General features: G+C 53.2%; 1 long non-coding RNA gene across 4 annotated transcripts; it reads left to right on the forward strand.

Annotated features, from left to right (window-relative positions):
* The first annotated feature begins 24,890 nt into the window (after positions 1–24,890).
* On the forward strand, positions 24,891–57,382 carry LOC149435119 (uncharacterized). Of its 4 annotated transcripts, XR_016308552.1 has the most exons (8): positions 24,891–25,970; positions 34,443–34,566; positions 35,776–35,917; positions 37,501–37,600; positions 37,981–38,141; positions 43,816–43,939; positions 54,892–54,967; positions 57,143–57,382. It is a non-coding gene; the product is annotated as an uncharacterized LOC149435119 (long non-coding RNA). The 4 variants fall into 4 exon arrangements; XR_016308550.1 differs by lacking the exon at positions 54,892–54,967 and having other exon boundaries at positions 24,923–25,970; XR_016308551.1 differs by lacking the exons at positions 24,891–25,970; positions 54,892–54,967 and adding an exon at positions 29,797–30,596.
* Positions 57,383–71,467: the final 14,085 nt, after the last annotated feature.

The following is a 71,467-nucleotide window of genomic DNA, read 5'->3' on the forward strand; positions in this document are numbered from 1 at the left end:
CCTTCCATTGACAACAATGATGGGGCACTATTCCTCCCCAAGATACCAATGATGGGGCATTATTCCTTCCACTGACACCAGTGATGGGGCACTATTCCTTCCACTGACACCAGTGATGGGGCACTATTCCTTCCACTGACACCAGTGATGGGGCACTATTCCTTCCACTGACACCAGTGATGGGGCACTATTCCTGCCACTGATACTAATGATGGGGCACTATTCCTCCCACTGATACCAATGATGGGGCACTATTCCTCCTACTGATATCAGTGGGAGGAATAGTGCCCCATCACTGGTATCAGTGGGAGGAATAGTGCCCCATCACTGGTGTCAGTGGAAGGAATAGTGCCCCATCACTGGTGTCAGTGGAAGGAATAATGCCCCATCATTGGTATCTTGGGGAGGAATAGTGCCCTATCATTGTTGTCAATGGAAGGAGTAGTGCTCCATCATTGGTATTAGTTGGAGGAATAATGCACTATCGTTGGTGTCAGTGGGAGAAATAGTTCCCCGTCGTTGGTGTTAGTGGGAGGAATAGTGCCCCACCATCGATGTCAGTTGCAGGAATAGTGCTCCATCACTGGTTTCAGTGAGAGGAATTATGTCCCATTAATTTCAGTGGGAAGAATATTGCCCCAAGGGCCAGAAGAAAGAAACAAATTCCTTAAAAAATAAAATTCTTCCATTCACATTGCTCATCAATAGTGACAATGGGATAAATAGTGCCCCATCTTTGGAGTTAGTGGGAGGAATATTGTCCCATCGTGGGTGTCAGTGGGGAGGAATAGTGTCCCATCGTTGGTGTCAGTAGGGAGGAATAGTGTCTCCTCGTTGGTGTCAGTGGGGAGGAATAGTGTCCCATCGTTGGTGTCAGTGGGGAGGAATAGTGCCTCAGTGTTGGTGTCAGTTGCAGGAATAGTGCTCCATCACTGGTTTCAGTGAAAGGAATTATGTCCCATTATTAATGTCAGTGAGAAGAATATTGCCCCAAGGGCCAGAAAAAAGAAACAAATTCCTTAAAAAAAAAAAAACCCTCCATTCACATCGCTCATCAATAGTGACAGTGGGATAAATGGTGCCCCATCTTTGGAGTTAGTGGGAGGAATATTGCCCCATCATTGGTGTCAGCGGGAGGAACAGTGCCCCTCGTTGTGGTCAGCGGGAGGAACAGTGCCCCTCGTTGGTGTCAGCGGGAGGAACAGTGCCCCTCGTTGGTGTCAGCGGGAGGAACAGTGCCCCTCGTTGGTGTCAGCGGGAGGAACAGTGCCCCTCGTTGGTGTCAGCGGGAGGAACAGTGCCCCTCGTTGGTGTCAGCGGGAGGAACAGTGCCCCTCGTTGGTGTCAGCGGGAGGAACAGTGCCCCTCGTTGGTGTCAGCGGGAGGAACAGTGCCCCTCGTTGGTGTCAGCGGGAGGAACAGTGCCCCTCGTTGGTGTCAGCGGGAGGAACAGTGCCCCTCGTTGGTGTCAGCGGGAGGAACAGTGCCCCTCGTTGGTGTCAGCGGGAGGAACAGTGCCCCTCGTTGGTGTCAGCGGGAGGAACAGTGCCCCTCGTTGGTGTCAGCGGGAGGAACAGTGCCCCTCGTTGGTGTCAGCGGGAGGAACAGTGCCCCTCGTTGGTGTCAGCGGGAGGAACAGTGCCCCTCGTTGGTGTCAGCGGGAGGAACAGTGCCCCTCGTTGGTGTCAGCGGGAGGAACAGTGCCCCTCGTTGGTGTCAGCGGGAGGAACAGTGCCCCTCGTTGGTGTCAGCGGGAGGAACAGTGCCCCTCGTTGGTGTCAGCGGGAGGAACAGTGCCCCTCGTTGGTGTCAGCGGGAGGAACAGTGCCCCTCGTTGGTGTCAGCGGGAGGAACAGTGCCCCTCGTTGGTGTCAGCGGGAGGAACAGTGCCCCTCGTTGGTGTCAGCGGGAGGAACAGTGCCCATCGTTGGTGTCAGCGGGAGGAACAGTGCCCCTCGTTGGTGTCAGCGGGAGGAACAGTGCCCCTCGTTGGTGTCAGCGGGAGGAACAGTGCCCATCGTTGGTGTCAGCGGGAGGAACAGTGCCCATCGTTGGTGTCAGCGGGAGGAACAGTGCCCATCGTTGGTGTCAGCGGGAGGAACAGTGCCCATCGTTGGTGTCAGCGGGAGGAACAGTGCCCATCGTTGGTGTCAGCGGGAGGAACAGTGCCCATCGTTGTGTCAGCGGGAGGAACAGTGCCCATCGTTGGTGTCAGCGGGAGGAACAGTGCCCATCGTTGGTGTCAGCGGGAGGAACAGTGCCCATCGTTGGTGTCAGCGGGAGGAACAGTGCCCATCGTTGGTGTCAGCGGGAGGAACAGTGCCCATCGTTGGTGTCAGCGGGAGGAACAGTGCCCATCGTTGGTGTCAGCGGGAGGAACAGTGCCCATCGTTGGTGTCAGCGGGAGGAACAGTGCCCATCGTTGGTGTCAGCGGGAGGAACAGTGCCCATCGTTGGTGTCAGCGGGAGGAACAGTGCCCATCGTTGGTGTCAGCGGGAGGAACAGTGCCCATCGTTGGTGTCAGCGGGAGGAAACAGTGCCCATCGTTGGTGTCAGCGGGGAGGAACAGTGCCCATCGTTGGTGTCAGCGGGGGGAACAGTGCCCATCGTTGGTGTCAGCGGGGGGAACAGTGCCCATCGTTGGTGTCAGCGGGGGGAACAGTGCCCATCGTTGGTGTCAGCGGGGGAACAGTGCCCATCGTTGGTGTCAGCGGGGGGAACAGTGCCCATCGTTGGTGTCAGCGGGGGGAACAGTGCCCATCGTTGGTGTCAGCGGGGGGAACAGTGCCCATCGTTGGTGTCAGCGGGGGGAACAGTGCCCATCGTTGGTGTCAGCGGGGGGAACAGTGCCCATCGTTGGTGTCAGCGGGGGGAACAGTGCCCATCGTTGGTGTCAGCGGGGGGAACAGTGCCCATCGTTGGTGTCAGCGGGGGGAACAGTGCCCATCGTTGGTGTCAGCGGGGGGAACAGTGCCCATCGTTGGTGTCAGCGGGGGGAACAGTGCCCATCGTTGGTGTCAGCGGGGGGAACAGTGCCCATCGTTGGTGTCAGCGGGGGGAACAGTGCCCATCGTTGGTGTCAGCGGGGGGAACAGTGCCCATCGTTGGTGTCAGCGGGGGGAACAGTGCCCATCGTTGGTGTCAGCGGGGGGAACAGTGCCCATCGTTGGTGTCAGCGGGGGGAACAGTGCCCATCGTTGGTGTCAGCGGGGGAACAGTGCCCATCGTTGGTGTCAGCGGGGGAACAGTGCCCATCGTTGGTGTCAGCGGGGGGAACAGTGCCCATCGTTGGTGTCAGCGGGGGGAACAGTGCCCATCGTTGGTGTCAGCGGGGGGGAACAGCGCCCATCGTTGGTGTCAGCGGGGGGGGAACAGCGCCCCATCGTTGGTGTCAGCGGGGGGGGAACAGCGCCCCATCGTTGGTGTCAGCGGGGGGGGAACAGCGCCCCATCGTTGGTGTCAGCGGGGGGGAACAGCGCCCCATCGTTGGTGTCAGCGGGGGGGGAACAGCGCCCCATCGTTGGTGTCAGCGGGGGGGGAACAGCGCCCCATCGTTGGTGTCAGCGGGGGGGAACAGCGCCCCATCGTTGGTGTCAGCGGGGGGGGAACAGCGCCCCATCGTTGGTGTCAGCGGGGGGGGGAACAGCGCCCCATCGTTGGTGTCAGCGGGGGGGGAACAGCGCCCCATCGTTGGTGTCAGCGGGGGGGGAACAGCGCCCCATCGTTGGTGTCAGCGGGGGGGGAACAGCGCCCCATCGTTGGTGTCAGCGGGGGGGGAACAGCGCCCCATCGTTGGTGTCAGCGGGGGGGGAACAGCGCCCCATCGTTGGTGTCAGCGGGGGGGGAACAGCGCCCCATCGTTGGTGTCAGCGGGGGGGGAACAGCGCCCCATCGTTGGTGTCAGCGGGGGGGGAACAGCGCCCCATCGTTGGTGTCAGCGGGGGGGAACAGCGCCCCATCGTTGGTGTCAGCGGGGGGGGAACAGCGCCCCATCGTTGGTGTCAGCGGGGGGGGAACAGCGCCCCATCGTTGGTGTCAGCGGGGGGGGAACAGCGCCCCATCGTTGGTGTCAGCGGGGGGGGAACAGCGCCCCATCGTTGGTGTCAGCGGGGGGGGAACAGCGCCCCATCGTTGGTGTCAGCGGGGGGGGAACAGCGCCCCATCGTTGGTGTCAGCGGGGGGGGAACAGCGCCCCATCGTTGGTGTCAGCGGGGGGGAACAGCGCCCCATCGTTGGTGTCAGCGGGGGGGGAACAGCGCCCCATCGTTGGTGTCAGCGGGGGGGGAACAGCGCCCCATCGTTGGTGTCAGCGGGGGGGGAACAGCGCCCCATCGTTGGTGTCAGCGGGGGGGAACAGCGCCCCATCGTTGGTGTCAGCGGGGGGGGAACAGCGCCCCATCGTTGGTGTCAGCGGGGGGGGAACAGCGCCCCATCGTTGGTGTCAGCGGGGGGGGAACAGCGCCCCATCGTTGGTGTCAGCGGGGGGGGAACAGCGCCCCATCGTTGGTGTCAGCGGGGGGGGAACAGCGCCCCATCGTTGGTGTCAGCGGGGGGGGAACAGCGCCCCATCGTTGGTGTCAGCGGGGGGGGAACAGCGCCCCATCGTTGGTGTCAGCGGGGGGGGAACAGCGCCCCATCGTTGGTGTCAGCGGGGGGGGAACAGCGCCCCATCGTTGGTGTCAGCGGGGGGGGAACAGCGCCCCATCGTTGGTGTCAGCGGGGGGGGAACAGCGCCCCATCGTTGGTGTCAGCGGGGGGGGAACAGCGCCCCATCGTTGGTGTCAGCGGGGGGGGAACAGCGCCCCATCGTTGGTGTCAGCGGGGGGGGAACAGCGCCCCATCGTTGGTGTCAGCGGGGGGGGAACAGCGCCCCATCGTTGGTGTCAGCGGGGGGGGAACAGCGCCCCATCGTTGGTGTCAGCGGGGGGGGAACAGCGCCCCATCGTTGGTGTCAGCGGGGGGGGAACAGCGCCCCATCGTTGGTGTCAGCGGGGGGGGAACAGCGCCCCATCGTTGGTGTCAGCGGGGGGGGAACAGCGCCCCATCGTTGGTGTCAGCGGGGGGGGAACAGCGCCCCATCGTTGGTGTCAGCGGGGGGGGAACAGCGCCCCATCGTTGGTGTCAGCGGGGGGGGAACAGCGCCCCATCGTTGGTGTCAGCGGGGGGGGAACAGCGCCCCATCGTTGGTGTCAGCGGGGGGGGAACAGCGCCCCATCGTTGGTGTCAGCGGGGGGGGAACAGCGCCCCATCGTTGGTGTCAGCGGGGGGGGAACAGCGCCCCATCGTTGGTGTCAGCGGGGGGGGAACAGCGCCCCATCGTTGGTGTCAGCGGGGGGGGAACAGCGCCCCATCGTTGGTGTCAGCGGGGGGGGAACAGCGCCCCATCGTTGGTGTCAGCGGGGGGGGAACAGCGCCCCATCGTTGGTGTCAGCGGGGGGGGAACAGCGCCCCATCGTTGGTGTCAGCGGGGGGGGAACAGCGCCCCATCGTTGGTGTCAGCGGGGGGGGAACAGCGCCCCATCGTTGGTGTCAGCGGGGGGGGAACAGCGCCCCATCGTTGGTGTCAGCGGGGGGGGAACAGCGCCCCATCGTTGGTGTCAGCGGGGGGGGAACAGCGCCCCATCGTTGGTGTCAGCGGGGGGGGAACAGCGCCCCATCGTTGGTGTCAGCGGGGGGGGAACAGCGCCCCATCGTTGGTGTCAGCGGGGGGGGAACAGCGCCCCATCGTTGGTGTCAGCGGGGGGGGAACAGCGCCCCATCGTTGGTGTCAGCGGGGGGGGAATAGCGCCCCATCGTTGGTGTCAGCGGGGGGGGAATAGCGCCCCATCGTTGGTGTCAGCGGGGGGGGAATAGCGCCCCATCGTTGGTGTCAGCGGGGGGGGAATAGCGCCCCATCGTTGGTGTCAGCGGGGGGGGAATAGCGCCCCATCGTTGGTGTCAGCGGGGGGGGAATAGCGCCCCATCGTTGGTGTCAGCGGGGGGGGAATAGCGCCCCATCGTTGGTGTCAGCGGGGGGGGAATAGCGCCCCATCGTTGGTGTCAGCGGGGGGGGAATAGCGCCCCATCGTTGGTGTCAGCGGGGGGGGAATAGCGCCCCATCGTTGGTGTCAGCGGGGGGGGAATAGCGCCCCATCGTTGGTGTCAGCGGGGGGGGAATAGCGCCCCATCGTTGGTGTCAGCGGGGGGGGAATAGCGCCCCATCGTTGGTGTCAGCGGGGGGGGAATAGCGCCCCATCGTTGGTGTCAGCGGGGGGGGAATAGCGCCCCATCGTTGGTGTCAGCGGGGGGGGAATAGCGCCCCATCGTTGGTGTCAGCGGGGGGGGAATAGCGCCCCATCGTTGGTGTCAGCGGGGGGGGAATAGCGCCCCATCGTTGGTGTCAGCGGGGGGGGAATAGCGCCCCATCGTTGGTGTCAGCGGGGGGGGAATAGCGCCCCATCGTTGGTGTCAGCGGGGGGGGAATAGCGCCCCATCGTTGGTGTCAGCGGGGGGGGAATAGCGCCCCATCGTTGGTGTCAGCGGGGGGGGAATAGCGCCCCATCGTTGGTGTCAGCGGGGGGGGAATAGCGCCCCATCGTTGGTGTCAGCGGGGGGGGAATAGCGCCCCATCGTTGGTGTCAGCGGGGGGGGAATAGCGCCCCATCGTTGGTGTCAGCGGGGGGGGAATAGCGCCCCATCGTTGGTGTCAGCGGGGGGGGAATAGCGCCCCATCGTTGGTGTCAGCGGGGGGGGAATAGCGCCCCATCGTTGGTGTCAGCGGGGGGGGAATAGCGCCCCATCGTTGGTGTCAGCGGGGGGGGAATAGCGCCCCATCGTTGGTGTCAGCGGGGGGGGAATAGCGCCCCATCGTTGGTGTCAGCGGGGGGGGAATAGCGCCCCATCGTTGGTGTCAGCGGGGGGGGAATAGCGCCCCATCGTTGGTGTCAGCGGGGGGGGAATAGCGCCCCATCGTTGGTGTCAGCGGGGGGGGAATAGCGCCCCATCGTTGGTGTCAGCGGGGGGGGAATAGCGCCCCATCGTTGGTGTCAGCGGGGGGGGAATAGCGCCCCATCGTTGGTGTCAGCGGGGGGGGAATAGCGCCCCATCGTTGGTGTCAGCGGGGGGGGAATAGCGCCCCATCGTTGGTGTCAGCGGGGGGGGAATAGCGCCCCATCGTTGGTGTCAGCGGGGGGGGAATAGCGCCCCATCGTTGGTGTCAGCGGGGGGGGAATAGCGCCCCATCGTTGGTGTCAGCGGGGGGGGAATAGCGCCCCATCGTTGGTGTCAGCGGGGGGGGAATAGCGCCCCATCGTTGGTGTCAGCGGGGGGGGAATAGCGCCCCATCGTTGGTGTCAGCGGGGGGGGAATAGCGCCCCATCGTTGGTGTCAGCGGGGGGGGAATAGCGCCCCATCGTTGGTGTCAGCGGGGGGGGAATAGCGCCCCATCGTTGGTGTCAGCGGGGGGGGAATAGCGCCCCATCGTTGGTGTCAGCGGGGGGGGAATAGCGCCCCATCGTTGGTGTCAGCGGGGGGGGAATAGCGCCCCATCGTTGGTGTCAGCGGGGGGGGAATAGCGCCCCATCGTTGGTGTCAGCGGGGGGGGAATAGCGCCCCATCGTTGGTGTCAGCGGGGGGGGAATAGCGCCCCATCGTTGGTGTCAGCGGGGGGGGAATAGCGCCCCATCGTTGGTGTCAGCGGGGGGGGAATAGCGCCCCATCGTTGGTGTCAGCGGGGGGGGAATAGCGCCCCATCGTTGGTGTCAGCGGGGGGGGAATAGCGCCCCATCGTTGGTGTCAGCGGGGGGGGAATAGCGCCCCATCGTTGGTGTCAGCGGGGGGGGAATAGCGCCCCATCGTTGGTGTCAGCGGGGGGGGAATAGCGCCCCATCGTTGGTGTCAGCGGGGGGGGAATAGCGCCCCATCGTTGGTGTCAGCGGGGGGGGAATAGCGCCCCATCGTTGGTGTCAGCGGGGGGGGAATAGCGCCCCATCGTTGGTGTCAGCGGGGGGGGAATAGCGCCCCATCGTTGGTGTCAGCGGGGGGGGAATAGCGCCCCATCGTTGGTGTCAGCGGGGGGGGAATAGCGCCCCATCGTTGGTGTCAGCGGGGGGGGAATAGCGCCCCATCGTTGGTGTCAGCGGGGGGGGAATAGCGCCCCATCGTTGGTGTCAGCGGGGGGGGAATAGCGCCCCATCGTTGGTGTCAGCGGGGGGGGAATAGCGCCCCATCGTTGGTGTCAGCGGGGGGGAATAGCGCCCCATCGTTGGTGTCAGCGGGGGGGGAATAGCGCCCCATCGTTGGTGTCAGCGGGGGGGAATAGCGCCCCATCGTTGGTGTCAGCGGGGGGGGAATAGCGCCCCATCGTTGGTGTCAGCGGGGGGGGAATAGCGCCCCATCGTTGGTGTCAGCGGGGGGGGAATAGCGCCCCATCGTTGGTGTCAGCGGGGGGGGAATAGCGCCCCATCGTTGGTGTCAGCGGGGGGGGAATAGCGCCCCATCGTTGGTGTCAGCGGGGGGGGAATAGCGCCCCATCGTTGGTGTCAGCGGGGGGGAATAGCGCCCCATCGTTGGTGTCAGCGGGGGGGAATAGCGCCCCATCGTTGTGTCAGCGGGGGGGGAATAGCGCCCCATCGTTGGTGTCAGCGGGGGGGAATAGCGCCCCATCGTTGGTGTCAGCGGGGGGGGAATAGCGCCCCATCGTTGGTGTCAGCGGGGGGGGGGAATAGCGCCCCATCGTTGGTGTCAGCGGGGGGGAATAGCGCCCCATCGTTGGTGTCAGCGGGGGGGGAATAGCGCCCCATCGTTGGTGTCAGCGGGGGGGGAATAGCGCCCCATCGTTGGTGTCAGCGGGGGGGGAATAGCGCCCCATCGTTGGTGTCAGCGGGGGGGGAATAGCGCCCCATCGTTGGTGTCAGCGGGGGGGGAATAGCGCCCCATCGTTGGTGTCAGCGGGGGGGGAATAGCGCCCCATCGTTGGTGTCAGCGGGGGGGGAATAGCGCCCCATCGTTGGTGTCAGCGGGGGGGAATAGCGCCCCATCGTTGGTGTCAGCGGGGGGGGAATAGCGCCCCATCGTTGGTGTCAGCGGGGGGGGAATAGCGCCCCATCGTTGGTGTCAGCGGGGGGGGAATAGCGCCCCATCGTTGGTGTCAGCGGGGGGGAATAGCGCCCCATCGTTGGTGTCAGCGGGGGGGGAATAGCGCCCCATCGTTGGTGTCAGCGGGGGGGGGAATAGCGCCCCATCGTTGGTGTCAGCGGGGGGGGAATAGCGCCCCATCGTTGGTGTCAGCGGGGGGGGAATAGCGCCCCATCGTTGGTGTCAGCGGGGGGGGAATAGCGCCCCATCGTTGGTGTCAGCGGGGGGGGAATAGCGCCCCATCGTTGGTGTCAGCGGGGGGGGAATAGCGCCCCATCGTTGGTGTCAGCGGGGGGGGAATAGCGCCCCATCGTTGGTGTCAGCGGGGGGGGAATAGCGCCCCATCGTTGGTGTCAGCGGGGGGGGAATAGCGCCCCATCGTTGGTGTCAGCGGGGGGGAATAGCGCCCCATCGTTGGTGTCAGCGGGGGGGGAATAGCGCCCCATCGTTGGTGTCAGCGGGGGGGGAATAGCGCCCCATCGTTGGTGTCAGCGGGGGGGGGAATAGCGCCCCATCGTTGGTGTCAGCGGGGGGGGAATAGCGCCCCATCGTTGGTGTCAGCGGGGGGGGAATAGCGCCCCATCGTTGGTGTCAGCGGGGGGGGAATAGCGCCCCATCGTTGGTGTCAGCGGGGGGGGAATAGCGCCCCATCGTTGGTGTCAGCGGGGGGGGAATAGCGCCCCATCGTTGGTGTCAGCGGGGGGGGAATAGCGCCCCATCGTTGGTGTCAGCGGGGGGGAATAGCGCCCCATCGTTGGTGTCAGCGGGGGGGGAATAGCGCCCCATCGTTGGTGTCAGCGGGGGGGGAATAGCGCCCCATCGTTGGTGTCAGCGGGGGGGAATAGCGCCCCATCGTTGGTGTCAGCGGGGGGGGAATAGCGCCCCATCGTTGGTGTCAGCGGGGGGGGAATAGCGCCCCATCGTTGGTGTCAGCGGGGGGGGAATAGCGCCCCATCGTTGGTGTCAGCGGGGGGGGGAATAGCGCCCCATCGTTGGTGTCAGCGGGGGGGAATAGCGCCCCATCGTTGGTGTCAGCGGGGGGGGAATAGCGCCCCATCGTTGGTGTCAGCGGGGGGGGAATAGCGCCCCATCGTTGGTGTCAGCGGGGGGGGAATAGCGCCCCATCGTTGGTGTCAGCGGGGGGGGAATAGCGCCCCCATCGTTGGTGTCAGCGGGGGGGGAATAGCGCCCCATCGTTGGTGTCAGCGGGGGGGGAATAGCGCCCCATCGTTGGTGTCAGCGGGGGGGGAATAGCGCCCCATCGTTGGTGTCAGCGGGGGGGGAATAGCGCCCCATCGTTGGTGTCAGCGGGGGGGGAATAGCGCCCCATCGTTGGTGTCAGCGGGGGGGAATAGCGCCCCATCGTTGGTGTCAGCGGGGGGGGAATAGCGCCCCATCGTTGGTGTCAGCGGGGGGGGAATAGCGCCCCATCGTTGGTGTCAGCGGGGGGGGAATAGCGCCCCATCGTTGGTGTCAGCGGGGGGGGAATAGCGCCCCATCGTTGGTGTCAGCGGGGGGGGAATAGCGCCCCATCGTTGGTGTCAGCGGGGGGGGAATAGCGCCCCATCGTTGGTGTCAGCGGGGGGGGAATAGCGCCCCATCGTTGGTGTCAGCGGGGGGGAATAGCGCCCCATCGTTGGTGTCAGCGGGGGGGGAATAGCGCCCCATCGTTGGTGTCAGCGGGGGGGGAATAGCGCCCCATCGTTGGTGTCAGCGGGGGGGGAATAGCGCCCCATCGTTGGTGTCAGCGGGGGGGGAATAGCGCCCCATCGTTGGTGTCAGCGGGGGGGAATAGCGCCCCATCGTTGGTGTCAGCGGGGGGGGAATAGCGCCCCATCGTTGGTGTCAGCGGGGGGGGAATAGCGCCCCATCGTTGGTGTCAGCGGGGGGGGAATAGCGCCCCATCGTTGGTGTCAGCGGGGGGGGAATAGCCGCCCCATCGTTGGTGTCAGCGGGGGGGGAATAGCGCCCCATCGTTGGTGTCAGCGGGGGGGGAATAGCGCCCCATCGTTGGTGTCAGCGGGGGGGGAATAGCGCCCCATCGTTGGTGTCAGCGGGGGGGGAATAGCGCCCCATCGTTGGTGTCAGCGGGGGGGGAATAGCGCCCCATCGTTGGTGTCAGCGGGGGGGGAATAGCGCCCCATCGTTGGTGTCAGCGGGGGGGAATAGCGCCCCATCGTTGGTGTCAGCGGGGGGGGAATAGCGCCCCATCGTTGGTGTCAGCGGGGGGGAATAGCGCCCCATCGTTGGTGTCAGCGGGGGGGGAATAGCGCCCCATCGTTGGTGTCAGCGGGGGGGAATAGCGCCCCATCGTTGGTGTCAGCGGGGGGGGAATAGCGCCCCATCGTTGGTGTCAGCGGGGGGGGAATAGCGCCCCATCGTTGGTGTCAGCGGGGGGGGAATAGCGCCCCATCGTTGGTGTCAGCGGGGGGGGAATAGCGCCCCATCGTTGGTGTCAGCGGGGGGGGAATAGCGCCCCATCGTTGGTGTCAGCGGGGGGGGAATAGCGCCCCATCGTTGGTGTCAGCGGGGGGGGAATAGCGCCCCATCGTTGGTGTCAGCGGGGGGGGAATAGCGCCCCATCGTTGGTGTCAGCGGGGGGGAATAGCGCCCCATCGTTGGTGTCAGCGGGGGGGGAATAGCGCCCCTTCGTTGGTGTCAGCGGGGGGGAATAGCGCCCCATCGTTGGTGTCAGCGGGGGGGGAATAGCGCCCCATCGTTGGTGTCAGCGGGGGGGGAATAGCGCCCCATCGTTGGTGTCAGCGGGGGGGGAATAGCGCCCCATCGTTGGTGTCAGCGGGGGGGGAATAGCGCCCCATCGTTGGTGTCAGCGGGGGGGAATAGCGCCCCATCGTTGGTGTCAGCGGGGGGGGAATAGCGCCCCATCGTTGGTGTCAGCGGGGGGGGAATAGCGCCCCATCGTTGGTGTCAGCGGGGGGGGAATAGCGCCCCATCGTTGGTGTCAGCGGGGGGGGAATAGCGCCCCATCGTTGGTGTCAGCGGGGGGGAATAGCGCCCCATCGTTGGTGTCAGGCGGGGGGGAATAGCGCCCCATCGTTGGTGTCAGCGGGGGGGAATAGCGCCCCATCGTTGGTGTCAGCGGGGGGGAATAGCGCCCCATCGTTGGTGTCAGCGGGGGGGAATAGCGCCCCATCGTTGGTGTCAGCGGGGGGGAATAGCGCCCCATCGTTGGTGTCAGCGGGGGGGAATAGCGCCCCATCGTTGGTGTCAGCGGGGGGGAATAGCGCCCCATCGTTGGTGTCAGCGGGGGGAATAGCGCCCCATCGTTGGTGTCAGCGGGGGGGAATAGCGCCCCATCGTTGGTGTCAGCGGGGGGGAATAGCGCCCCATCGTTGGTGTCAGCGGGGGGGGAATAGCGCCCCATCGTTGGTGTCAGCGGGGGGAATAGCGCCCCATCGTTGGTGTCAGCGGGGGGGAATAGCGCCCCATCGTTGGTGTCAGCGGGGGGGAATAGCGCCCCATCGTTGGTGTCAGCGGGGGGGAATAGCGCCCCATCGTTGGTGTCAGCGGGGGGGAATAGCGCCCCATCGTTGGTGTCAGCGGGGGGGAATAGCGCCCCATCGTTGGTGTCAGCGGGGGGGAATAGCGCCCCATCGTTGGTGTCAGCGGGGGGGAATAGCGCCCCATCGTTGGTGTCAGCGGGGGGGAATAGCGCCCCATCGTTGGTGTCAGCGGGGGGGAATAGCGCCCCATCGTTGGTGTCAGCGGGGGGAATAGCGCCCCATCGTTGGTGTCAGCGGGAGGAACAGTGCTCCATTGTTGCCAGCGGGAGGAACAGTGCTCCATTGTTGCCAGCGGGAGGAACAGTGCCCATCATTGATGTCAGTCGGAGAAAAATCGCCCCATTGTTGGTGTCAGTGGGGGAAATAGCGCCCCATCGTTGGTGACAGTGGGGGGGAATAGCGCCCCATCGTTGGTGACAGTGGGGGGGGAATAGCGCCCCATCGTTGGTGTCAGGGGGGGGGAATAGCGCCCCATCGTTGGTGTCAGTGGGGGGGGAATAGCGCCCCATCGTTGGTGTCAGTGGGGGGGGAATAGCGCCCCATCGTTGGTGTCAGTGGGGGGGGAATAGCGCCCCATCGTTGGTGTCAGTGGGGGGGGAATAGCGCCCCATCGTTGGTGTCAGTGAGGAGGAATAGTGCCCCATCGTTGGTGCCAGTGGGGAGAAATAGTGCCCCATCGGTGCCAGTGGGGAGGAATAGTGCCCCATTGTTGGTGTCAATGGGGGGGAATATTGCCCCACCGTTGGTGTCTGTGGGAGGAATAGTGCCCCAATCGTTGGTATCTGTGGGAGGAATAGTGCCCCATCGTTGGTGTCTGTGGGAGGAATAGTGCCCCATCGTTGGTGTCAGTGGGGAGGAATAGTGCCCCATCGTTGGTGTCTGTGGGAGGAATAGTGCCCCAATCGTTGGTATCTGTGGGAGGAATAGTGCCCCATCGTTGCCCCATTGTTGGTGTCAGTTGCAGGAATAGTGCCCCATCACTGGTTTCAGTGAGAAGAATATTGCCCCAAGGGACAGAAAAAAGAAACAAATTCCTTAAGAAAAAAAAAAAAAAGCCTCCATTCACATCGCTCATCAATAGTGACAGTGGGATAAATAGTGCCCCATCTTTGGAGTTAGTGGGAGGAATATTGCCCCATTGTTGGTATCAGGGGGGAGGAATAGTGCCCCATCGTTGGTGTCAGTGGGGAGGAATAGTGTCCCATAGTTGGTGTCAGTGGGGAGGAATAGTGCCCCATAGTTGGTGTCAGTGGGGAGGAATAGTGCCCCATAGTTGGTGTCAGTGGGGAGGAATAGTGCCCCATCGCTGGTGTCAGTGGGGAGGAATAGTTCCTCATCGCTGGTGTCAGTGGGGAGGAATAGTTCCCCATCTTTGGAGTTAGTGGGAGGAATATTGCCCCATCGTTGGTATCAGGGGGAAGGAATAGTGCCCCATCATTGGTGTCAGTTGGATAAATAGTGCCCCATTGTTGGTGTCAGTGGGAGGAATAGAGCCCCATCGTTGGTATCAGGGGGAAGGAATAGTGCCCCATCGTTGGTGTCAGTTGGATAAATAGTGCCCCATCGTTGGTGTCAGTGGGAGGAATAGTGCCCCATCGTTGGTGTCAGTGGGAGGAATAGTGCCCCATCGTTGGTGTCAGTGGGAGGAATAGTGCCCCATCGTTGGTGTCAGTGGGAGGAATAGTGCCCCATCGTTGGTGTCAGTGGGAGGAATAGTGCCCCATCGTTGGTGTCAGTGGGAGGAATAGTGCCCCATCGTTGGTGTCAGTGGGAGGAATAGTGCCCCATCGTTGGTGTCAGTGGGAGGAATAGTGCCCCATCGTTGGTGTCAGTGGGAGGAATAGTGCCCCATCGTTGGTGTCAGTGGGAGGAATAGTGCCCCATCGTTGGTGTCAGTGGAGAGGAATAATGCCCCATCCTTGGTGTCAGTGGGGAGGAATAGTGCCCCCGCGCTGGTGTCAGTGGGGAGGAATAGTTCCCCATCGTTGGTGTCAGTGGGGAGGAATAGTGTCCAATCTTTGGAGTTAGTGGGAGGAATATTGCCCCATCGTTGGTATCAGGGGGAGGAATAGTTCCCCATTGTTGCCCCATTGTTGGTGCCAGTGGGGAGGAATAGTTCCCCATTGTTGCCCCATTGTTGGTGTCAGTGGGGAGGAATAGTGCCCCGTCGTTGGTGTCAGTGGGGAGGAATAGTGCCCCGTCGTTGGTGTCAGTGGGGAGGAATAGTGCCCCGTCGTTGGTGTCAGTGGGGAGGAATAGTGCCCCGTCGTTGGTGTCAGTGGGGAGGAATAGTGCCCCGTCGTTGGTGTCAGTGGGGAGGAATAGTGCCCCGTCGTTGGTGTCAGTGGGGAGGAATAGTGCCCCGTCGTTGGTGTCAGTGGGGAGGAATAGTGCCCCGTCGTTGGTGTCAGTGGGGAGGAATAGTGCCCCGTCGTTGGTGTCAGTGGGGAGGAATAGTGCCCCGTCGTTGGTGTCAGTGGGGAGGAATAGTGCCCCGTCGTTGGTGTCAGTGGGGAGGAATAGTGCCCCGTCGTTGGTGTCAGTGGGGAGGAATAGTGCCCCGTCGTTGGTGTCAGTGGGGAGGAATAGTGCCCCGTCGTTGGTGTCAGTGGGGAGGAATAGTGCCCCGTCGTTGGTGTCAGTGGGGAGGAATAGTGCCCCGTCGTTGGTGTCAGTTTCCTCTATTCACATGGATCAATGTGGATGAAGAAATCTGTACTAGAAGAAAAGTGAAAAAAATATATGCCAAAGCATAGCAGCGATGCACCCACTGACTGCCCCCGGACCCCATGCTTGGGCATATACGTTCTTTTTTTAACTGCAGATGAGAAATCTCCTCCTGCAGCACTGCAAGGACTGACCTGTATATTGTGAGGGCAACACCCTGTTGCTGTCAGAGTAAATATGTCAGTGCTGCAGAAATAGTGCCCCATCATTGGTGTCAGTGGGAGGAATAGTGCCCCATCATTAGTATCAGCGGGAGGAATAGTGCCCCATCATTGGTATCAGTGGGAGAAATAGTGCCCCATCGTTGGTGTCAGTGGTAGGAATAGTGCCCCATCGTTGGTATCAGTGGGAGGAATATTAACCCAACGTTGGTGTCTGTGGGAGGACTAGTGCCCCATCGTTGGTGTCTGTGGGAGGACTAGTGCCCCATCGTTGGTGTCAGTGGGGAGGAATAGTGCCCCATCGTTGGTGTCAGTGGGGAGGAATAGTGCCCCATCGTTGGTGTCAGTGGGGAGGAATAGTGCCCCATCGTTGGTGTCAGTGGGGAGGAATAGTGCCCCATCGTTGGTGTCAGTGGGGAGGAATAGTGCCCCATCGTTGGTGTCAGTGGGGAGGAATAGTGCCCCATCGGTGTCAGTGGGGAGGAATAGTGCCCCATCGGTGTCAGTGGGGAGGAATAGTGCCCCATCGGTGTCAGTGGGGAGGAATAGTGCCCCATCGGTGTCAGTGGGGAGGAATAGTGCCCCATCGGTGTCAGTGGGGAGGAAGAGTGCCCCATCGTTGGTGTCAGTGGGGAGGAAGAGTGCCCCATCGTTGGTGTCAGTGGGGAGGAAGAGTGCCCCATCGTTGGTGTCAGTGGGGAGGAAGAGTGCCCCATCGTTGGTGTCAGTGGGGAGGAAGAGTGCCCCATCGTTGGTGTCAGTGGGGAGGAAGAGTGCCCCATCGTTGGTGTCAGTGGGGAGGAAGAGTGCCCCATCGTTGGTGTCAGTGGGGAGGAAGAGTGCCCCATCGTTGGTGTCAGTGGGGAGGAAGAGTGCCCCATCGTTGGTGTCAGTGGGGAGGAAGAGTGCCCCATCGTTGGTGTCAGTGGGGAGGAAGAGTGCCCCATCGTTGGTGTCAGTGGGGAGGAAGAGTGCCCCATCGTTGGTGTCAGTGGGGAGGAAGAGTGCCCCATCGTTGATGTCAGTGGGGAGGAATAGTGCCTTATCGTTGGTGTTTGTGGGGAGGAATAGTGCCCCATCGTTGGTGTCTGTGGGAGGAATAGTGCCCCATCGTTGGTGTCTGTGGGAGGAATAGTGCCCCATCGTTGGTGTCTGTGGGAGGAATAGTGCCCCATCGTTGGTGTCTGTGGGAGGAATAGTGCCCCATCGTTGGTGTCTGTGGGAGGAATAGTGCCCCATCGTTGGTGTCTGTGGGAGGAATAGTGCCCCATCGTTGGTGTCTGTGGGAGGAATAGTGCCCCATCGTTGGTGTCTGTGGGAGGAATAGTGCCCCATCGTTGGTATCTGTGGGAGGAATAGTGCCCCATCGTTGGTGTCAGTGGGGAGGAATAGTGCCCCATCGTTGGTGTCTGTGGGAGGAATAGTGCCCCAATCGTTGGTATCTGTGGGAGGAATAGTGCCCCATCGTTGGTGTCAGTGGGGAGGAATAGTGCCCCATCGTTGCCTCATTGTTGGTGTCAGTGGGGGGAATAGTGCCCCATCGTTGGTGTCAGTGGGGAGGAATAGTGCCCCATCGTTGGTGTCAGTGGGGAGGATAGTGCCCCATCGTTGGTGTCAGTGGGGAGGAATAGTGCCCCATCGTTGGTGTCAGTGGGGAGGAATAGTGCCCCATCGTTGGTGTCAGTGGGGAGGAATAGTGCCCCATCGTTGCCCCATTGTTGGTGTCAGTGGGGGGAATAGTGCCCCATCGTTGGTGTCAGTGGGGAGGAATAGTGCCCCATCGTTGGTGTCAGTGGGGAGGAATAATGCCCCATCGTTGGTGTCAGTGGGGAGGAATAGTGCCCCATCGTTGGTGTCAGTGGGGAGGAATAGTGCCCCATCGTTGGTGTCTGTGGGGAGGAATAGTGCCCCATCGTTGGTGTCTGTGGGAGGAAAAGTGCCCCATCGTTGGTGTCAGTGGGGAGGAATAGTGCCCGATCGTTGGTGTCAGTGGGGAGGAATTGTGCCCCATCGTTGGTGTCAGTGGGGAGGAATAGTGCCTTATCGTTGGTATCAGTGCGGAGGAATAATGCCCCATCGTTGGTGTCAGTGGGGAGGAATAGTGCCCCAATCGTTGGTGTCTGTGGGAGGAATAGTGCCCCAATCGTTGGTGTCTGTGGGAGGAATAGTGCCCCATCGTTGGTGTCAGTGGGGAGGAATAGTGCCCCATCGTTGGTGTCAGTGGGGAGGAATAGTGCCCCAATCGTTGGTATCTGTGGGAGGAATAGTGCCCCATCGTTGGTGTCAGTGGGGAGGAATAGTGCCCCATCGTTGCCCCATTGTTGGTGTCAGTGGGGGGAATAGTGCCCCATCGTTGGTGTCAGTGGGGAGGAATAGTGTCCCATCGTTGGTGTCAGTGGCAAGGAATAGTGCCCCATCTTTGGTGTCAGTGGGAGGAATAGAGCCCCATTGTTGGTGTCAGTGGGGAGGAATAGTGCCCCATCATTGGTGTCAGTTGGAGAAATAGTGTCCCATCGTAGGTGTCAGTGGGAAGGAATAGAGTCCCATTGTTGGTGTCAGTTGCAGGAATAGTGCTCCATCACTGGTTTCAGTGAGAAGAATATTGCCCCAAGGGACAGAAAAAAGAAACAAATTCCTTAAGAAAAAAAAAAAAAAAGCCTCCATTCAAATCGCTCATCAATAGTGACAGTGGGATAAATGGTGCCCCATCTTTGGAGTTAGTGGGAGGAATATTGCCCCATTGTTGGTATCAGGGGGGAGGAATAGTGCCCCATCGTTGGTGTCTGTGGGAGGAATAGTGCCCCATCGTTGGTATCAGGGGGAAGGAATAGTGCCCCATCGTTGGTGTCAGTGGGAGGAATAGAGCCCCATCGTTGGTGTCAGTGGGAGGAATAGAGCCCCATCGTTGGTGTCAGTGGGAGGAATAGAGCCCCATCGTTGGTGTCAGTGGGAGGAATAGAGCCCCATCGTTGGTGTCAGTGGGGAGGAATAGTGCCCCATCGCTGGTGTCAGTGGGGAGGAATAGTGCCCCATCGCTGGTGTCAGTGGGGAGGAATAGTTCCTCATCGCTGGTGTCAGTGGGGAGGATTAGTGCCCCATCTTTGGAGTTAGTGGGAGGAATATTGCCCCATCGTTGGTATCAGGGGGAAGGAATAGTGCCCCATCTTTGGTGTCAGTGAGGAGGAATAGTGCCCTATCGTTGGTGCCAGTGGGGAGGAATAGTTCCCCATTGTTGCCCCATTGTTGGTGTCAGTGGGGAGGAATAGTGCCCTATCGTTGGTGTCAGTGGAATAGTGCCCCATCGTTGGTGTCAGTGGGAGGAATAGTGCCCCATCGTTGGTGTCAGTGGGGAGGAATAGTGCCCCATCGTTGGTGTCAGTGGGGAGGAATAGTGCCCCATCGTTGGTGTCAGTGGGGAGGAATAGTGCCCCATCGTTGGTGTCAGTGGGGAGGAATAGTGCCCCATCGTTGGTGTCAGTGGGGAGGAATAGTGCCCCATCGTTGGTGTCAGTGGGGAGGAATAGTGCCCCATCGTTGGTGTCAGTGGGGAGGAATAGTGCCCCATCGTTGGTGTCAGTGGGGAGGAATAGTGCCCCATCGTTGGTGTCAGTGGGGAGGAATAGTGCCCCATCGTTGGTGTCAGTGGGGAGGAATAGTGCCCCATCGTTGATGTCAGTGGGGAGGAATAGTGCCCCATCGTTGGTGTCAGTGGGGAGGAATAGTGCCCCATCGTTGGTGTCAGTGGGGAGGAATAGTGCCCCATCGTTGGTGTTAGTGGGGAGAAATAGTGCCCCATCGTTGGTGTCTATGGGAGGAATAATGCCCCATCGTTGGTGTCTATGGGAGGAATAATGCCCCATCGTTGGTGTCTATGGGAGGAATAATGCCCCATCGTTGGTGTCTATGGGAGGAATAATGCCCCATCGTTGGTGTCTATGGGAGGAATAATGCCCCATCGTTGGTGTCTATGGGAGGAATAATGCCCCATCGTTGGTGTCAGTGGGAGGAATAGTGCCTCATCGTTGGTATCAGTGGGAGGAATAGTGCCCCATCGTTGGTGTCAGTGGGGAGGAATAGTGCCCCATCGTTGGTGTCAGTGGGGAGGAATAGTGCCCCATCGTTGGTGTCAGTGGGGAGGAATAGTGCCCCATCGTTGGTGTCAGTGGGGAGGAATAGTGCCCCATCATTGGTGTCAGTTTCCTCTATTCACATGGATCAATGTGGATGATGAACTCTGTACCAGAAGAAAAGTGAAAAAAATATATGCCAAAGCATAGGAGCGATCCACCCACTGACCGCCCCCGGACCCCATGCTTGGGCATATATGTTCTTTTTTTAACTGCGGATGAGAAATTTCCTCCTGCAGCACTGCAAGGACTGACCTGTATATTGTGAGGGCAACACCCTGTTGCTGTCAGAGTAAACATGTCAGTGCTGCAGAAATGGTGCCCCATCGTTGGTGTCAGCGGGGAGGAACGGTGCCCCATCGTTGGTGTCAGCGGGGAGGAACGGTGCCCCATCGTTGGTGTCAGCGGGGAGGAACGGTGCCCCATCGTTGGTGTCAGCGGGGAGGAACGGTGCCCCATCGTTGGTGTCAGCGGGGAGGAACGGTGCCCCATCGTTGGTGTCAGCGGGGAGGAACGGTGCCCCATCGTTGGTGTCAGCGGGGAGGAACGGTGCCCCATCGTTGGTGTCAGCGGGGAGGAACGGTGCCCCATCGTTGGTGTCAGCGGGGAGGAACGGTGCCCCATCGTTGGTGTCAGCGGGGAGGAACGGTGCCCCATCGTTGGTGTCAGCGGGGAGGAACGGTGCCCCATCGTTGGTGTCAGCGGGGAGGAACGGTGCCCCATCGTTGGTGTCAGCGGGGAGGAACGGTGCCCCATCGTTGGTGTCAGCGGGGAGGAACGGTGCCCCATCGTTGGTGTCAGCGGGGAGGAACGGTGCCCCATCGTTGGTGTCAGCGGGGAGGAACGGTGCCCCATCGTTGGTGTCAGCGGGGAGGAACGGTGCCCCATCGTTGGTGTCAGCGGGGAGGAACGGTGCCCCATCGTTGGTGTCAGCGGGGAGGAACGGTGCCCCATCGTTGGTGTCAGCGGGGAGGAACGGTGCCCCATCGTTGGTGTCAGCGGGGAGGAACGGTGCCCCATCGTTGGTGTCAGCGGGGAGGAACGGTGCCCCATCGTTGGTGTCAGCGGGGAGGAACGGTGCCCCATCGTTGGTGTCAGCGGGGAGGAACGGTGCCCCATCGTTGGTGTCAGCGGGGAGGAACGGTGCCCCATCGTTGGTGTCAGCGGGGAGGAACGGTGCCCCATCGTTGGTGTCAGCGGGGAGGAACGGTGCCCCATCGTTGGTGTCAGCGGGGAGGAACGGTGCCCCATCGTTGGTGTCAGCGGGGAGGAACGGTGCCCCATCGTTGGTGTCAGCGGGGAGGAACGGTGCCCCATCGTTGGTGTCAGCGGGGAGGAACGGTGCCCCATCGTTGGTGTCAGCGGGGAGGAACGGTGCCCCATCGTTGGTGTCAGCGGGGAGGAACGGTGCCCCATCGTTGGTGTCAGCGGGGAGGAACGGTGCCCCATCGTTGGTGTCAGCGGGGAGGAACGGTGCCCCATCGTTGGTGTCAGCGGGGAGGAACGGTGCCCCATCGTTGGTGTCAGCGGGGAGGAACGGTGCCCCATCGTTGGTGTCAGCGGGGAGGAACGGTGCCCCATCGTTGGTGTCAGCGGGGAGGAACGGTGCCCCATCGTTGGTGCCAGTGGGGGGGATTGGTGCCCCATCGTTGGTGCCAGTGGGGGGGATTAGTGCCCCATCGTTGGTGCCAGTGGGGGGGATTAGTGCCCCATCGTTGGTGCCAGTGGGGAGGAATAGTGCCCCATCGTTTCCCCATCGTTGGTGTCAGTGGGGAGGAATAGTGCCCCATCGTTGGTGTCAGCGGGGAGGAACGGTGCCCCATCGTTGGTGTCAGCGGGGAGGAATATTGCCCCATCGTTGGTGTCAGTGGGGAGGAATATTGCCCCATCGTTGGTGTCAGTCGAAGGATTAGTGCCCCTTCGTTGGTGCCAGTGGGGTGGATTAGTGCCCCATCGTTGGTGCCAGTGGGGAGGATTAGTGCCCCATCGTTGGTGCCAGTGGGGAGGAATAGTGCCCCATCGTTTCCCCATCGTTGGTGTCAGTGGGGAGGAATAGTTTCTCATCTTTGGTGTCAGTGGGGAGGAATATTGCCCCATCGTTGGTGTCAGTGGGGAGGAATATTGCCCCATCGTTGGTGTCAGTCGAAGGAATAGTGCCCCTTCGTTGGTGCCAGTGGGGGGGGAATAGCGCCCCATCGTTGGTGCCAGTGGGGGGGGAATAGCGCCCCATCGTTGGTGCCAGTGGGGGGGGAATTGCGCCCCATCGTTGGTGCCAGTGGGGGGGGAATTGCGCCCCATCGTTGGTGCCAGTGGGGGGGGAATTGCGCCCCATCGTTGGTGCCAGTGGGGGGGGAATTGCGCCCCATCGTTGGTGCCAGTGGGGGGGGAATTGCGCCCCATCGTTGGTGCCAGTGGGGGGGGAATTGCGCCCCATCGTTGGTGCCAGTGGGGGGGAATTGCGCCCCATCGTTGGTGCCAGTGGGGGGGAATTGCGCCCCATCGTTGGTGCCAGTGGGGGGGATTAGTGCCCCATCGTTGGTGCCAGTGGGGGGGATTAGTGCCCCATCGTTGGTGCCAGTGGGGGGGATTAGTGCCCCATCGTTGGTGCCAGTGGGGGGGATTAGTGCCCCATCGTTGGTGCCAGTGGGGGGGATTAGTGCCCCATCGTTGGTGCCAGTGGGGGGGATTAGTGCCCCATCGTTGGTGCCAGTGGGGAGGAATAGTGCCCCATCGTTTCCCCATCGTTGGTGTCAGTGGGGAGGAATAGTGCCCCATCGTTGGTGTCAGTGGGGAGGAATAGTGCCCCATCGTTGGTGTCAGCGGGGGGGGGGGAATTGCGCCCCATCGTTGGTGTCAGCGGGGGGGGGGAATTGCGCCCCATCGTTGGTGTCAGCGGGGGGGGGGGAATTGCGCCCCATCGTTGGTGTCAGCGGGGGGGGAATTGCGCCCCATCGTTGGTGTCAGCGGGGGGGGGGGGAATTGCGCCCCATCGTTGGTGTCAGCGGGGGGGGGGAATTGCGCCCCATCGTTGGTGTCAGCGGGGGGGGAATTGCGCCCCATCGTTGGTGTCAGCGGGGGGGAATTGCGCCCCATCGTTGGTGTCAGCGGGGGGGGAATTGCGCCCCATCGTTGGTGTCAGCGGGGGGGGAATTGCGCCCCATCGTTGGTGTCAGCGGGGGGGGAATTGCGCCCCATCGTTGGTGTCAGCGGGGGGGGGAATTGCGCCCCATCGTTGGTGTCAGCGGGGGGGGAATTGCGCCCCATCGTTGGTGTCAGCGGGGGGGGAATTGCGCCCCATCGTTGGTGTCAGCGGGGGGGGGAATTGCGCCCCATCGTTGGTGTCAGCGGGGGGGGAATTGCGCCCCATCGTTGGTGTCAGCGGGGGGGGAATTGCGCCCCATCGTTGGTGTCAGCGGGGGGGGGAATTGCGCCCCATCGTTGGTGTCAGCGGGGGGGGAATTGCGCCCCATCGTTGGTGTCAGCGGGGGGGGAATTGCGCCCCATCGTTGGTGTCAGCGGGGGGGGAATTGCGCCCCATCGTTGGTGTCAGCGGGGGGGGAATTGCGCCCCATCGTTGGTGTCAGCGGGGGGGGAATTGCGCCCCATCGTTGGTGTCAGCGGGGGGGGAATTGCGCCCCATCGTTGGTGTCAGCGGGGGGGGAATTGCGCCCCATCGTTGGTGTCAGCGGGGGGGGAATTGCGCCCCATCGTTGGTGTCAGCGGGGGGGAATTGCGCCCCATCGTTGGTGTCAGCGGGGGGGGAATTGCGCCCCATCGTTGGTGTCAGCGGGGGGGGAATTGCGCCCCATCGTTGGTGTCAGCGGGGGGGGAATTGCGCCCCATCGTTGGTGTCAGCGGGGGGGAATTGCGCCCCATCGTTGGTGTCAGCGGGGGGGGGAATTGCGCCCCATCGTTGGTGTCAGCGGGGGGGGGAATTGCGCCCCATCGTTGGTGTCAGCGGGGGGGGAATTGCGCCCCATCGTTGGTGTCAGCGGGGGGGGAATTGCGCCCCATCGTTGGTGTCAGCGGGGGGGGAATTGCGCCCCATCGTTGGTGTCAGCGGGGGGGGAATTGCGCCCCATCGTTGGTGTCAGCGGGGGGGGAATTGCGCCCCATCGTTGGTGTCAGCGGGGGGGGAATTGCGCCCCATCGTTGGTGTCAGCGGGGGGGGAATTGCGCCCCATCGTTGGTGTCAGCGGGGGGGGAATTGCGCCCCATCGTTGGTGTCAGCGGGGGGGGAATTGCGCCCCATCGTTGGTGTCAGCGGGGGGGGAATTGCGCCCCATCGTTGGTGTCAGCGGGGGGGGAATTGCGCCCCATCGTTGGTGTCAGCGGGGGGGGAATTGCGCCCCATCGTTGGTGTCAGCGGGGGGGGAATTGCGCCCCATCGTTGGTGTCAGCGGGGGGGGAATTGCGCCCCATCGTTGGTGTCAGCGGGGGGGGGGAATTGCGCCCCATCGTTGGTGTCAGCGGGGGGGGGGAATTGCGCCCCATCGTTGGTGTCAGCGGGGGGGGGGAATTGCGCCCCATCGTTGGTGTCAGCGGGGGGGGAATTGCGCCCCATCGTTGGTGTCAGCGGGGGGGGAATTGCGCCCCATCGTTGGTGTCAGCGGGGGGGGAATTGCGCCCCATCGTTGGTGTCAGCGGGGGGGGAATTGCGCCCCATCGTTGGTGTCAGCGGGGGGGGAATTGCGCCCCATCGTTGGTGTCAGCGGGGGGGGAATTGCGCCCCATCGTTGGTGTCAGCGGGGGGGGAATTGCGCCCCATCGTTGGTGTCAGCGGGGGGGGAATTGCGCCCCATCGTTGGTGTCAGCGGGGGGGGAATTGCGCCCCATCGTTGGTGTCAGCGGGGGGGGAATTGCGCCCCATCGTTGGTGTCAGCGGGGGGGGAATTGCGCCCCATCGTTGGTGTCAGCGGGGGGGGAATTGCGCCCCATCGTTGCAAAGCATTAGTTAACATTACTATAATCATAAAACATCTAAAAATATATAATAATAAAATTTTTTTTTTTTTTGGTTTTTAAATTTTTTTTTTTTTTTTTTTTTGTTTTTTTCTCAAAGCATTAATACAATAACTACTTAAAGGCTAAAACAGATAAACATGTAACATATATAATATAAATATTAAAAATAATATATAAAGAATTTAAAAATATATACACTGTACACAGTAACAGTTCCCATTTACATTACCTGCACCCTGAGGAATACAATGACATGCAAGTCTACATCACCATTTTCATCTATTTCATATCCAAACTGGATGTCTTCAATCATGACTTCCTGTATGTCCTCAGGGAGGAGTGGCTGGTCGTCCTGCTGGTTGGGAATAGCAGTCCTGCAGATTGGACAGGTGGCGCTCTCTTCAAGCCATCGGTGGATACAGCTGGTGTGGAACTCGTGAGCGCAGGCCAGGATGGTCGTGTCCTCTCCATCTTCATAACCTGCCAAACAGATGGGACAGAGAATTACCTCCTCCTCGGCGCGCTGCTCCATGGCTGGGGGGTGCTCAGGGGCCCCGGCGCGCTGTTCCATGGCCGGTGGTGGAGGGTGCTCAGGGGCCCGGGCTCGCTCTCTTGGTGAACGGCTGCGGTGGGTGGAGGCCTCCTCCCGTCTCCGATGACGTTGGACCCTGGACCTCGTCCGATGGGCGATCGGAGACCCTCCGTTCACCTGATGTGAAGACCTTCCACGGGATGGGCGTCGTGAAGGTCGTGGCATCGTGATGGTGCTGGATGACCTCAAAGTGGCTAAAAATATAAATATTTCCCACTACTAAAGAATAATATAATGATATCAGCAATAGAAATGCTAATGATCGCAGTCAGTTGCAGGAGAACCGCTCTGACGATCTGTATCGCTCAACAACCAGAAAGGAAGTGAGGTCAGAGGCAGCCTGGAGGCGGAGCTAATCACTCTGCCAATCAGAGCCTGGAGGTGGAGCTAATCACTCTGCCAATCACAGCGTCACTTTTCGGGCCTACATATTTTTACTGAAAACCAAACTAAATCTGCTATTTTATTGATTTTCCCATAGAATGAATCAGTGTTGTGGTGACTTTAGTGGGTTTTCCTAAATTCTGCCTCCAGATGTCACTGTGCCTGTATGTGTTCCATGGCGGTAATACCGCTCCCCGCCATAGGTGTCTCCCTTCCCAATCAGCTCCATTAAACGTTATAGACATGGCTTTCCTTCGGCAGCCATCTTTTGATGTCACAGAGAGTAATAGGAGCCCGAGGAGGGATGGAGGAGACAGACGGGAGCTGAGAGAAACGGGGTCCGGGGTGGGCAAGATGGAGACCGGGGGAGCCCAGGTGAGGAGAAGGCCGGGGGTGGGGAGGAGGAAGAGGCTGAGGGAGTGCTGGATGATGTGGGGGGGATTTTATCTATTGAGAGACAAATAAATGATGGGGGGGGGACATACCTGGAGCTTCGACCCCCCCCAGTGTAACCTCAACTGCCCCCCCCCCAGTTTTACCAAACCTGCCCCCCCCAGTGTTTCTGCCCCCCCTCAGTGTTACCACAACTGCCCCCACCTTCCCCCAGTCTTTCTGCCCCTCTGTTTTACCACAACTTCCCCAATGGCCCCCCACCCAGTTTTTCTGTGCCCCCCCGTATTACAATTTCCCCCCACACTGTTTCTGCCCCCCCAGTGTTTCTACAAGCGCCCCCACCTTCTCCCCGAGTCTTTCTGCCCCCCCCCGTTTTACCACAACTTCCCCAATGCCCCCCCCCAGTGTTTTTGCCCTCCTCCCCAGTGTTACAACTGCCCCCATACCCCCTGTGTTTCTGCCCCCCCTAGTGTTACAACTGCCCCCATCCTCCCCCCCCCCCCGTGTTACCACAACTGTCCACATCCCCGACAGTGTTCCCCCCCCCCCCCCCCCGTTACAACAACTACCCACATCCCCCTTCCTCCCAGTGTTTCTTCCTCCACCCCAGTGTTTCTGCCCCCCCCCGTGTTACAACAACTTCCCCCATTTCCCCCCCCAGTGTCTCTGCCCCCCCCCCGTGTTACAACAACTTCCCCCATCCCCCCCTAGTCTTTCTGCTCCCTCCGTGTTTCAACAATTTCCCCCATCCTGCCAGTGTTTCTCCCCCCCCCGTGTTACAACAACTTCTTCCATCCCCCCCCAGTGTTTCTGCCCCCCCCGTGTTACAACAACTTCCCCCATCCCCCCCCCCCAGTCTTTCTGCTCCCTCCGTGTTTCAACAATTTCCCCCATCCCGCCAGTGTTTCTGCCCCCCCCCCCCTGTGTTACAACAACTTCCCCCATTCCCCCCCCAGTTTTTCTGCCCCCCCCCATGTTACAACAACTTCCCCCATTCTCCCCAGTGTATCTGCCCCCCATGTTACCACAACTTCCCCCATCCCCCCCCAGTGTTCCTACAACTGCCCCCATCCCCCAGTGTATCTGCCCCCCCCATGTTACCACAACTTCCCTCCCCCTTCAGTGTTACCACAACTGCCCCCATCCCCCCAGTGTATCTGCCCCCCCATGTTACCACAACTTCCCCCATCCCCCCCCCCAGTGTTCCTACAACTGCCCCCATCCCCCCAGTGTATCTGCCCCCCCATGTTACCACAACTTCCCCCATCCCCCCCCAGTGATACCACAACTGCCCCCATCCCCCCAGTGTATCTGTCCTCCACCCCAGTGTTTCTGCCCCCCCATGTTACCACAACTTCCCCCATCCCCCCCCCCAGTGTTACCACAACTGCCCCCATCCCCCAGTGTATCTGTCCTCCACCCCAGTATTTCTGCCCCCCCAGTGTTACTACAACTTCCCCCATCCCCCCCTCCAGTGTTTCTGCCCCCCCCCCCCCCCCCCCCATGCCTGCACAGAATACATCTCATTTCTCTCCATGTATTCATTCTATAGTACCCCAGCATTGTGCAGAAACCCCCCCAATAATCCCCCCAGCAGCTGTGCCAGACCCCCCCCCCCATATCAGCCATTCATAAAGGAAATGAATACAGAGCTATAATCCCCCAAATATCACTTCCCCGCCCCTCCCCCACTCTTCATAAAGAGATCCGTGTCATACAATCACTGAGGAATACTGAAAACAAATCTAAATATTAAAAGAAATGAAATAAGTAAAGGAAAGTCATGTTTAGATTTGGATGGAGTGGAGATGATTGGAGCCCCTGTCAGTGTTTATTGCTGTGTGTGCCCCCATTGTTGGGGAGATCCCCCCTCTCTGTTTGTCCTGTTTACCATCATCATCCAAAGTGAATGGGAAAGACGATCCCACATTTTGGGTTGTCCCCAGAAAAGTGATAGAGGGGAAATCTTCCGATGGGGACACTAGTTCTGGTGATCTGGGGGGTCCAGTTTGCATGGATTTCCTCTCACTTCCTGTTATGGACACATGGACGGTGCTGACCAATCAGAAGCCGCCTTGCCCGGACTGTCATCGCTGCAAGGAGAGAATAGATAGTTGTGGGGATTTCAAATCTGCAGACCTGTGAAGCGGCTTTCTCTCCTCTCCTTGCAGCGATGACAGTACGGGCGAGATGGCACAGGGGGGTGGAAATGTTTGATAAACGACGTGTCCAGGGACTAAATCGGGGCCCCAATCTACTTGTCCCTCATGACAATCTACTTGTTTTAAAAGCAAAAGAGACTTTATGGCGACTTAAACGTGTCATATTTTTAACATTGCGCTGTTTATCTCCTCCCCCTCCCCCCCCCTCTCTCCAGCACTGCACCCGGGGACTAGCAAGGAGGAGAGAGACCTTGCAGTGTACTGAGCACCGATTGGCTGCTCGTCAGGAATGGGTGGGTCAGGGCTTATACTTTATCCCTTTGGCTGCCAGAGACGTTTTTGCCATTTTTGCACACATTTAAAAAATCATTTTAAGCCTGAAGATGGCATAACACCCAAATATATATTTCCTGAAAGCAGAGACCCTAGAGAATAAAATAGTGGTAGTTCCAATTTTTTATGTCCCATATTATCGCAAAATTTCAGTAAAAAATACAAGTATGTTAATTTTAGGGCACAAAAAAAGCAATAAATGACCCTATTTTCTGTAAAATCTAAAAGCCGAGGTTGCAGCGAATAAATAGATATCCAACTTGTCATCCTTAAATTTGTGCGCACTTGTGAAATGGCGAGGAGCTTCAGTACCCTGTATTTTCTATAGGTGACACTTTTAAAGCTCCTTTATAGGTCACCAGTTTAGTATTACGGAGGAGGTCTGGTGCTAGAATTATCGCTCTCATTCTGGCGTGCGCGGCGATATGTAACGTATCGCAATCGACGGTTTGATGCGTAGGCGTCCCAGCGTGTGCTTTTACGTTTTGTACGTTTTTGTATGTGTGGGGGTGCCGGCCTTTTTGGGGGGATGGCATGTGCTTGGGTGTAACTTTCATTGTTTATAATTGTAAAAAAAAAGTTTTTTTTTAATCACGGGGACAACTTCCCCTATGTGATGATTTTTGGTGACAGGTTCTCTTCGAGACATCCAAGGTCTAAAAGACTCTGGATGTCTCCCCTCTGTTCCTATGGGGATTGCTCTACAATCTCTCAACGGGGACCCGGAAGTGACATCATAACGTCACTTCCGAGTCAGCACAAGAAGGGGAGGGGACTCGTCCGCTCTTCTCCCTCCCCTCTACCCAACGGGGAGAGCACACGACGGGGGTGCGGAGAGGCTGGCACTGTGCAACGCAGTCAACAGCAGCGCTGCCACCTATTGCCTCACCTGACAGGTGAGCCCTGCTGCTTGCCCGCAGCAGACCTAAAGGTAGAATGAAACTACCTGCCCAGCGCCCGGAACTACATGTCCCGGGCGTCAGGAGATAGGAATCCAACATCCCTGTGGCATCTGATTGGTCAGCACCGTCCATGTGACATCAATAGTCCTCTAGCCTGAACTGTCATTGCTGCAAGGTGAGGAGAGAAATCGGCAGGGATTTCAGATGTCGGCGTCTTTGTCTCCTCTCCTACCGCTGAGAATATGGAGTATCTGCCACCATGGTATACATCCCCACATGCCCACTCTCCGCTGCGGGAAAACTCCCTTCACCGCTCCTGTCCAGTGGGGAAACCGCATTTGTTTTGGACAGAAATTGCATTCCTGTTCACATCGCATGCTGGTCTTTGTGGTGCAATTTGTGTTCATACATTTTGTATTGACGCACATCGCACCACAAAGTATCGGCAATCGGTATCGGCGAGTACTTGACCGAAAGTATCGGTACTGGCCGATCAGAAAATGGTATCGGTGCATCCCTGCTTTCTAACCTGCATGCTGGCTTCAAGTTGGTGTTTCAAAGTATGGATTCTAGAGACAGCCAGGCAAATAGCATTTTCAGAGTGTTCCATAATGATCTCCATATTGTTTCATGCATTCGTTTCCTTCAAAGTCTACCTGTCATGAGAAGTATGGGTCTGCTTTTGTGGCCATTGTTGGTCTTCTGAAAATGCTATGTGCCTGGTAGTTTGGCTTCAATGCCTGGAACAAGCATGCTGTGAATGTCAGAAAACTGTTAGAATTCCTCATCTCTGTACTTGTGAAGGATGATCCAAAGTATCATGGCGGGTACTACAATTCTCAGAAGAAAGGGTCACCTCGATATGTTCCTCAGGGTTTCCTTTGAAGCTGAAGTCTTTCCATCCCCATCAACATGCTGATGAGTTTTAAAAGGAAACTTTCTGTTTTCACTATATAGCTTGTTTAGACATCACTGGGTCTCTGTGCTTCCCTATGCAATGGCTGGTGAGAGGTGCTAGTGGGATGCTGGCCTTCTGAAATGATCACAGCACCCTGCCTCAGTACTCCTCTCATAGGTCCTCAGTTCTGATACAAGCAGTGGGCTGACTCTTAGGACGATTTGTGCAAAAATCAAAATGCTTTGATGGTTGGATGTCCGTCTCTCAGCAGTGGCACTCTCGGCAGGCTTGGTTGGCACACAAATCACTCCAGGTAATGCACACATGTGATGCCGAATCTTCATGATTGAAAGTGAAATCCAATGAATGAAAAGGGTGGACCAGGGACAGGAAGGCCAGGGAGGAAAGAATAGATGCTTGACGTCCTCCAGCAAGGAAATAAGGTGGGCTCTGACTTGTGATGCACACTGTGAGAAGCTCAGTGTGCAGTGAAATCATGCCATGTCAGTAGAGCAGAGAAGTCTGTACAACTGTGTAAGACTGAAGGGAAGCTGAAGTTCAGATCTTCAAGATTTATGTGCTCAGCTTTGATCTAGCTAGTGTCCATTAAACTCCAGAAGATCAGAAAAGAAGTCTTATCAGGTTACCTCGTATTTGTACTTTCAGTGAACCGCTTTCCTGCCGCCCTATAGAAGATATACTGCTACAGGGCGGCAGGGGTGCGCAAAATCACCTGTATATATACGTCATTTTGCATTTCTGAGCCGTGCACGCCCCTACCCGTGCAGCTATTCGCAGCCTTAGCTGTCAGTCACCGGGTCCCGGTGATTGAGGAGCATTACTGACGGAGGGAGAGAACTGTATGTAAACAATACAGTGCTCTCCCCTGTCAGCTACTGCACAATGCTTTGCATGGCTTACACAGCACACAGTTAACCCTTTGATCGCCCCACATGCTAACCCCTTCCTGACCAGTGCCATTAGTACAGTGTCAGCGCTTTTTATTAGCACTGATCAGTGTATTGGTGTCACTGGGGATGTCAGTGACATCAAGTCAGTTCCCCCCAGTGTCAGAATGCCCGCCGCAGTCATGCTATAAGTTGCTGATCGCCGCCATTACTATTAAAAATAAATCTTGCCCATTGGAGGACAGGCAGGCTGTGCTCCCACCACAGCCAGAATCTGCTTGCTTGTACATCCCGTATGGGCAAGCAGATACTTACTGACAGGAAGGCTCAATGAACTACCATGGTGCTGTGGACTGGCGTGATAGTTGGTTGAAAACCACAAACTGACAACTGGAAAGGCTGCTGGGACTTGTAGTTTTCCCATTCACAGAATACTGTGAATGAGTGACGCTGCCGGAGCCCCGCATAGCAGTTTTTATTTTACATTTTGACAGCTAGCAGGGGGGAGAAGATCCCCCATTAGCAGATACAACGGTGATTGGGGGGGGGGGGTGCAGGGGCTGGTGTGATTGTAACCCTGAATATGGGTGTAACGTTACAAAAGGTGACTGTATCCTTTAAAGGATGAGTTCACCTTTTAAAAAACAATAATTATTGCACTTTTTTTTTTTTTGCAGGTAAAATAAATGTGCATTTCTTATTTCTGTCTGCAGGAGCCCGTAGACCATTGTGCCAGCGCCATGCGGGTCTCCTGCAGATCTGTTAGTATATCTTCTTACACGTAAAGGGATGTACGAGCCAACAGATATACTGACAGGAAAAATGAATGAACTACCACGGCACTTCACAGCACAGTAGTAGTTTATTGAGGACTAAAGCTGACAGCCGCTAAGGCTCTTGGGACTTGTAGTCTCTCATCCACAGGTGACTGTGTGGGCGGAGCCCTACACGGCCACGGTTTTAAAAATTTGACAGCGAGAGGGGAGAAGATCCCCCACAGGGCCCAGTCTGATCATAACAACATATTACATTTTACACCCTGAGTTTGGGTTTAACGTTACGAAAGGTGAACTTGTCCTTTGACGGCTGCCGACATTTTTACAGGATCTTGCTAGCTGAAAGATCCTGCATAAAAAGGATCCATACTGCATCTCTGCTCATATGGCCTGATCCATATAGGTTTGTGGGAGGTGAAATGTACGGGCAGCTTTATGGGCTCTCACATTTTTAAAAAATATTTCTCTGCCCTGAATGAGTCATTTAAAATGACGCCCCATGGACTAGAATGCAGCATTTATGTGCTCGTCTACTGCTTATATATAATTATTACATTGAATGATGCAAGTGCCTACACTTTGACTTGATATTTGACTCTTAAAATCCCTGTACAGCAGAGTTCAGATTTGACCAGAGAGAAGCCGCAGCACAAGAAGTGAATCAGTTCTGCTGCAATACTCGTGTAAGGGGCATGCGGTTAGGAGGAGAGAGCAGAGTGACGGGTGTGAGCTCATCAGTCTACTGCTTCTTTCACTATCCATTCAGACTGAGGGAGGAGCAAGAACTGTAAGTTACTGCAGCAGATTAAAATCAGGTCTACTGCCCTGCTAGACAGAGCTGTGCAGTGTGACAGAGCTTTGAAATTCTCAGAACTGGACAGACAGAAATAAAGAATCTTTTGGCAGGTAAAATGTCTCTGTTCTATGTATTCCAGATTGTTTTTCAGCAGTTCATCTTCAGGTTGTACTTTTCTGCCTGGAGCCACTCTGGTTGAACAAAAACAATGTAGAAATGAAAGGATCTAAGCACCTTTCGGAGCATGTCACCCATATTTGGGGTGTAACACTTACCATGCTCCTATTCCCCAACCTCCCGCCACCAGCGCTCCTCTCCATGACAGTGGGCTTCTTCCCTCACCCGCTGTCACAATTTAAAAACAGTGTGGCCCTTCAGGGCTCCACCCACATGTCCACGTCATTCATTCAGTTTCCTTGAATGAACGGACTACAAGTATTGTCAGCCATTGTGGCTGACAGGTTGTAGTTCTCAATGAGCTGCGAGGACACTGATGAGCACTCTTGTAGTTCATTGATTCTTCCTGCAGTGTAGGAACTTTCTGACATATGGGAGTACGGGCAGACAGCTTATTGTGGGTCTGCAGGATCCGGGCATTGCACCCACAATCTGCTGATCACAGGTGCAATACTTTACAGAATGTAATGTACAAAAATAGTAAATGCACATTTTTGTTGGCTGCAAAAAAAAAAAACGTGCATTTTTAATTTTTTTTTTTTTTTTTACAAAAGGTGAGCTTATCCTTTTACCACTTGGTAACCGTGATATAGCCAAATGACGGCTACAGCGCGGTTACCTAATTCTGGGAGGGTGTCTTATGACGTCCTCCCAGAATGTGCCCCCCGCGCACCATCAGGGGCACGCACCCGGCGATCTCCGTGATCGCTGTGTCCTACGGAGACAGCTGATCACATGATGAGGTAAAAGGCCAATCACAGCAGCCTTTTCCCACATGATCAGCTGCGTCCAATGACACAACAGTTCACTGTGTAAATACAGTTGTCTGTTATCGGCAGCATTTTCCTCACACTGTCACAGCGTGCAGAAAGTACTGCCGATAACTGGCAGCTGTCACAGAGGAGATCGGCAATGATCATCAGGGCACTGATGATCAGTGCCCTTCAGTACCACCCAGCAGGGCCCCCATCAGTACCGTCCATCAATGCCACCCATTCAGCTTCGGCAGTCAGGGCTGGTTGTCCGTGTCGCCCATCAGCGCCGCCTATCAGTGCCCATCATTGCTGCATATGTTGCTCTTCTTTTGTTTATAGTGCCAAAAATAAAACACCCAACTGCGATTAAATACCACAAAAAAAAATCTCTGTGTGTGAAAAATATTATAAAAATGTCATATGTGTACAATGTTGCATGACTGTGCAATTGTCATTCAATGTGAGACAGCGCTGAAAATTGGCCGGGGCACAAAGGGGGTATAAGTGCCCGGTAGATAGGTGGTTAAACTTGCAGGTTTCTGAGTGTAGACTTCAATCCTCCTTTAAATTGTAATGTAAAATAAATGCACCCTAAAGACAACGGAAATATGAGAGCTGCTCATAAGAAGTCAAGTGTTCAGAATTACAAATCAAACTGATTGTATTCCTGTCCATGGTAGAATATGTGGGCAGTGCTGGGGTTGATGCTCTTCCAAATAACTGATATGTTTATTTTTGTTGTCAAAGTGCAAACTGAATGACTGTAAAGAGAAAGTTCTCTGGAGCAATTGTCGTCCCCAAGAATCTGTCCAAGGGAACGTCTGACTTGCTGGTGCTGTTCACGCTGGACCACAACTAGGATGTGTTCAAGGTAAGTTTGTTGATGTGTTTGGATCGTGGCGTACCGGTGTCCTGACTGCAAGTGTTTTGGGTTTGTTCTGTGACTCAGTAGCAAGTGCAGTAACCACCCCAACAAAATGTTATTGAATGACAGATTCTTGGATTAGAATCAACTTCCATTTTACTCTTGGCTGAAAATAATCAGTGGCTGTAGGGCCAGTTATCGGTGGGGGGTGGGGAAATACCAGTGTCAGTGTTAAACCGCTGCAAAAGGATTGTGGTGCATAATTCCAATGGGTTACATTTAGGAAGGCTTAATTGGGAGAATCCTGTCATTAAGTGTTCTTGCATGGCAACCACTTACTGTTATCTCACATATATATTCCTATTATTATTGCCAAATTTACCACCCTAACTCCTCCCGCAGTTTTTACACTACATAGACAGTAATATACCGAAACGTGCGGATTGTTCCCGATTGGTGTGCTATTACTTTGTGGAACGTTTCGCCGAATGGTTCACGAAATATCAGCGTTTTTGTGGTGAAATTGGTCCCATAGGAATGAATGGCGGAATGTTGAAAACTAGAGTGGGAGCTGACAAAAGCTAGAGTGTGAGCTGAAAAATCAGGACATGATTTGTAAACTGCCATCACTCCCTCATTTTCAAGCCCACCTACACAAATCTTATATCAAAACGTTCAGCTATCCCTGCTGCCACTAAAAATGTCCACGGCTAGGCGATAGTCCTGATAGTCTTCACAATATGACCATTTGTTTGCAACTCACGCCGCCCATTGACATTCATTGAAACTGCACTCTAGCCACCTCAAATTTGAAGGGCAATTTCTAAACTGCGACTGTGCCTTCATTTTTAATATTTCAGAGACATACTATGCAACAAAATGTAGGGCTGGGTCTTGTGATTCTCACAATATAAAGCTCTTCAGATTTATCATTTTTAAACTACAATCTTTTGAAGAGGCCAACCGCCAGTGAAGTGAGCAAGTTGGAGCAGTTTTTTAACCGCTCTTCTCTGGCCTTGCTGTAGAGTGAGTTGCCATAGGAACCCACTCCACCCAGTTACACTGCCCACTCCAGTTATAGACTACTGGTGGAGGCAAGAACACTTCACACAATTTCCCCAGAAATTGTAGCTTTTCTAGTTATAAGCTGGTGTTCTGTCATACAATGGACTAGATATATGATATTCCTACTGTTATATTTGTGTTTTATCCTAGACCTTCGGTTATATTATTACACTGAGGATCTCAGGGGTGGAGAGGCTATTTATTAGGAAAAAGTGGATCAGGTGTTTCCTGGTAGGAGGAGCCTATCTCTCATGTGAAGCTGTCCTGGAAGATTCCTGGAAATAGTTAACAGGTAAATAACTGTGTTTTTTTCTCTTTGTGAATGAGCCCTAATTTGGTCTAAGCTGCAGATGAGTATGATCTATTATAGGGCAAGTGCTGATGTAATTGTTAGGCTACTTTCACACCAGCATTCCAATCAGGTCCACTTGTCAGTTTTTCAGGCAGACCTGGTTGGAAGGTCCATGGAGCCCTATGGACAGGCAGATGTAATTGGGCTTGTGTCTCTTTACATCCACCTACCGCCATCCAGGTCCAGAAAGCAAAAAAACAGAAAAGAAATGCGTAATTTTTCATTTTTGTTGACTGGATGGGAGGTACAGGAGAGCCCATTCACACCTGGCCACCCATAGAGCTGACGGGTCTGCCTGTGTCCACAGAAACTGTAAGGGCACGGATGTGACCGGTCACACACTGAAACATTATTACTCCTGCAGGTCACAAAAATAGTAATGCTAAGGCTCCTTTCACACAGAGGAAAGTCCACTGCGATCTGTGAGCAGATACCCTGCTGATCGGAGCCAAACGGTTTGAAAGGTGCCTTATTAGGGGTGTTTATTTTTTTTTATTATTTATTTTATTTATTATTTTATTATTTATTATTATTTTTTTTTACCTGCTGGAGTTTTAATGTGTTTCGGTGCAGTAGTTGCCACAAATCTGCAGCTTTTCTCCTGTGCTTTAAGGAAATGTTCTTCATTTGTTGTCATTTTATGCGTGTTAGTACTTGTTTATTTCTGGTTCTGTAAGCTCAGAAATGATGATTTTTACTACTGTGAGGATGCCCCAAACCTGCCAGCAGTAAGCCTTCTATACAAAAGTGAAAACAATGGAGTCCAATGGCATTGATATTTGTATGCATGTTTTGAGTAAGAAACAAATGTGAAAGTACCTAAAGTAAAAAAAAAAACACAATTGTGTTGGAACACAATTCCTATCCACAAGCCCACTCTTTGTAGGATCCATTCACACCATCGACATTTTGCATCACACCGTTTACTTGTTTTACTTCAAAGGATAAGCTGCTCTTTGTAAAAAAAAAAGAAAAGAAAGGAAAGTTTTTGAAGGTAAAAATGTTTTTTTTTTATTTATTTTTTTTGTGCAACCTGGGTGCAATATTAGGCTCCTGCAGAATGTCAGTGTTGCTATCACCACGTACTGGGAGGAGCAGTGAACTACCTAGAGCCGTGGTTGAGGACTATAAGCCGTCAGCTGCAAAAGCTGTTGGTACTTGTAGTTTTCCCGTTCACAAAATTCTGTGAATGGATGACACGGCTGGGTGGACGGAGCGCCGCAAGGCCGTGTTTATTTAAAATGGTGGGTGTGGGGAGAAGATCAGCAGCATGCTGACACAATGAGGATTGGGGGGGGCCTTGTTGCTGCTGCAAAAGTAACTTGTTACATGTTACACCTTGAATACGGGTATAACACGTAACGTTACAAAAGGTGAACTTGTCCTTTAATAAAATTTCACAAAATAACATTTCATTCAGTGCATTGGTGTGAACCGGACTCACAGGAAATGGGCAAATAGGCTCCTGAGCACCTTCTAGTAAATGTGATTTTTCTTTTTTTGTTATGACTTCATATTCACAGCATCTGGAACACCTGGGCCGGACCAGAAAATGACAGATGTAGTGCCATGAAGTACGACCAGGGCACAGGCTGTTGGCAGGGTCCCAACCGGTCCACATTGGTGAGTGTCACTAGGGATGACCGATGGGAATAACATGTTGGATTGCGGGGCATTGCCTGCTGTGACCAAAGTGCAGGGTATGGCTTCATTACAGGATAACGAGACACCTAGAAGGTCACATACACCATATATCTTATGCCTACTCTGCACAGCTATGTAACAGCATTGCAGTCACTTTATAAATACAGCTACATAGCAGTTTTGTAGTCTCCATAAAAGTGCATCTGTACACATACAGCCACGTGGAAGGATTGTACTCGGAATCTTTGGGAACGTGTGAGGAGGCGTGTTTCCCCCTGTATGTTGCACCGTAGCAATCGTGATGAGGTGTTTGATCAGACTAAGACATGCAAATGCCGTCATTTTTCTCCCTTCTGCAGGTGAAATTGTTCTGTGGTAAAGAAACAGTCATCATGTCCACGTCGGAGCCAAGTCGTTGTGAATACCTCATGGAATTCTACACTCCGGCCTCCTGTCAGCAGCCCGCTGGGATTCCCCAACCAGAGGAACATGAGGAGCTGTGACCTCATCAGTCCTATAGGTGCCGTACTGTTCTGAGTGGGAGTGTGAGCGGGGAAAAAGTGTTTTAGGCTCAATACCCACAATAAAATGGTATATGTTGGTTGTAGTGCAGTGCATTGCGGTCTGCTGTACAATGTAAGGGTGTGCCATTCATAATCCATACACCCCAATGTGCTGCACATAGAGCAGGTATATTAGAAAAAACGCATTGGTGGAAGGTCCTTCTATTCATGTCGGTAAACGTCCCTGCTGTTTTGGTCCTGCGGCACTTGTATTTTTCTTGGTCTTGAATTAGTTGGCAAATACAGTATCTCCCAGAAGTGAGTACACCCCTCACATTTTTGTAAATATTTTATTCTATCTTTTCATGTGACAACACTGCAGAAATGACACTTTGCTACAATGTGACGTAGTCAGTGTACAGCTTGTATAACATGTAAATGTACTGTCCACTCAAAATAACTCAACACACAGCCATTAATGTCTAAATCGCTGGCAACAAAAGTGAGTCCACCCCTAAGTGACAAGGTCCAATTAGCCATTTTCACTCCCCAGTGTCATGTGACTCATTAGTGTTACAAGGTCTCAGGTGTGAAAGGGGAGCAGGTGTGTTACATTTGGTGTTATCGCTCCCACTCTCTCATACTGGTCACTGGAAGTTCAACATGGCACCTCATGGCAAAGAACTCTGAGGATCTGAAAAAAAGAATTGTTGCTCCACATAAAGATGGCCTAGGCTATAAGAAGATTACAAACATAAATCACGTGATAGTGCCACTTCAAATCTCATAAATGTACAAACGCATAAATATATAAGTCCAATATGAATAATTCAGTGATGCAACATACACATGCAATGTGCAATTGGTGCTCAATCGTGTAAGTGCCAACACACTTTTCCACTCCAGCTGCGTGTGTATGTGTATGTTGCATCACTGAATTATTCATATTGGACTTATATATTTCTGCGTTTGTACATTTATGAGATTTGAAGTGGCACTATCACGTGATTTATGTTTGTTATCTTTATTCCAATATTATTTGCTGGCACTTGTGTGGGGCACTAAGATGATTTGGTCACTTTAAGATGTGTCATATTTTTCACATTTCATATGTTTTCATTTTTTAATTTTTTTTCCATGTTTTCAATATCATTATTTCACATGTAGGTGTGTTTGGCATTTTTAGCCCATGTAGCAATATTTATAGTGATTCAGTTTATTAGCGCTGCACTATTGTTTAATATTTATTCTGCACTGGTTGGGTATCAGTTTGAGTGTAAGCAGCTGATAGGTAGGGTTTGGGGTCCATTACAGCGCAGGAGGAATTTTTTATCAAACAATTGTCTAGGCTATAAGAAGATTGCCAAGACCCTGAACCTGAGCTGCAGCACGGTGGCCAAGACCATACAGCGGTTTAACAGGACAGATTCCACTCCGAACAGGCCTCGCCATGGTCAACCAAAGAGGTTGAGTGCACGTGCTCAGCGTCATATCAAGATGTTGTCTTTGAGAAATAGATGTATGAGTGCTGCCAGCATTGCTGCAGAGGTTGAATGGGAAGGGGGTCAGCCAGTCAGTGCTCAGACCATACGCCACACACTGCATCAAATTGGTCTGCATGGCTGTCGTCCCAGAAGAAAGCCTCTTCTAAAGATGATGCACAAGAAAGTCTGCAAACAGTTTGCTGAAGACAAGCAGACTAAGGACATGGATTATTGGAACCACGTCCTGTGGTCTGATGACAACAAGATCAACTGATTTGGTTCAGGTGGTGTCAAGCGTGTGTGGAGGCAACCAGGTGAGGAGTACAAAGACAAGTGTGTCTTGCCTACAGTCAAGCATGGTGGTGGGAATGTCATGGTCTGGGGCTGCATGAGTGCTGCCGGTACTGGGGAGCTACAGTTCATTGAGGGAACCATGAATGCCAACATGTACTGTGATATACTGAAGCAGAGCATGATCCCTTCCCTTTGGAGTCTGGGCCGCAGGGCAGTATTCCAACATACCGACCCCAAACACCGCTCCAAGACGACCACTGCCTTGCTAAAGAAGCTGAGGGTAAAGGTGATGGACTGGCCAAGCATGTCTCCAGACCTAAACCCTATTGAGCATCTGTGGGGCATCCTCAAACGGAAGGTGGAGGAACGCAAGATCTCTAACATCCACCAGCTTTGTGATGTCGTCATGGAGGAGTGGAAGAGGACTCCAGTGGCAACCTGTGAAGCTCTGGTGAACTCCATACCCAAGAGGGTTAAGGCAGTGCTTGATAATAATGGTGTCCACACAAAGTATTGACACTTTGGGCCCAATTTGGACCTTGTCATTTAGGGGTGGACTCACTTTTGTTGCCAGCGGTTTAGACATTAATGGCAGTGTGTTGAGTTATTCTGAAGGGACAGCAGATTTACATGTTATACAAGCTGTACACTCACTACGTCACATTGTAGAAAAGTGTCATTTCTTCAGTGTTGTCACATGAAAAGATAGAATCAAATATTTACAGAAATGTGAGGGGTGTACTCACTTCTGTGAGATACTCTATATATCCTTAACTTCCCCCTCTGTGGAGAACAGGGTGGCAGCAGGACTGTTTTACAGCTGCTGCAAAGCTTAGTGCGCTGTGTTCAGAGAATTCAGTGATAGTATTGTACCCAGTGTAGGCGCAGACTCTCCCACAATTACACACTCCGTGGTCATTTTTGTGGTTTTAATACGAACGCTAATAATAAGAGCTTTAGTACAATTAATGCAAGGCTAAGACTAATTTTTTCTAAACAAAAGAAAAAAAGTATATGTACTGTGGCTGGTCGGCAACCTGTTATGAAGTTCTTTAAGATATGCTCAGTGAGGCAAAACAATACCTTTTTGGGTGCAGAAAAGCAAATGTAAAGGAAGGGTTCTTTTTAACTCCTTTGCCCTGAGGTTTATGTTCTTACTGTGAGACTGTCACTTGTGGCATATAAATTAGAAGCATTTTGTGGGTACAAGGACTGTGCCATATGTGTACAGTGTACTGTATACTGGGACTAGGCTCAGGTTCTTTTCATCCTGCTTTAAGCCATTTCCACTGCTAGGCACAACCTGACCGTGACAACCAATTGCAATGGTGTGCTACATGCACTGCTGGACTTATTTTCTGTTCAATCCCAGCTTTCCTCAGCTGGATCTGAAGATTGAAAAACGCTGGCATAATACAGCCACATGGAGTTGTAGGGAGCTAAGAGAGGATTGGATAAAATGTGTGTAAACATTATGCCCCCGACTTTTTTTTTTTTTTTTTTTACTGCACCCCCAGACCAGACAAACTAAATCCGGCCCTGCCAGGAAAGAATGTGATTATTATTATTATTATTATACAGGATTTATATAGTGCCAACAGTTTGCTCAGCACTTTACAATATAACGGGAGACAATACAGCAACAATACAGTTCAATACAAGAGGGATAGGAGGGCCTTATCCTTGGAGCTTACAATCTAGGAGGGAGGGGCTAGTGGTACAAAAGGTAGTAACTTTGGGGGATGAACTGGTTGGAAGAGTAGAAGATTCCAGTATTAGTTGAGGGAAGGATAGGCTTCCCTGAAGAGATAGGTTTGCAGAGTAGGCGATAGTCTGATAAATTGGGGTAGAGAGTTCCAGAGGATGGGGAAGCTCTGGAGAAGTCCTGGAGACGAGCATGGGAGGAGGAGACAAGGGAGCTAGAGAGTAGGAGGTCTTGTGAGGAGCAGGGAGTACGGTTTGGGTGATATTTAGAGACAAGATTGGTGATGTCATTTGAGGCAGAGTTATAAATGGCTTTATACATTATTGTTAATGTTTTGAATTTTATCCGTTGGGCAACGTTAAGCCAGTGGAGGGATTGGCAGAGAGGGGTGACAGATACAGAACGTTAGTAAGGTGGATGAGTCTGGCAGCAGCATTCATGATAGACTGAAGAGGGGATAGCCTGTGATGAGGTAGGCCAATGAGGAGGGAGTTACAATAGTCAAGGCCAGATATAACAAGGGAGTGGATAAGTTGCTTAGTGGTTTCTGAGGTTAGGAACGGGCGTATCTTGGGGATGTTGTGGAGGTGAAGTCTACAAGATTTGGACAGTGACTGGACTTGGGGCTGAAAGGACAGATGGGAGTCTAGGATTACACCTAGTACCCTGGCATGAGGGGAGGGAATGATGCTTGTGTTATTGATCTTGGTGGAGCACAGGGGAGGCATGCAGGGTCTTTTAGATCCTGGATGTCTCAAAATAGAGAATCTGTCACCCAAAATCATCACATAGGGCACTTTTTGTCCCCTATGTGATTTAACAAAAAAAAAAAAAATTTATTTCTTAAAAATGTAAGTTACACCCTAGCATATAATGCCCCTCACCCCCACATATGTACGCACACACAAATGTAAAAGCATGCGCTGGGGCGCCTACACATCAAAACGTCAAGTGCGATACACATGTTCTATATCGCCGTGCACACCAGAATGAGAGCGATAATTCTAGTACCAGTCCTCCTATGTAACGCTAAACTGATGACCTATAAGGAGCTTTAAAAGCGTCACCTATAGAAAATATAGGGAACTGAAGTTTGGGACCTTTTTCACGCGTGCATTCAAATTTAAGGTTTGACATGTTGGATATCTGTTTACTCGATGCAATCTCATCTTTTATATTTTACAAGAAAATCTGATAATTTATTGCGTTTTGTGCCCTGAAATTAAATTAAGTGGATTTTTTACTGAAATTTTAAGTTTCATAGATCTTTGTGATAATATCATGTGACATATAAAATTGGAACTGCTGCCATTTTATTTTCTAGGGTCTCTGCTTTCACAAAATATATAATGTTTAAGAGTTTTGTGTAATCAGGCCTTAAATGATTTTTTAAATGTGCACAAAAAACGCAAAAATGGCTCTGGCAGTGAAAGTGATAAAGGATAAGTCCAACACTCCCATTTTCTGAGGAGCAGCCAATCAGTGCTCATTACACTGCAAGGTCTCTTCCCTCCCTGCTAGTCCCCGGGTACGGTGCCGGAGACAGGCAGGGAGGGGAGGAGGAGATATAGAGTGCAATGTTAAAAATATTAAACGTTTAATTCGCCATAAAGTCCCTTTTTTTTTTTTTTTTTTTTTTAAAAGCCCCAGACAGTCCATAAAGCACCTCAGATTTAAATAGTGTTTTGGTTAAAATATATTTATTTTTTAGTCAGGACAAGTAGACCTGGAGACCGATTTAGTCCCTGAACAAATAGTTTTTTCAAAAATTTCCACACCCGTTTCTGCCCAGGTACGGGCAGACAGCTTATTGTGAGCCTGCTGGAACCTGGCATTGCACCCACAATCTGATGATCACAGGTGCAATACTTTACAGAATGCAATGTAAAATAATAATAAATGCACATTTTTGGTGCTTGCAAAAAACACGTGCATTTATTATTTTTTTTTTTTTACAATAGGTGAACTTATCCTTTAAACTTGCAGGTTTCTGAGTGTAGACTTCGATCCTTCTTTAAATTGTAATGTAAAATAAATGCACCCAAATACATCCTAAAGACAATGGAAATATGAAAACTGTTCATAAGAAGTCAAGTGTTTGGAATTTTAAATCAAACTGATTGTATTCCTGTCCATGGTAGAATATGAGGGCAGTGCTGGGGTTGATGCTCTTCCAGATAACTAATATGTTTATTTTTGTTGTCAAAGTGAAAACGGAATGACTGTAAAGAGAAAGTTCTCTGGAGCAATTGTCGTCCCCAAGAATCTGTCCAAGGGAACGTCTGACTTGCTGGTGCTTTTCACGCTGGACCACAACTAGGATGTGTTCAAGGTAAGTTTGTTGATATGTTTGGATCGTGGTGTACCGGTGTCCTGACTGCAAGTGTTGTGGATTTATTCTGTGACTCAATAGCTAGTGCAGTAACCACCCCAACAAAATGTTATTGAATGACAGATTCTCTGATTATTATTATTATTATACAGGATTTATATAGTGCCAACAGTTTGCGCAGGGCTATACAAAATGAAGGTTGACATTACAGTTACAATACAATTTGTAACTGTAATGACAACAGTGCAAATTGTACTGATAATCAGAGAGTGAATTAGGAGCATTGTGGCATCATTTTGTTAATAAGGGGCGTATTCTGGAGATGTTGCGGAGGTTGAGGCGGCATGATTTGGACAGGGATTGGATGTGGGCCTGACAGGATATTTCAGAATCCAGGGTTACCCCTAGCACTTTGGCATTCAGGGATGGGTTGATAGTGGTGCTATTGATCCTGACTGAGAAATGGTTTTGGATAGGTTGAGTTTTAGGAAGTGGTGTGACATCCAGTCTGATTTGTCTCTGATATGTCTGTTAGTAAATCGTTAATACGTGAGGGAATTGAGGTGGTGAGCTGAGGAGTAGAGAGGTAGATTTGTGTGTCATCAGCATAGACATGGTATTGGAAACCATGGGAAGCTATCAGCTGACCCAAGGAAGAAGTGTAGATCGAGATTAGGAGAGGTCCAAGGACAGAACCTTGGGGGACCCCGACAGTGAGAGGAGTAGGAGAGGAGAAAGTATAGTTGTAAGTGACACTGAAGGTGCGGTGAGATAGGTAAGATTTGAACCAACGGAGAGTACAGTCACCAAGACCAAGTAAATAGAGTTTTTTTGAGGAGGAGGGGGTGGCCAACTGTGTCAAAGGCAGCACAGAGGTCCTAGAGCAAGAGTACGGAATAGTGACCATTGGTTTTCGCGGTTAGTAAGTCGTTTGTGAGTTTTAGGAGAGCAGTTTCTGTGGAGTGTTGTGGGTGAAATCCAGACTGAAGGGGAACGAGAAGGTTATTCTCAATAAGGTGGCAGCTCAGCTGGTTGTAGACTAGACATTCAAGGAGTTTGGAGGCAAAAGGGAGTAAGCAGATGGGTCTTAGGTTGCTAAGATTGCTGGGGTTCAGTGAGGCCTTTTTAAGTATGGGGGCGACTAGCACATGTTTTAGAGAGTTGGGGAAGATGCCAGTAGAAAGGGAGAGACTGACGATACGAGTTAAAGAGTGAAGAATAGAGCCAGAGGATGACCGAAGTATTTGCAAGGGAACAGGGTCCAGGGGGCAGGTGGTTAGGTAGGCTTTAGAAACGTTTACCAACCTCCTCTATAGTAGCTGGGTTAACCAAGGGAAGTATAGATTGTGCAGGTAGACAAGGAGTGTAGGGTGAGGGAGATATCTGTACAGTAGAGATCTCGTCACTAATTGTATCAATCTTATTTTTGAAGTGATTAGCGATCTCCTGGGCAGTGAGTGAGTTAGCGGCTGGAGGTAAAGGATGAAGTAGAGTTAAATGGAGAAAAGAGTTGATGGGGATTGCGTGAGAGGGTGTTAATGAGAGTGATAAAATAGGTCTGTTTGGCAGTGTGGAGACAGGAATTGTATTTTTGAAAGGCAGATTTATATTGATTGAAGTCTTGCTGGGGCTTAGTCGTATGCCATAAACGCTCAAGAGCATGGCTACATTTTTTGAGGCATCTGGTATTGTCTTTTTGCCAGGGCTGTAGCGGTTAGGGCCTAGGTCTGTGTGTAGTGAGGGGGGGCCAATGTGTCCACAGTGGATGACAGTGAACTGTTGTAGACAGAAGTGGCCAGGTTGGGACAGGACAGGGCTGAGATTTTGTCATAGAGACAATCTGTTGCCGAAAAAAAGAAGAGAAGGGTTAAGATAACGAAGGTTTCTACCGGTAACTGGTAGTTGGAAGCCAAGGAGAGAGTGAGGCTAATAACGGAGTGATCAGAGATCGGAAAAAAGTTGGTGAGGTTGCAAAGAGTGCTGTCAGGAATGGACTTGCCAATAGTGGTGGGACTCACCTGCCTTGTGGGCTGCAGTACCAGGGCTGGCCAGCGGGTGCTCTCAACAACCAGAGGTTCACTTCGGCAATTAGCCATCACCTGGGGCTGATTGCAGGTGGTGTATTTAAGGGATGGCCAGACCTGCAGTCTGTGCCTTGGTGTGTGTTTTTCCATGGGCCCCTGTATCTTGTAACCTGCATTCCTGTTCCTGTTTCTGCCTGACTTGTTGCCGACCCTGCCTAATCCTGACTTCTCCTGTTTGATCCCTGGCTTGTGACCCTGACCATTCTCTGCCTGACCCCCTGTACCTACCTGTCCGTTAGTTGCTGTACCCGGCTCGTGACCTGACTACTCTCCGCCTGCTCCTCCTGTACCTACCTGCCCGATAGTTATCGACACGGCCTGCCTGGCTACGTTGTGCTCTATATGTGTATGTACCTGTGTATCTATATCAGTTTAGGTTTGGGTTTGTTTTACCTTGTTGTATGAATTTGTGTTAGCTTGGTGTTTGGTGCACTGCGTTTATATTTGTATTGTTAGTCTTAATAAATTGTCTTATTTATACCATATCTGAAGCCTGCGTTTCCCTGTGTCAGTCCACACACTTCTGGTCACACCCGCATCCCTGACAAGTGCATAGGTAGGAGAATACAAGGTTGAGGCAGTTCCCATTAGAGTGAGTAGAAGCATGTGTCCATTGTTTTAGTCAATAGAAGTGGTTAGGCTCAGAAGTTTAGAGGTAGCAGGAGTTTTAAGATAAGCAGGGATGTTTAAGTCACCAAGAATGATTGTGGGAATTTGAGAAGAGAAAAAGTAAGGCAGCCAGGCAGAGAAGTCAACAAGGAAGCGTGATACCGGTTCAGGAGGCTGATAGATCACAGCAATTCTTAAAGAAATTGGAGAGAATAGACGTATACAGTGAACTTCAAATGAGGAGAGGGAGGTCCTGAAAAGTGCTTTGAGGGGATAGGAGGATTCCAACTCCACCTCCTTTCCATCCACTAGACCTGTAAGAGTGAGTCCAGAGGAGACCACCATGGGAAAGGGCAGCAGGAGAGGGAAAGTCAGATTCATGAAGCCAGGTTTCTGTAGTTGAAGGAAAACCGAGGGCTGGGCCCACAGATTCAGAGGGTACACGATGCCACAATTACGTTTACTGAAGAGTTATAGTGATCATGTAGTTGAGCATACGTAAACAGAATGATAACAGCGCATAACCATACAGTAAGAATAATACTGTCTAACACTAACCCCGTACTTGCGGACTTTTCCCCAATGTCCAGAAAGCAGCCTGGCTGCGCCTGAATGTTCCTGAGCAAGATATAACGTTGGGGTGCACCCTAAGTATTGCGCAATACTATTTGTAATCCAAAGGAAAGTGGAGTATGTCTCTTGTAACTTTCTGGTATATATAAAATGTCACTGACCACGTGTGGTGCGATGTGCTGCGGCAAAGCCGCACTTACGGTTCCCTGCCAGGCTCTTGGTGTTTTCTCCTGACCCACTCCGGAACCAGACCACACAGTCACTTGTTTCCTGGCCTCGTTGTGGATCTTCCTTAGGTGTCCTTGCCAGATTCCACTGTGAGCCGTAAATCCTCTTCCAGGCCCCACACAGATTCTCCAGACGTCCTCAGCATCCAAAAGCCAGACCCAGACTCCACTTCCTCCTCAGAGTTTGTGATGCAGTAAGTCATTTCTTAATTGCAGCCTCAAACCTGCATTTACAGTTCACTATGACCCTTCTGAGGGTCCTACTCGGCCCCTAAATTAGTATTCATGAAACTTTATAGGGTAAATAAGCATTTATCTTGTCTTAGCAAAAGTCACTACAAAATCGATTCTTGTACTTTGCTGCCATCTACTGACCAAAGAGCATATTACAGGCACAATATAGTTTAACATTAGATGTCAGTATTCATCCATGCGTCACACCCTTACATAGTTGCAAGTAGGTTAAAGGAGTTAGTGATTCAAAGGTCATGGACAGAAGTGAGTTTGTTACAGACAGAGCAGACATTCCAAAGGGCACAGTAAAAGGGGAGGCTGGTTCTAGAAAGAAGAGGAATAGTAACCAGATTGTGTGGATTGCGGCCGCAGTTCGAGGATAAGGTGTGTTGGTCAAATGAGAAAGATGGTGGCCCAGGATTTGGGAAATGTCTCCCAGATGTTAGGAGATGCAGAAGGGTGAGAGAGGTAATATGGGAGTGTGACTTATATGGAGGGACAGGTCCCAGTGTCCTGGAGGTTTTATTAGGATGTGAGTTCAGAATTAGCAGGAGTTGATGAGTACAGTAATAAGGTGAAGGTAGGAGTGAGGGTGATATATATGAGTTGTGGGGTGGAGAAGAGGGGTGTAGGAGAGAGAGTTTGAAGAGAGAGGATACAACTGTGAGAAGGAGGAGTAGGGAGTGCATGTTACAGAGTGGTGAGATGAAGAAGCAGACTGGGTAAGAGATGAAAGAGTGGAAGAGGAAACAGGTCACCTGTAGTCTGTTTAGTATTTGAAGTCGTCTGCTGTGGTTTTGCTGAAGTGCAGAGCCAAAGTGCAATGCTCAATACTTAATCCAAGATGATAGTTGCCAATGCTACCCATGGCTGTGCTGCCTCTGGCTGTGCCTCCCCTAAGGAAGGTCTAAATTTTTACTGAGTTGGGTGGGGGTATTGCCAATTAATCAATGAGGAATGCATAGGAGAGACACATGGCTAGCAGGGCAAATTTCTCACACCAAAGGAGGACAAAAAGACTGCAGGAGGGCAGAGTTGTAAAGATTAGGATCAACTCATAAATTTGGGTAAGACAATAAGAGCAAAATAAACACCACAGTAATATGGACAGAGTTAGAGCTCGTTCACACTTGACTTATCTCTAACTCTTGCCAAACGCTCCTATAGTGTTTGACAGGCATTTGGGAAGCGTTTTTGAGGCATTTACCAAGCATTAAAACCGCACCACAAACACCTATAATGAAGTTTAATGGTATTAATGCTCCACAAACGCCCAGGCGTTTGAGGAGCGTCACCATAGACTTGAATGGGAGGTTTCAACTCCTCCTGACTCAACATGAGGCGTCAGTTTTGCGGCGACGCAACGCTTCAGTGTGAACAGCACTGTGTGCTGCCATGTGCAGAATATTCATAGGTGTTTGAGAAACGTTAAAAACACTTCCCAAACGCCTGTCTGACGCCTGCTGACAAAGCTAGTGTGAACGTAGCCGTAAAGATTTGGGAAGCAGTAAGAATTACCAAGAACATTGATAGCCATGAATCGGCTTCAGTTAGAGGTGGATTTTAAAAGCAGTATAGATTACCATATAGCAGTGCAGGGTGAATTCGCATTCATACATGGCATGGGCGATAGTACAGATGGATATTGCTTGCAGACATTTACCATATAGCAGTGCAGGGTGAATTCGCATTCATACATGGCATGGGCGATAGTACAGATGGATATTGCTTGCAGACATTTACCATATTGCAGTGCAGGGTGAATTCGCATTCATACATGGCATGGGCGATGATACTTCTATTTTGCTCCTGACTAAAAATAAGCAGTGGCTGTAGGGCCAGTTATTGGGGAGGGTGGGGAAATAACAGGGATTGTCAGTGTTTCAGTGTTAAAACCCTGCAAAAGGATTGTGGTGCAGAATTCCAATGGGTTACATTTAAGAAGACTTAATTGGGAGAATCCTGTCATTTCCAGTTGCTTTATGATGTTGAGTGAGTGTGCCCTGATCTCCCAACCTACAGTCAGTTGGGCAGGTTAGAAGTCCCAGTTGTTAAGTCTTTACCTGCTCAAATATTACTTTATCCTGTGAATTGTTGAACACATTTAAGTGCTTTCCAATTCGTCCATCACTACTCCCTAGACCAGTGGTCTCCAAACTGCTGCTCGAGGGCCATATCCAGTCCTTTACTTGCCTTTATCTAGCCCTTTGGACTTCCAAATTATTATGCAAATGATATTTTTCTCATTTACCTAAATAATTGATGTAAATAACAGTCGGCATAATTCTCATGTTATCAACTATTAAGAGTACAATTCAAATTTGATTGAACAAACCTCCTAATGATAACAGGATTTTTTTGAAACCTAAAACACTTACAATGCGCTGTTCCAAATTATTCCGCACAGTAAGTTTCAAAACACTTTATAGGTTGTAAAGAACTGAAAATTGTAGTTTCTTGTGTTTGCAGCATATTTACTGAAATCAAAAGCTATTTCAATCAAACTTTTAACAACATTTTAACAGGTCACGTTACATTTTAACATGGGACCCTTTATTTGATAGCAGCTTTACAAGTCTTGCATCCATTGAACTTGTGAGTTTTTGGACAGTTTCTGCTTGAATTTGTTTGCAAGATGTCAGAATAGCCTCCCAGAGCTACTGTTTGGATGTAAACTGCCTCCCACCCTCATAGATCTTTTGCTTGAGGATGCTCCAAAGGTTCTCTTTTACAAAAAGCTTTATTGAAAAATAAGCAAAGATGAACAGACAATCGTAACAAAAATTCAATGACCAACATTTACATAGTACAATAAATGAAGGGAAGCTGGTGCAAGGCATGCATCAATAAAGGCAAAATCGGAAAAGTTTACATAGGTGCCCGGAGGGAGGGGATGGGGAGGGAGGTTGGGAGAGAACGGGCAACAGACCTTTGTGGGCAATGATAATGTAAACTCCAAAGGGAAGTATTGCTATATCAACATTATAATAAACAGGAAAGGCCCGAGAAAAGGCCGCATCAAAAAACAGCACATATTCATGACCTAGAATTTAAAAAGAAATCTAGATTGCATAAATAGCCTTACGAATGCAGCGTAGAGAACAGGAGGTACAATCCGTAAATTATGTTTAAGAGCAGAGTAAACAGAAGAGTAGAAAAAGACAAATAGTAGAGAGACATGGACAACACACACAGACACACAACAAAAAAAAAAAAAAAAAAAAAAGGGGGGGAGAGGGAGGGGCCCCGGGGGGATCACAGCAGAATCCATCCTCATATTGATAGAAGGGACTGGTCGAATCTCGAGGGCTGGGCTACGTCCAGCCAGGGACGCCATATCTGCAGAAATTTTGTATGGGTATCCAATAATATGGCCGTCAGTTTTTCATTGACCATTATGAAGTTCATCCGGTTTTTGACAGCCTCAAAGCTAAGAACAGGAGTCTTCCAAGCCCTCGCAATCGTCAACTTAGTTGCCATAAATAAATGTGATGCCAGTTGCCGTTCAGAGCGGAGAAGGCCCTCTGGTGGTTTAAATAGAAGCGCTTCATATGGATTACGCTTAATGTCTGTATGAAGAATAGTGCGGAGGAGGGCATACACCCTAATCCACAACCTGCTTACCTTAGGACAAGTCCACCAGATATGTGCCATGGTACCTAATTGCTGACATCCCCGAAAACAAACCGGGGAATAGGTAGGAATAAAACTAGCTAGACGGGCAGGCGTATAATACCATCGGTATAGAATTTTGTAGGCATTCTCAAGAATAATAACATTCCTGGAACACTTAGATAATGTTTGGGTCATGAGCTGCCAGTCTTGTTGATCCAGGGTTCCCCCTAATTCCGACTGCCAACGCTGATGGTAGGAACGAACCGGAGGGGTTCTATATGACATAATGGAAGAATAAATCAGGGAGATCAGACCTGGAGCATGAGGTCTATGTCTACACTGGCTTTCAAAAGGGGATAAACGGTAAGGTCCTGGATGCGTACGTATTAGAGTATGAATAAAGTGACGAAGTTGAAGATAACCAAAATGTTCTCGGAGGGGAATGTTATAAGAAGAACGCAAAGTGTCAAAGGTAATTATTCTGGTGGGGGATAGGAGTGAATGAATATCATAAAAACCATGTGTCTGCCACCAGACAAACTGTCTAGGGTTATCCTTACCCGGAGGGAATAATGGGTTATGCAATAGACGTAGCAGAGGCAGATGAGGAGAGATAAGGCCAGCGGAGTATTTTATAGAATCCCAAAGACGAAGCGAAAGTGTCAGCGTTGGGCTAAGATTAGATGGACGCTGAGCATTAGGGAGCCAGGGCAAGGAGGGGAGCGGTATCGGGTGAGAGTCCATCATATCTACTACAGCCCACAGGGGGAAATGGTGAGAAGCATGAATATGAGCTAAAGGGGCAATGTTAGCCGACAAATAATAGGACTGGAGATTTGGAACAGATAACCCGCCCGCATTCCGCCGCGCAAATAAAATGTGCTTGCTAATTCTAGGTCGAGAGGAGCCCCAAATAAAGGACAAAAGTTTTCGCTGATGTATACGCAATATATGCGAAGGTACTGAAACTGGCAGAACACGAAATAGGTGTAATAGTTTAGGAAGGTAGGTCATACGGATTGCATTAATTCTGCCAAACCATGATAACGGGAAATGGGACCAAGAGGACAAAAGCTCAGTCAACTCATGAAAAACAGTGGGAAAGTTAGCCTGATACAGTCCATCATATGTCGGGGTAAGCTTAATTCCTAGATATGGTAAGGCCGAAAGCCATTGGAAGGGGAACGTTTGCTTCAAAGTAGTCAGAAGTGATGGTGGGAGGGTAACTGACATAGCTCTTGATTTAGCTGGATTGACGTGTAAACCTGAGAGGGTGGCAAAAGAATCAAGAACTGCTAGTAAATTAGGCAAAGTAATCCCCGGATTCGAGATTGACAATAATATGTCATCCGCAAACAACGATAATTTATGTTGGGAGCCCGCCACATCGATTCCCTTAATATCAGGATGTACACGGATTGCTTCTGCCAACGGTTCCAGGGCTAAGATAAAAAGTAAAGGGGAAAGCGGGCAGCCCTGCCTAGTACCTCTAGCAACCGAGAACGTAGAAGACTCAAATCCGTAGTATCTAAGCTTCGCTTGAGGGGATGTATATAGTGAAGAGATCCATCGCAAGAAGGAAGGACCGAAGCCAAAACGATGGAGGACCGACAGGAGATACGGCCAGGATAAAGTGTCAAAAGCCTTGTTGATGTCCAAGGATAAGAGCATCATATCGATTTTACGAGTATGGGCCAAATGTTGCAATTGTAAAATACGTCTAATGGCATCTCCGGCCTGCCTATGGGGAACAAATCCCACCTGATCCTTTTTAATCAGACGAGAAAGGAAGGAATTCAATCGAGTAGCCAAAATCTTAGTAAGAATCTTCATATCGATATTGGTAAGAGAGATAGGCCTATAATTAGCCCAGGAAGAATGATCTCGGTCCGGTTTAGGGATCATAACTACATTAGCAGTTAAAGAGTCCGGGGAAAAATTTGAACCTCCCTTCACCGCATTAAACATAGCGGCAAGGTGGGGAGCGAGCACATCAGCCAATTTCTTATAATATAGTGCCGTGTATCCATCAGGACCTGGGCGTTTGCCTGTTTTCAGTTCCGCTATACATTGCAAAACTTCAGATACTTGGATATTGCGATCCATCAGATCCTTATGGGCCGGTGTTAAAGTAGGTAATGACAAACTAGATAAGAAGTCAGAAATAGACTGAGGGTCAGCCCGGGTGGGATCAGAGTAAAGTTTAGCTAGTCTGTGCCGGAACTCCTCTAAAACCGTTACTGGGTTGCTCGTAAGGGTATTGTGACGAGTACGTAAAGATATCGGTTTAGGGTGTTGCGCAAAAGAACGCAATCTACGGGCCAACATAGAGTCTGGTTTGTTAGCTTTGCAATACCACTTCTGGCGAGTCCAACGTAAGGAGCGCTCAGCCTCATCTGTTAAACACAGATCCAACTCCAAAGGTTCTCAATAGGATTGAGGTCAGGGGAGGATGGAGGCCACACCATGACTTTCTCTCCTTTTATCCCCATAGCAGCCATTGATGCAGAGGTATTCTTTGCAGCATGAGATGGTGCATTGTCATGCATGAAGATGATTTTATTACGGAAAGCATAGTTCTTCCTTCTGTACCAGGGAAGAAAGTGGTCAGTCATAAACTCCACATACTTTGCAGAGGTCATTTTTACACCTTCGGGGACCCTAAAGGCGCCGACTAGCTCTGTTCCCATGATTCCGGCCCAAAACATGACTCCACCACCGCCTTGCTGACGTCGCAGCCTTGTTGGAACAGGGTGGCCGTCCACCAACCATCCACTACTCCATCCATTTGGACCATCCAGGGTTGCACGACACTCATCAGTGAACAGGACTGTTTGAAAATTAGTCTTCATGCATTTTTCTGCCCAATGCAGCTGTTTCTGCTTGTGAGCATTGGTTAGTGGTGGCCGAATAGAAGGTTTATGCACAGTTGCAAGACTCTGGAGGACTCTACACCTTGTTGTCCGTGGGACTCCAGAGGCACAAGCAGCTTCAAATATCTGTTTGCTGCTATGTAATGGTATTTTAGCAGCTGCTCTCTTGATCCGATGCATGGATCTGGCAGAAATCTTCCTCAATGTGCCTTTATCTGCACGAACCCGTCTGTGCTCTGAATCAGCCACAAATCTCTTAATAGTGCGATGATCACGCTTAAGTTTTCGTGAAATATCGAATGTTTTGATACCTTGTCCAAGGCATTGAACTATTTCACTCTTTTTGGCAGCAGAGAGATCCTTTTTCTTCCCCATATTGCTTGAAAACGGTGCTCTGCTTAATAATGTGGAACGCCCTCCTTCAGTAGTGTTTCCTTAAATTGGGCTCACCTGCTAATCTAATTATCACAGGTGTCCGAGATTGTGTTCAGTGATCAAAAGAGCTCTGACACACAATGCCATCCATGAGTTAAACTGAAAAACAAAATATTTAATCTTTGTGACACTTAAATAGAATTTGCATAATAATTTGGAACAGGGTGTATTCCTCCCTCTGACCAACAATGAGGTATTATTCCTCCCATCAGTGATGGACTATTCCTTTCACTGACACCAGCTATGTTTTTTGTGTTAAGTGTTAAGCTAAGTGTTTTTTTTTTTTTGGTTTTTTTTTTTAGATTCCTGGAAGTTTGCAGGAATGGTCAGTGATAAGCTGGTGGTTACTCGGCAGGGAAGAGACCCAGACAGACACAGGTGGATATACCGTATTTTTTGCTCCATAAGATGCACCTAGGTTTTAGAGGAGGAAAACAAGAAAAAAAATATTTTGACCCAATGGACTGCAGACATAATACAGGAGATGACCAGAGACTGCGGACATACTACAGGAGATGACCAGAGACTGCGGACATAGTACAGGAGATGACCAGAGACTGCGGACACAGTACAGGAGATGACCAGAGACTGCGGACACAGTACAGGAGATGACCAGAGACTGCAGACACAGTACAGGAGATGACCAGAGACTGCGAACACAGTAGAGGGGATGAGCAGAGACTGCGGTCACAGTACATAGGATGAGCAGAGACTGCGGTCACAGTACAGGGGATGAGCAGAGACTGCGGTCACAGTACAGGGGATGAGCAGAGACTGCGGACAAACTACAGGAGATGACCGGAGACTGCAGACACAGTACAGGAGATGACCAGAGACTGCAGACACAGTACAGGAGATGACCAGAGACTGCGGACACAGTACAGGAGATGACCAGAGACTGCAGACACAGTACAGGAGATGACCAGAGACTGCGAACACAGTAGAGGGGATGAGCAGAGACTGCGGTCACAGTACAGGGGATGAGCAGAGACTGCGGTCACAGTACAGGGGATGAGCAGAGACTGCGGTCACAGTACAGGGGATGAGCAGAGACTGCGGTCACAGTACAGGGGATGAGCAGAGACTGCGGTCACAGTACAGGGGATGAGCAGAGACTGCGGTCACAGTACAGGGGATGAGCAGAGACTGCGGTCACAGTACAGGGGATGAGCAGAGACTGCGGTCACAGTACAGGGGATGAGCAGAGACTGCGGTCACAGTACAGGGGATGAGCAGAGACTGCGGTCACAGTACAGGGGATGAGCAGAGACTGCGGTCACAGTACAGGGGATGAGCAGAGACTGCTGACACAGTACAGGGGATGAGCAGAGACTGCTGACACAGTACAGGGGATGAGCAGAGACTGCGGACACAGTACAGGGGATGAGCAGAGACTGCGGACACAGTACAGGGGATGAGCAGAGACTGCGGACCTTTGGGGAGGGAGGGGTAGCAGGTACCCACTCCCACTTGCACTGAGTTGTCCTCCCTCCCCGTCTTCTGGGACACTGACAGGTCCCAGAAGACTGCTGGACCACTCACAGAGAGCAACACTTCTCATGCATGCGCAGTGGGCACCCGGCTGTCACAGCCTGGTGCCCACACTAAAGATGCCGGTGCTGGGAGAGAAGACTGTAGAGCTCTGGACCGAGGAACAGGTAAGGGCTCTGCTGCAGAGAAGAGCCGAGTGGCCGGCCAGGTATTCTGACACGGCGGCAGCAGGAATACCAGACCGGCTGCTCCATATTCGCTCCATAAGATGCACAGACATTTTTCTCCATTTTTTTTTTTTGGGGGGGTAATGCATCTTATGGAGCAAAAAATACGGTATATCAAATGTCTTTTTCCAGCCAATTGCTTTTCCGGGGGGTTTCACATTGTTTCTAATATATGGGTAAATTTAAGAGCTGTTTTGAAAGATGGATGGGTCCCTATTCAACTGTGCATTTCCTAGCCCCGTGGAAGACCACGCTTTTAGGATGGTCTAATATTTAATAAAATACAGCCTGTGAATTGCCCAGGGAGCAGCATTAACATTGTGGCTTGTAGTACATCCATAATTTTATACTAATAAGCTGTGTATTGGGTCTGTGCACAGGATGGGTCTCTCCACGGTGTTTGGGTGACAGGTTCTCTTTGATAAAATTCAACCTTCATTCTTCCTTGCAAAGTAAACGCATGAAGGTTAAATTAATCTGCACATTCAGGATAAAGCGACAGGTTCACCATAATGCCAACCTCCACAAATGCAAATACTTTCCTGGTTTTTGCTCCTCAGCCAATCTGTAAGGTTGGAAATGAAAGTAAAGCCCCGAAGGAGTGGTGTTTGTGAAGTCATGCTGGTGCTTGTTGAAGGGGGGGAATTGTTGGGAAAGGGTGAGGGATTACAGGAAACATTGATTTTCTCTTTTTTTAATCAACATACAGGATAAATTTAAAGTGATGTAAGGTTGTACTTTTTTTTAAGGCAAACCGCTCCAATCCTCTTCTTTTTTGTGTCATGTCCTCCTGCAGTCAATTCAATTTGTTCATTCTTCTTCTCTTTTCCAACAGATGGAGCGCAAGACTCCATGTCACTACCTGGGAACCATGAATGCTGTGCCCAGTGGGATGAAGCTCCATGACCTCAGAATCCCCATCCTCCTTCCCTCCTGATCACTGCAGTAAAAGTCGCCAACAGACTCATTCCATCCATCCATCCATCCTGCATTGCTGCTCTGTGCACCTTCATGTACGTAGTCATGATTTCTGTGTGCAGTGTTTAATTTTATTAAATTTAGACCTTTCCCACTGGCTGCTGTAGTTTTTCTTCTAGTTTGTGGTGAACAAACAAAATGCTATTCGTGTTAGCTACAATAGACTTGCTCAGTATCTAAACCAGCGGTCACTAAATGGCGGACCACAGTCCGAGAACGGCCCCAAAATGCTCCCTTCTGGACCGCCAGCCTGCAATGACAGATCTGCCGCTGAGCAGGGCGGTCCTCACAGCAACATGACATCACGTGTGTGCGCCCCGCCCCTTGCAGCTCACTGTCTCTCCGGCTCCCTCTCCCTGCCTGTACACAAGCATTCTTCAGCAAGGATCCTGACACAGCTCCTGTCTGCCCTTAAGGTAGGGTGTAGTCTTACAGGGGCACTCTGATGGGCACATTTAATGTTAGAGTCATGCTGATGGGCACATTTAATGTTAAGGTGCACTGTGATGGACACAACATAGAATGTGCCCATCAGAGTGCCCCTTACTATAAATGTGCCCATCAGAGTGCCCCTTACTATAAATGTACCCATCAGAGTGCCCCTTACTATAAATGTGCCCATCAGAGTGCCCCTTACTATAAATGTACCCATCAGAGTGCCCCTTACTATAAATGTGCCCATCAGAGTGCCCCTTACTATAAATGTGCCCATCAGAGTGCCCCTTACTATAAATGTGCCCATCAGAGTGCCCCTTACTATAAATGTGCCCATCAGAGTGCCCCTTATTTTATGTTAAGGGTGCACTCTGACGGCCCCATGTTATGTTAAGGGGGCACTCTGATGGCCCCATGTTATGTTAAGGGGGCACTTTGACGGGCCCATGTTATGTTAAGGGGGCACTCTGACGGGCACATACTGTGGAAAGGGGCACTCTGATGGGGAATATGATTTAAAGGGGTACTCTGAGTGAAAGGGGGCACTCTGACGGGAATACCTGATGTAAGGTGGCACTGTGATGGGGACACCTGTTGTAAAGGGGGCACTCTGATGGGCACACCTGATGTGATGGGAATACATGATGTAAAGTTGCACTCTGATGGCGACACTTAGTGTAAGGGGGTGCACTGATGGGCACACTCTATTTGGACCTCGGCCAGAAGAAAATTTTAGTGACCGGACTTCTTGAATTTTAATTCAATACCCCTGATCTAAAAAACTGTTATTGATCATCCTAAATTGGTGTAGTGACTCCTCCTGGCTAGAAAAGGAAAAACCTCCAGCACAGAGGTGGGCTGATATTACCCCAGGGTGGATCCATGGCCGCAGTGGAGAGTTACAGTGATGAAGGGCACCTAGCACTTTAGTATTTTATAGTATTCTGCTCTGGCTCATAAGAGAGAGAGGATTAGGGATTGAGATACCTCCAGCAACATGGGTTCAAAACGTCATCACACTCTCTGAGGGCAGACTCCAATCTTCCTCCAACAGGACTTCTTTTCCTGGCTCTCCAGCTTGGGTACTGTATGCTCCTTGACCTGGCAAGGCAGCTTGAGGATTTTCCTTGTGGTTTACCAAGACTGACATAAATATCTATAATCTAGTATTGCTGCAGCTCCCTTGTTTATTGCCCTAAGCGTCAGTGATTCCTAGTAGCAGCAGCCAGGAACACCAACACTGAGTTTAGGGGAGAGCCAAGTAAAAGACTATTGATCAACCTGGCAGAACTAAATTTACTAGTCACCTCTGTTTATGGCAGGGTGGCTACACTGGGCAAGTTGAAATGAGCAGATCGGTTATCAGGAAAAAACACATAAATACATTTTAAAAAAAAAGGTGAAATTATTCTTTAACTCTGTTTTGCAGATAAAAAAATGTGCATTTATTATTTATTTTTTTACTTGGAGCCTAGAAAGCATTGCACCCACAGTTAGCAGATACAGGTGCCATGCAGGACTCCTGTAGACCTGTCAGTGTATCTGTGTGCTCCTACCTCATACAGGCAAGATGATACACACTGACAGACAGGAAGAGACAAAGAACTACCACAGTGCTCAACAGCTCTGTGGTAGTTCATTGAGAACTACAAGCCAACAGCCGCAAAGGCTATCCTGACTTGTAGTTTTCCATTCACTGAAATCTGTAAATGAATGATGCGACCGAGCAGGAGGAGCCCCACATGGTTGCATCTAAAAAAAAAAAAAAAATAGTAACCGCTATCAGGGGAAAGATCTGCTCGCTGTGCCTAGATGCAGCAGAGCGGGCCCCGGGAACATGTTGCATGTTCCCAAAGATTAACTTATCCTTTAACTTTGAGTTAAACCTGCATGCCAGAGATGGAGGCAGCTGATGTGATGTGCAACTCGCCATCCTTACTGGAGCTGTTGTATTCTCAGCCTTACTTTTGGCATTTTTATGTGGCTGACCAGTAAAGAGGGGGGGGGGGGTAGGATGAAACCCAAGCTTTCCCATGCAATTATTTTGCAGGTAAAACAAATGTGCATTCATTTATTTATTTGTTTTGGTGCATGTAAAACATTGCACCCCGTGATCAGCAGATCGCTGGTGCAATGACAGGCTCCTGCAGGTTGTCATTGTATCTGTCTGCTCGTTCCTCATATGGACAGGCAGTTACATGATGACAGGAAGACTCAATGAACTGCCTAGAGCACTCACTAGCACCCTGGTAGTTCAAGAACTGCAAGCCGTCAGACGCAAAGACTGTTGATACTTGTAGTTCATTAATTTACATTCTGACCACACGGCTGCATTCTTTTCAAATTGTGACAGCTAGCGCTGAGAGAAGATCCCTGGCCCGCTGTCACAGGTGGGGGGGGGGGGAATTTGTGACCCTAAAGTGTGTGGAACTTGTAACAAACCTTTAAGTTGCATGAAACCTTTCCTGCCAATATGTCTGGACCTGATTGGCATATTGCCTCTTTATTGTATGCTCTGTATAAGAAGTGCCAATATACTGGATGTGCTTGACTACTGCACCATAGATAGGCTTGTCCACTCCTACTTCCACCATTGCCTATCCTTACCACCCCAAACCCCCCCCCCCCCCCTTAACCAAATAAATGTTACAAAAAACATGACACCATTTTTGGAGTAAATGGCCAACATGGCCTTTTATTAACAACTTCACAATTTACATACATCAACCGTTCCTTAACGAAACCAAAGAATTGTTGTTGGTCTTCAAAGGCACCCACAAACGATCCAAAATGCACCTGCGGACAACCCTATACACTAGGCCTCCAGCCGCAACCAACCAGCTCGGAGACAACCATACCGTCCGCAGTGCAGCACCACCACCTTCCAGCTAAACCTTGGTTAACTGGGAATATCCACCGGGCCCCCCATACCTCGGATGGGGTCCCACACCATTGTTTTCCTTCCAAGATGAGAACCGCCTCCAAAGACCAACAACCGCACCTGCCCCCGGACAAGACCCGATACCCAACCTAACAGGGAGGGCGGGAGGGAAGCTCTGGTCCTTGCACTCATCCAGCTGCAATGACGCCCCTTCCGCAGCAACCCCCACCCTACGGTGCCACAGACACCTCCTACACTCCACGTCTGCCAATCCAATTATTCCCAATCCCATTCCCCACCCCTTGGAGCTAAATTTTTTAACCCTTTCCGTTCCCAACCACTCTGGGCCTAGTCATGTATGCCCTGCGCTATTTCCATTCTTCCCTATTCGCTACGGGCATTTCTTGACTACTGCACCATAGATAGGCTTGTCCACTCCTACTTCCACCATTGCCTATCCTTACCACCCCAAACCCCCCCCCCCCCCCTTAACCAAATAAACGTTACAAAAAACATGACACCATTTTTGGAGTAAATGGCCAACATGGCCTTTTATTAACAACTTCACAATTTACATACATCAACCGTTCCTTAACGAAACCAAAGAATTGTTGTTGGTCTTCAAAGGCACCCACAAACGATCCAAAATGCACCTGCGGACAACCCTATACACTAGGCCTCCAGCCGCAACCAACCAGCTCGGAGACAACCATACCGTCCGCAGTGCAGCACCACCACCTTCCAGCTAAACCTTGGTTAACTGGGAATATCCACCGGGCCCCCCATACCTCGGATGGGGTCCCACACCATTGTTTTCCTTCCAAGATGAGAACCGCCTCCAAAGACCAACAACCGCCACAGCACGCTGGGTAAGCCCTTACCCATGCGTGCCACGCCACAAACGAACCGCCCGTAGAATGCCGTCCTGCAGCTCCAGGGACCACAAATCCGTGCCCACCGCATTCAAATGCACTCCATCACTGCGAAGGTACCGCCAAGTATCCACCTCCAACTCCACATGCCGAACCACCAATCCCCCATTACGACTAAAAAAGCGCCCCACCTCCCGGTTGACCTTAATCCTGGCCTTGTTGAGCCGCTCCACCGACCGCGCCAAGAAGTGCGGGCGACCATGTCAGACCACACCACCACCAGCCCCGGAAACTCACGCCGCAACAGAAGAAAATCCAGCTTGACATCTCTAACCAGCTCCCGCATGGACCTACCCCCCAAATCGTTGCCACCCGCGTGAATCACCAACACATCCGGTGGCCTATCCAGCCGCGCAAAACGCCGCACCTCTGGCACAACACGACTCCACAACATGCCCGGCACACCTAACCAGCGGACACAAACCTCCCGTCTATCCAACCCCAGCTGCCTGCCATTAGGCCGAACATCCGCCCGCCTGGCCCCCCAAAAAACATACGAGTGACCCAGGATCCACACCAGGCACACCGCTCCACCTGAAAGAAAAGAAACAATACCGCCAGAACAAAACAGCACAGGGACAGAACCGCAACAACCTCCCACAACCCAAACCACAGGACCGCCCACTAAGCCCGCAACAAATGCGGCCGAACGTACAGGCGAAATCTCTGGGAATCCCACCTACCTATGCGCTTCACCACATCCTCCGACAGCCCCCACCTGGCCGCCTCCGTAGCAGCCCCTATCCTAAACGAGTGCGACGCATACAAAGACGCATCCAAACCAGCAGCCGTCAAACACCGGTGAAAAACCGCCACAAACTGAAAACGCGTTAAAGGGGAGCCATCAACATGCCTGAAAAAGGACCCCCGCCCCCCAGGGCGACGGGACAAAAATTCCCGAACCGCCTGAACAGGGCACACCAGTGAACCCGGAAGAGCGAAAAAACGCACCTGCGCACCCCTGCCCAATTGATCCGTCTTAGACCGACGGACCAGAACCTCCACCCAATCTTCGGAGCACACAACCTCCTCCACCAACAACCCCCCAAGAACCGACTTGGACGGACTAACGAGCTCCCCAATGCGCAAAGCCCCAAAAAACGCCACCGCAAAGGCAGCCCGAAATAAAACCACCTCAAAATCCGAAGAACACACAGTCCGCAAATGCTCAAACAAAGACCCCAACAACTCGAACGACACCGGACGACGAGAATCCCTACAACGATGAGCCCTCCGATAACCCCGCAAAGCCTGTCGAACCCAAAAATCCTTAGTAAAATCCCTACACCCTTGCAACTTAAAGAAAAACGCCAATGCCGCTAGACGGCGATCCACTGCGGACGCCGACACCCCCCGCTCCAAACTCCGCGCCAAGAAGTACAACACCGCCACACGCACCTCCGGCCCCCAGGGATCAATAGCTACCAGCCCCAACAGCTCCAGCCATTCCCGCCAGACCGTAGAGTAAGCAGACCAAGTCGCCTCACTCACCGACCGCCGGATCCACCCCGCAACGACTCCAAGGCAATCTCCCACAGCCAGTCGGGACAAGGAACCCCGTGTTGCTCCGCCGCCGGCGCCAACTCCCGGAATTTGTCCCACTGAAAACGAGACAAAGCGTCAGCTAAGGTGTTGTCAACCCCAGGGAGATGTACCGCATGAAGAAAAACATTCAGCTGCAAGCAACGCAACACCAAGTGGCGAAGCAGGGCCACCACCGGTCGGGAAGAAGCCGAGACCCTATTGATGACCTGAACCACCCCCAAATTGTCGCAGTGAAAACGCACCTTTTGATTCCGAAAATTCTCCCCCCAAACCTCAACCGCCAAAACCATTGGAAACAATTCCAACAGCGCAAGGTTACTGAGAAAACCTGCCTCCCGCCAGGAAGCCGGCCACGAGGCCGCACTCCACCGACCCCGGAAATAGGCCCCGTATCCCGCAGAAGCCGCCGCGTCCGTGAACAGCTCCAAGTCAAAATTACTAACCGGGCCCGACATCCAAAGCGCCCGGCCGTTGAAAGAATCCAAAAAGGTGTGCCACAACTGCAAGTCCTCCCGATGCTCCCGAGTCAGCCGAATGAAATGAAAAGGGGAAGCAATACCCGCCGTCGCCGCCGCCAACCGGCGGCAGAACACCCGACCCATCGGCAGGATCCGACAAGCAAAATTAAGTTTTCCCAACAATGACTGCAAGGGCCGCAGCTGAATTTTACGCTTCCCCTGAACCGCACGAATTTCACCCTGAAGGGCCAACAGCTTCTCTTCCGGCAGCCGGCACTCCATGGCGCCAGCATCCAAAACAATGCCCAAGAAAGTCATCACCGAAGCCGGACCCTCCGTCTTGTCAGCCGCCAAAGGAATCCCGAAACGGTCAGCAACGTGCTGCAACGTAGCAAGCAAAACCGCGCACACCCCGGAAGCCGGCGGACCCACGCAAAGAAAATCATCCAAATAATGGATGACCGAATTCACCCCGGAAACATCCCGAACCACCCACTCCACGAACGAACTGAACTTCTCAAACAGCGCACAAGAGATAGAACACCCCATGGGCAAACACCTATCAACGTAAAACGCGCCCTGCCAACGGCAACCCAAAAAACGAAAACTGTCCGGATGAACCGGCAACAGCCGGAACGCCGACTCAATGTCGGACTTCGCCATGAGTGCACCGCGCCCATATCGACGAACCCAGAACACTGCCGCATCAAAGGACGTGTAAGACACCGAACACGACTCCGGATCTATAGCGTCATTCACCGACCCCCCCTTAGGGAAGGACAGGTGGTGAATTAACCGAAACGCATTTGGCTCCTTCTTAGGCACAACCCCCAAGGGAGAAACCACCAGATCCGCAAACGGCGCACAAGTAAACGGACCACCCATACGACCCAACCCCACTTCCTTCCGCAACTTAGCCGAAACCACCTCAGCATGCTGCAAGGCCGACCGTAAGTTCCGAGCTAAGGGGGGGACCAAAGTCAAAGTACAGGGGATGCGAAAACCCTCCAAAAAACCAGCCGTCAGCAGCACCGCCGCAGCCCGATCAGGATATCTATTTAAGAAAGGCTCCATCCTTTCCACCCGCACCGGCGTCGTCCCTCTTACCCGCAGGCTCTCCGGGAGGGCCTCTACCCCGCCTGAAGCAGCGCGAGAAAGGATGGGATCCACCGCACCCGGAACACTCGTGCCTAAACCTACAGGACCCTCCAAAACGACAAGTGCCCTCCTGGAACTGCCAGCAGAAACCCCTACGCTTGGCGGCCGATTGTCCCGGGGAAAACGAACCACCGGCCCCGCCCTGAAAAAACGGACCAGGAGCCCGCGGCGGCGCCATGAGCCGCATCCAAAGGCCAATGTCCTTGTGGTCCCAACGCAAAGACGGGCGAACAGCCCTCCGCTGCCTAAACTGCTCATCGTACCGAAGCCACGCAGACCCGCCGTAAACCCTGTGAGCCTCACTAATGGCGTCCAGGTAACAGAACAACGCCGAGCAATGCTCCGGAGCTTTCTCCCCAATGACACTGGCCATGATTGCGAAAGCCTGCAACCAATTCGCAAAAGTACGGGGAATAAGCCGAAAACGCCGCCGCTCCGCATCCTCCCGTCTACCGTCATCAACCCGGGACCCATCAAACGGAAAACGCTCCAAAGGCAAGAGCGTGAATATGTCCACATACTCCCCGTTCCAAATTTGTTCCCGCACGGCCGACTGCAAATGCGCACCCAAGGGGCCCTCAAAACACACATACACTTCCCCCTTCGCAGAGTCTGCCACGCCGACAGGTCCGGACACCCCCGAACCCTCCCCCAAAAACGCGGAAGGAACCGCAGAACCCATAATCCCAGACTCCGCGGAAACCACCCCAGGCCCAGAACCAAGCGGAGAAGAGACCCCCAGGCCCCGCACTACCCCGCTGTCCCGTCCCGGAACCGCGAGCCCGTCCCCACCGGCCGGCGGGAGCCACGCAGAAACAGGCCCAGGGGTCCCAACACCGCCCCGCTCCAGCCGCCGCACCAAGTCCCGCAAACCAGAAAGTACCTCCCCGAGACCCCCACCAAAACCAGACAGGGGAACGCCGCCAACGACCGCCGCCGAGGCCGCACCCACCGGGGCGGCCTGACCGCCCCCCAGCAGATCCCGCAACGCAGAAGAAAAAGAGACAGACACAGGAACAGATAACTCACCAGGCTGCCTAGGAGATGTCCCATCAGCCGCGCACTCCCGCTCCATCGATGAAGAGCGACGAGCCGTCACCCCCGCATCGGGTTCAGACAGCTCGCCCTCCGACCTCTCGTCCACCACTCGACGACCGGATGGCCTCCCAGTCCCAGGAGCCACGGGTCCCGCAGGGTTGTGCCGCTCCCGACTCTGCCTCTGGGCACCAGCCATCCCTGTCGCCAGCCCTGGGCTCCGTCCAGCAGCACTCCGCCCAGCGCTGCACGTCTTCTTCCGGCTTCTGGGAGCCCCGGCTCCCGACCGTCCAGGGGGCCCACCAGCCGCATCAGGGGACAGCCCAGCAGCCGCAGCTGACCGCCTCCCGCGCCGAGCTCCCTCCCTGACAGGCACAATGTCAGCGGAGGAGCCGGTAAAAGCACTCCCTCTCCTGCCGCCACGCCGTGCGGGCGGGGGGGAGGGACTAGCAGACGAAACCCCGCCCACCGGACTCACGACACGGCCTCCTCTCCGCGCTGGCGGGACGGAGGGCCCACTCGGCGAAGCCCCGCCCGCCGAGCGCACTCCACGGCCGCTTCTCTGTGCTGGCGGGGTGGAGGGGCCACCCGGCGAAACCTCGCCCGCCGAGCACACCACGTGTCGTCCTCCTCTCCGTGCGGGCGGGGAGGAGGGGCCACCCGACGAAACCCCGCCCGCCGAGCTCCGCCACCGAGCGCACTGCACGTCCTCCTCTCCGTGCGGGCGGGGGGGAGGGGCCACCTGGCGAAACCCCGCCCACCGGACTCACGACACGGCCTCCTCTCCGCGCTGGCGGGACGGAGGGCCCACTCGGCGAAGCCCCGCCCGCCGAGCGCACTCCACGGCCGCTTCTCTGTGCTGGCGGGGTGGAGGGGCCACCCGGCGAAACCTCGCCCGCCGAGCACACCACGTGTCGTCCTCCTCTCCGTGCGGGCGGGGAGGAGGGGCCACCCGACGAAACCCCGCCCGCCGAGCTCCGCCACCGAGCGCACTGCACGTCCTCCTCTCCGTGCGGGCGGGGGGGAGGGGCCACCTGGCGAAACCCCGCCCACCGGACTCACGACACGGCCTCCTCTCCGCGCTGGCGGGACGGAGGGCCCACTCGGCGAAGCCCCGCCCGCCGAGCGCACTCCACGGCCGCTTCTCTGTGCTGGCGGGGTGGAGGGGCCACCCGGCGAAACCTCGCCCGCCGAGCACACCACGTGTCGTCCTCCTCTCCGTGCGGGCGGGGAGGAGGGGCCACCCGACGAAACCCCGCCCGCCGAGCTCCGCCATCGCCGGGGATTCCTCCCGGCACCGCCGCTAGCAGAGGCCAGTGAGCGCCCTGCCAGCGGGGCCGGAGGGTCCCGAGGGGGGCTCCCAATGCGGCGCTGAGCTCCAGGGGGCGGGGCCGGACTAAAGCGCTCCGGAGGCCTAGACCTCCGAGCACGTGGGCGCCCCCGCCCCCCCGCTGCTGGTGACAAGACCGGGTCTCCCAACAGATCAGAGACCCGGCCCTGCAACCAGCCCATACCTCGCTCTTCCGCCGCCTCCCGAAGCTGTGCCACCAGGGCCTCCATGCCGCAGGTCAGATAGGAGGGGGAATTGCAGGACCCAGCTCAAATGAAGCTCTGGTCCTTGCACTCATCCAGCTGCAATGACGCCCCTTCCGCAGCAACCCCCACCCTACGGTGCCACAGACACCTCCTACACTCCACGTCTGCCAATCCAATTATTCCCAATCCCATTCCCCACCCCTTGGAGCTAAATTTTTTAACCCTTTCCGTTCCCAACCACTCTGGGCCTAGTCATGTATGCCCTGCGCTATTTCCATTCTTCCCTATTCGCTACGGGCATTTCTATACTCAGATTTGGGCAAGAAGAGGAGATTACTGTATAAATCTGCTTTATGGGTCAGTCCACCTAAAATGGATATTTGAATTATGGGTGGTGATTAGTAAATGGAGACCCCTCATATCTTAGGAATTCACAGTCTTCTCCATAAAATTCTTGGCTATGATAATGCACTAAAAGTGCCTCACAGTTTCTACCACTGTGCCGTGTGTTGCTGTTGGGCTTTGCTGACTGGACCCCCACCCATATCTTTGGGTTCCTTAAAGTGATATTAAAGGCAGATTAAGAAAAATAAATGTGTCATACTTACCTGCTCTGTGCATTGGTTTTGCACACAACATAAATATTAAATATTGGATGAAGCGCTCTGCTATAATAGTTAGAGATGAGCGAAGAAATGAAAAATTCGATTCGACTGATTCGGCGAATTCGTGGACAATATTCGATTTGAGTCGAATAAATTCGCTGTGAATTTAACTTAAAAAAGGGTGTTTCTAGGCTTCAGAGAGACTTAATATTAGTGCAGAACACTGTACCTTTAATTTAAATGCCCTTGGAGTCTGCTGGGGAAGAGAAATAATACTGTCTGTCAGTATGACATGCAGATGAGTGCCGTCGATCTTAGAATCACTGCACACTTCACTCCTTTGGCCAGTCACGGGGCCAAAACCAGTGTTTGGAGCCACAGTGTGGCGGTGGAGGCAGCAGCAATGGGAGGCCATACAGCAACCTATGACAAAATGGAAACCAGCAGGAGCGTGAGGAGACCTGAAAGTGGCACATGGCAGAGTGGGAGCAATGGGAGGCGGTACAGGGACCCAGGTCACACTGTGGGCCCAGCAGCAGCGTGACCAGGCGGTACGGGGGCCCATGGCCGATATGGGGCTTGGTGGCACCTATGGAAGGCCTGTAATCTGCCAGCAACCTATGACAAAATGGACAACCGCAGGAGTGTGAGGAGATTTCAAAGTGGCACATGGCAGAGTGGAAGCAATGGGAGGCCGTACAGGGACCCAGGTCACACTGTGGGACCAGCATCAGCGTGAACAGGCGGTACGGGGGCCCATGGCCGATTTGACCTCATTCATCCCATAGTCCTGCCGACTCACGAATAGCGTGGCCTCCTCAAAGGGCCTGAGCAAGCGCAGGTGTCACACATGAGCTGACAATGGCTGACATCTAAGTTACACAGGGAGTACCTTTATCCGCTTTTAACATCAGGAAATCTGTGATGGACTTTAGCTGTTCGTAAAGGCGGTCTAACATATGTAGGGTTGAATTACACCTTGTTGCAACGTCACAGCATGAGGAGTCGGTACGGGGGCCCATGGCAGATTACATGTCTGGCAGCAGCAATGGGAGGCCCGTAATCTGCCAGCACCCTATGTCAAAAAATTTAACACACCAGCAGTGTGAAGAGACCTGAAAGTGGCACATGGCAGCAGAGTGTGGCGATGGAGACAGCAGCAATGGGAGGCCGTACAGGGACCCATGAGAGACTCTGGACTTGGCAGCAGCATGAGGAGGCGGTATATAGGGGCCCATGGCAGATTAGGGGCCTGGCAGCAGCTATGTGAGGCCCGTAATCTGCCTGCACCCTATGTCAAAAAATTAAACACACCAGCAGTGTGAAGAGACCTGAAAGTGGCACATGGCAGAGTGTGGCGATGGAGACAGCAGCAATGGGAGGCCGTACAGGGACCCATGACAGACTCTAGACTTGGCAGCAGCATGAGGAGGCGGTATATAGGGGCCCATGGCAGATTAGGGGCCTGGCAGCAGCTATGTGAGGCCCGTAATCTGCCTGCACCCTATGTCAAAAAATTAAACACACCAGCAGTGTGAAGAGACCTGAAAGTGGCACATGGCAGAGTGTGGCGATGGAGACAGCAGCAATGGGAGGCCGTACAGGGACCCATGACAGACTCTAGACTTGGCAGCAGCATGAGGAGGCGGTATATAGGGGCCCATGGCAGATTAGGGGCCTGGCAGCAGCTATGTGAGGCCCGTAATCTGCCTGCACCCTATGTCAAAAAATTTAACACACCAGCAGTGTGAAGAGACCTGAAAGTGGCACATGGCAGCAGAGTGTGGCGATGGAGACAGCAGCAATGGGAGGCCGTACAGGGACCCATGAGAGACTCTAGACTTGGCAGCAGCATGAGGAGGCGGTATATAGGGGCCCATGGCAGATTAGGGGCCTGGCAGCAGCTATGTGAGGCCTGTAATCTGCCTGCACCCTATGTCAAAAAATTTAACACACCAGCAGTGTGAAGAGACCTGAAAGTGGCACATGGCAGCAGAGTGTGGCGATGGAGACAGCAGCAATGGGAGGCCGTACAGGGACCCATGAGAGACTCTGGACTTGGCAGCAGCATGAGGAGGCGGTATATAGGGGCCCATGGCAGATTAGGGGCCTGGCAGCAGCTATGTGAGGCCCGTAATCTGCCTGCACCCTATGTCAAAAAATTTAACACACCAGCAGTGTGAAGAGACCTGAAAGTGGCACATGGCAGCAGAGTGTGGCGATGGAGACAGCAGCAATGGGAGGCCGTACAGGGACCCATGAGAGACTCTAGACTTGGCAGCAGCATGAGGAGGCGGTATATAGGGGCCCATGGCAGATTAGGGGCCTGGCAGCAGCTATGTGAGGCCCGTAATCTGCCTGCACCCTATGTCAAAAAATTTAACACACCAGCAGTGTGAAGAGACCTGAAAGTGGCACATGGCAGCAGAGTGTGGCGATGGAGACAGCAGCAATGGGAGGCCGTACAGGGACCCATGAGAGACTCTAGACTTGGCAGCAGCATGAGGAGGCGGTATATAGGGGCCCATGGCAGATTAGGGGCCTGGCAGCAGCTATGTGAGGCCCGTAATCTGCCTGCACCCTATGTCAAAAAATTAAACACACCAGCAGTGTGAAGAGACCTGAAAGTGGCACATGGCAGAGTGTGGCGATGGAGACAGCAGCAATGGGAGGCCGTACAGGGACCCATGACAGACTCTAGACTTGGCAGCAGCATGAGGAGGCGGTATATAGGGGCCCATGGCAGATTAGGGGCCTGGCAGCAGCTATGTGAGGCCCGTAATCTGCCTGCACCCTATGTCAAAAAATTAAACACACCAGCAGTGTGAAGAGACCTGAAAGTGGCACATGGCAGAGTGTGGCGATGGAGACAGCAGCAATGGGAGGCCGTACAGGGACCCATGACAGACTCTAGACTTGGCAGCAGCATGAGGAGGCGGTATATAGGGGCCCATGGCAGATTAGGGGCCTGGCAGCAGCTATGTGAGGCCCGTAATCTGCCTGCACCCTATGTCAAAAAATTTAACACACCAGCAGTGTGAAGAGACCTGAAAGTGGCACATGGCAGCAGAGTGTGGCGATGGAGACAGCAGCAATGGGAGGCCGTACAGGGACCCATGAGAGACTCTAGACTTGGCAGCAGCATGAGGAGGCGGTATATAGGGGCCCATGGCAGATTAGGGGCCTGGCAGCAGCTATGTGAGGCCTGTAATCTGCCTGCACCCTATGTCAAAAAATTTAACACACCAGCAGTGTGAAGAGACCTGAAAGTGGCACATGGCAGCAGAGTGTGGCGATGGAGACAGCAGCAATGGGAGGCCGTACAGGGACCCATGAGAGACTCTGGACTTGGCAGCAGCATGAGGAGGCGGTATATAGGGGCCCATGGCAGATTAGGGGCCTGGCAGCAGCTATGTGAGGCCCGTAATCTGCCTGCACCCTATGTCAAAAAATTTAACACACCAGCAGTGTGAAGAGACCTGAAAGTGGCACATGGCAGCAGAGTGTGGCGATGGAGACAGCAGCAATGGGAGGCCGTACAGGGACCCATGAGAGACTCTAGACTTGGCAGCAGCCTGAGGAGGCGGTATATAGGGG

The sequence above is a fragment of the Staurois parvus genome, unplaced genomic scaffold (assembly GCF_062004578.1).
Source record: "Staurois parvus isolate SC_StPar_1 unplaced genomic scaffold, SC_StPar_1.0 ptg001603l, whole genome shotgun sequence".
Taxonomy (NCBI): domain Eukaryota; kingdom Metazoa; phylum Chordata; class Amphibia; order Anura; family Ranidae; genus Staurois; species Staurois parvus.